This window comes from Catharus ustulatus, chromosome 8 (genome assembly GCF_009819885.2).
Source record: "Catharus ustulatus isolate bCatUst1 chromosome 8, bCatUst1.pri.v2, whole genome shotgun sequence".
NCBI lineage: Eukaryota > Metazoa > Chordata > Aves > Passeriformes > Turdidae > Catharus > Catharus ustulatus.
This window is the reverse complement of record NC_046228.1, coordinates 16,457,827-16,529,697: the sequence shown is the minus strand read 5'-3', so window position 1 is coordinate 16,529,697 and position 71,871 is coordinate 16,457,827. Positions and strand designations below refer to the sequence as shown.

General features: G+C 39.4%; 2 protein-coding genes across 2 annotated transcripts; one reads left to right on the top strand and one right to left on the bottom strand.

Annotated features, from left to right (window-relative positions):
• Positions 1–12,577: 12,577 nt before the first annotated feature.
• Positions 12,578–16,587, bottom strand: PPP1R3C (protein phosphatase 1 regulatory subunit 3C). Its single transcript, XM_033066763.1, has 2 exons — positions 16,552–16,587; positions 12,578–15,097 (listed from the first exon to the last, which is right to left on the bottom strand). The coding sequence occupies exon 2, from the start codon at positions 15,094–15,096 to the stop codon at positions 14,152–14,154; it is 945 nt and encodes a 314-aa protein (XP_032922654.1). The 5' UTR covers position 15,097; positions 16,552–16,587; the 3' UTR covers positions 12,578–14,151.
• A 21,889-nt stretch (positions 16,588–38,476) lies between these two features.
• On the top strand, positions 38,477–68,082 carry TNKS2 (tankyrase 2). Its single transcript, XM_033065879.2, has 27 exons — positions 38,477–38,782; positions 43,960–44,184; positions 45,143–45,238; positions 45,928–45,964; positions 46,273–46,348; positions 47,623–47,717; positions 48,257–48,323; positions 49,941–50,127; positions 51,045–51,166; positions 51,672–51,763; positions 51,854–51,932; positions 52,482–52,653; positions 53,286–53,365; positions 54,302–54,447; positions 54,852–55,017; positions 55,285–55,504; positions 55,882–55,991; positions 56,659–56,847; positions 57,591–57,843; positions 58,445–58,527; positions 59,086–59,206; positions 61,362–61,459; positions 62,082–62,156; positions 63,156–63,261; positions 63,877–64,063; positions 65,442–65,598; positions 65,862–68,082. Exons 1-27 carry the CDS (start codon positions 38,578–38,580, stop codon positions 65,922–65,924), a joined length of 3,507 nt encoding a protein of 1,168 aa, XP_032921770.1. The 5' UTR covers positions 38,477–38,577; the 3' UTR covers positions 65,925–68,082.
• The last annotated feature ends 3,789 nt before the right edge of the window (positions 68,083–71,871 follow it).

The window sequence follows — 71,871 nt, the reverse complement described above, 5'->3', positions numbered from 1 at the left end:
AGAAGATACACACCCCTTTCCCTCCTCTGTTTGTGAAGACTAATGTGGCTGTGGTGCCCAAGAATCTGCCAGTCTGCAGTGCCCACGTGTAACTCACTGAGCCAGGCTGACCTCAGGAAAGGTCTGGAGGAACAAGCTGCAGAGTCACAAACATCAGACCAAAGTGTTCCGTGGACAAACAACTCGTGCCTCAGGGCAGCCCACCCTGCTGCTCAAAGCCAGGATGAACGAGAGCAGCTCCGAGCTGAGCTCAGCTCCTCCTTCCCTGTGCCTGGAGCCAGAAGGTACAAACCTGACTTAGTGCTCTTCTAGTTCCCTTCAGCCTCCCCCTGGGAAACTACTGGGGGTGCAATCTTTTCCTGAGATATTTCTTCTTCATTACCCAATTCTGCTGTATACCCACTGCTCAATTCTTCAGAAAAAGGGTGAGGTGGGATAACCTAGATCGTGATATAAAAAATATGTAAATGAGACTATAAGAGCACACTGAATGTGTTCACTTTTGCCATCAGGTCTCTAAAAAGATCTTTAACCAAAAGTATGCAGAGCTGTGCTTGAGGTGGGCATAAAACACTTTCTGTAATGAGCTCCATAACAGAGGCATCAGCTGGAGGCAGGGCCTCATTAATCCACAGCTTGAGTAGGAGTATGTACACTTCAGATCATGTCTCATTTTTAAATTAAAAAGAAAATCCTATTCATTGAAAATGAAGCTGAAACATTGTTTAAATGTGATCTGTTGTGGGATCTCCTTAGAAATGTGGTAGCCATGTCCTTATGGTACTTTCTGATAAAGTGAATTGATGAATACATATTTTGCTGCGTCAGCATCACTACAATTAGAACACATGACTATGTTTAATTTCCTATTAGGGAAAATATTTTGTGGTATCTTGTCTACATTTAAACAAGGTGTTTATCAAGAACTTAACAGTGTTGACTGTTTCTAGCCATTGTTAAATGCTTGATAAATCTATACATACCTGGAAAAATTTAACTTTTCACAGCTAAGAACTGTATAGGAACTCTGCAAAACCATACAAAGAAATTTGGTCTGGTTTCATTCTGGAAAAGGTAAATATTGTATGCATTTGAGAGAAGAATTCTGCCATTTTACTCCTATTGGAGATAAGTGGAGGAATACATTTCCCCTGGACAGCTTCAGGAATTGCTATTGCATTTTATCCAATGGCAATTTAAAATACCTAAGAGTTCATAGGGCAGGGCAAGCCAGGCTAAACTTTAAACAGTAGACTGTTAAGATATATTCATTTTTTTATTATATGACTAAAATGCATAGTGCAAGACCCTGAAAATATTTCCAAGCATTTTCACTTAGATCCAAAAGGAACATTAGCTTGTGGGCAGGAGATTCTTCTAGAAAATATTTATTTGTTTTCTCAGATTTGAAAAGGACATCCTGTGCTGGTGTTGAGGTAGCTAGTGACAGTCTAAAAATGAGGATGTCAGATACCAGTGGCTGCAGGAGCTCCCTCAGCCTGCTCTCCACATGGCAAGTTTGCCATTTGAATTTTCCACCATTCTGTGTGGTGTCAGTGAAGTGCCAACACTGAGCAGGTGATGAGGGCATTGACTGCTCTGTGCCTGTGGAAGCTCCTTACAGCCCTGGATGCCTGCACTGCTGTCAGAGTCCTGCAGGAAGGAAAGGTGCTGAGCAGGAAATTAGAACTCCATGCTTGCAGAAGGACCCATTTGTGGTTCAGTGCCTGAGAGGCAAGGAGGGAGGAAATGATGGAGTTATCAGAGCCAAGCTACCAAAATCCCATTTCCATTTAATCTTAGCCTCTCTCTGCTATCTTTATATTCCTCTTTCTGTTTCTTTTATTTGACAGATATGGGAACCTTGAAAGGAGATGGTTGAAGTACAATTTAGTAAAATGCAAAATTAGTTATTGAGAGCAGCAAGACTTAACAAACACTTACATATTGGCTAATTTCAATGGTTTCCATAATCATATAGCTTTTACAGAATTATTCCTGAAATGCCTTGTTTCCCCTTAGGAAGAGAAGTCTCAGTTCTAAATTTAGGGGGAAATTGTTACATGTTTAAGATCCAGTAATAGGCTTAGCAGCTCCCACATCTGCTCTTGAACGTGACACCCCCCGCCCCCGCATGGCCACAATGCTCTCATTCCACTGACATCTTTCCCTACTTGGCCTTCAGACATTCTCTTCTGCTGACATTAAACACCCAATTCCGACATGTGTTCAAAATAATGTCAGAGAATATTTGGCGAATATACTAAATAAAAAAATAATGAAATGTGGTTTTGTAAAATTAGAACATCCATAAAATATACTGTATTACCATCTGTAAATGCTGTTCAGGGTATTACACATATTTAGGAGATAAGGAAAGATTATCTTGCCTTGGCCTTATGAGGCACTGCAAGGACAGCATGTCATTGCTGCAAAATACTTACAGGAAAAATATGCTAAGCGTATTTCTTAAGCTACAAACTAGGAGTTTCTTGTCCTTGTGTTGACCCTTTATAGATTTGTCTTGTACGAGGTACCATGTATTTCCTAGGTTTTGTTTGGAAGGGGAGACCAGAAAGGAAGAAACCACACCCAGGGTTAAAGTGCTGGCAGGGCTGGAGAGGAACATGCAGACAGACACGTCCCACAGAGCAGCCTGCTCCGTGCAGCCCAGTCAAGAAAGAGCTATTCCCAGCCACACAGTGCTGAAAATAAATTACAAATTGTTACATTTTGGAAGAAATTACTTTGGCTTTGGTTTACACTGCTAATCACTGTAGTTTATAACAAAAATTAACTAAGCAAATAACTGCTTAGTTAATAACAATTAACTGCTGGTTCCTTTTATAACATTGGTATGCAGTCTTGTCTTGCTCTTGTTTTAGTGAATGTGGCGAAATAACCCCATGGTTCATAATATAAATCCAATCATTTTTTATCAGACATCAGACTTTAACTCTGCAGTTAGACTGACATCAGTATGGCACATCTCTGTGATACCTGACCAGCTGTCTGCCTCCAGCTCCTCCAAAGCAACCAATAAGCCAGAAACACATGAGAACTGGCAGTGATTAAAAAGGCAGAGCAACTGGAGAATAAGGTTTAATTGCTAGTGCCTCAGTTGTGCCAGAATAATGCTGTGTGCTCTGACTCATCAGATTCAAACGACTTCTAACTACAGTGCTGTGTTTTGTGAGAATCGAGAGAACGTTTGACACGGAGAACAAATGGGAAATTGCTCACAGCACTTGGGCACTATCCCTGCCCTGCCATGGTGCTTCGATTAGCAGTCTAAGTATAATGGGATAGCAAATTTCAGACTCCTGCAGAAAGCCTTTAGGATGGCTGGCTATTACACAATGATCTGTAATTGTGAAGCCCTCGACCTGAGGACTCAGGTGTGTTGATTTCCAGAATGATATTGCCCATAAAATGTTCTGCTGAATCACCTCCAACTCCTTCACCACTGTCTTTCCTACAGATGGAGTGTAATTACTGCTGAGTCACACTAGCACATATAGACTGTGAATTTCAGGCAGGGCAGGAGGTGAGAATAGATCCACAGAAAGTTTGGGAATCAAGGGTGTATGACAGGAAAAATTGCAGGAAGCCTAAGAACAGGGGCAAGCACAATAGGAGAATTATTGTGTCACCTGGCCAATAGAACTGAGAGCTATCCAAGAGAAATCTGAAATGTTTACTGCATGTTCAGAATAGAGTTGGAAATTCAGCTGGATATTGAAAAGTAGCTCCTTCTACTTCAGAAGCAGTCTTTGCACCAAGAATCTATTTTTAAATTATGTTTGAAATATTCAGACCTCCAGAAACATGAAAAGAGGTGAAGTGGTTTAGATCAGCCGCACCTCCATCTTCTACTCCATTCCTTGCTAAACAAAATCCAGGTTTGATTTGTAGCTCTGGCCTTGCTGAATGAAAGAGTAGAATGCATGTGAAAGAAGAGAGAGATAAAAATATATGTATTTCTCAGTTTTGTTTCCAAATCAGTGAAATTAGCAGGAGGCTCTCAGCACTCATCTCCCCACCACTGGTCCATCTGTCAAATGTAGGAGTAAAATACATGTCTAAGAGGAAGCAGATGCTGGCAGTACAACTATTTCAGCAGCTCCTTAGAGCAGAGGAATATTTCCTCTAGAAGCAGTGAGCTGCAGCCCTGCCCTTGGCTGCTCAGCCTTCCCCTTCCTTCCCCTGTGTCTGGAGCTGCCCTGCCTGGCAGCCGGCGTGGGAAGCGAGCAGCTATGGCAAGAATTAACGGCCGGACGGTGGAAAACATCCAGGGACTTCAGTCCACGATCTGTCCTGTCTCACTTTTGTGCTTCTTGCCAGTTTGACAGGCAGTCACACATACCTCAATTTTATTGAAGGCCAGAGACACTTAATTTGCACCATTATGTGAAGGAAAATCCAAACTGTCCAAGAAGTCATGTGGGCTCATGGTGTTGAAAAGGGCTGCCCTTTGGAGAACAAAAGATGCTTGAACATAAGGAGCCAAAGTCACTTCCAGCAGGACTGGCATGAGTTTAAGAGCAACTGCCCTACTGACACTGCTCCCTCACCAGTGTAGTCACAAACCCAGAAAATTCATTGTAACGTGAAAGGTTATTTGTGGGAGGCCAGAACTTCAGCTGAGAAAGATTACATCCCAAACCACTGTGCAGATTTGTCTCTAGAAAGGAGCACAAATAAATCCTTATGTCAATTACTTCAGGAGCTGCTTTCTGTTCTCACAAACTTGTGACTCAGAGCAGGAAAGGCAAGAAATTGCTCTGACAAAAATTGAAACCGTAGATGAAAAAACCCACCACTGTCCCAAGATTATTTTAAACCTGGGGCAAATAAGCCTCTGGCAGCTAAGCCTCAGGTTATGTACCTGTGAATGACACTGCTCTATTTACCAAAAGAACAGTATAAAAATAGAGTTAAAATACTAGGAATTTATTCTGGTTTCTAGTCATGCAAGGATGGTGTGGTAACCCTGTTGTCTGAGAAAATCCTTCAAAAATGAGCAATTTTTTTTCTGAGGAACTTTTTTTCTAAGTAATGCTTTAATAGTTATGCCTTGAGGGTTTAAAAATATTCAGTAAACAAGACAAATTGGAAAATAGGTAGAATGGTGTCTGGAAACTGTCTGTACCCCACTTCAAAAAGCAAACACTAGAGCTGTTAGTAATGTTCCTCTGAAAGTAGAAAAACACTCTTCTTATTCTCTTTATTGTTTTAATTAAGGATTTCTAGTTTTGTGCATCAGAAAAACCCAGTGAAAATCATGGGGTTTTACTCTTTCCTCAAACCACTGAACACTAACTGCATGGATCAGTAAAGCTGCAACCCAATCCTTTCCCTGGCCTATAGACAAAACCACTCATCTCTTGTCTCCTGAAATAACACTTCAACACATCTCCATGCCAGCAATGAACATTTGACAGGGCTTTTATCCACAGCTTCCCTGTCCTCCAGTTGCTCCTGTAGCTCCAGAGGGATTTCTGCCTCCACCCCTCCGGGCTGCCCTGGGCTTTCTTCTCCCCACTCTGCTCACACTGGAGCTGTGTCCCTTGGGCCCTTCTGGCTTTTTCGTGCAGGTCAAGGACCATTTTCTCTATTGCTAATCTAAAAGCAGAAGGTAGCAAATGCTCTTTACATTTTTAATTCTGCACATCAGCAATGCCAGGCATTAAATCTCAGAGCTGAGAAGTCTTTGAAAAGGCTCCCAAGAGGACCAAGCAAACACCAGAGGGGATAATATAATCCATATGGAAAGGAAGCGAGGGCAATCGTTTGCATTTGGAATTCACTCTGCTCTTGTTGCCCTAACAAGATAATTAACTATGAATATATGTCTCTGCCTAATTATTCCTTGTAAAGGCATTGCAATATGTCCAACAGTGGCTGAAGAAGGCATTAGTACACAGCTCTGAACCACGGGTCTCAAAGGGTAAAATTTTCCTTCTCTAAGGAGCTTTAAGTCCGTGAAAGGCAACTGATTGTATAAAATGACTACACATTCTTCTCTTTGTTATTCTGTGGTTCAGAATCACCTCTCTTTGATTCTGTGATTCTTTATCACTGCCATGCTGACAGAAAGTAATTCTTTCCCATACTACCACAGGAGAGAAGACAGATCACAGAGTGAACGACTTCACAGCCACCGTGACCCTGCCCTGGGCATTCTCCTGGAGCTGGCAGGAATGAGATGGGAGTTCCAATAACCAGCCAGCAGGATGTGATCTCAGAAACAATTTCCATCCCTCCTTTTTCCCTCCTTCTTAATAATAACTGGAGCCTGAGGGGGAGAAATCCAGCACAACCTTCTCTGTCAGTCAGTTGCTTGAGGCTGTAGCTACACCTTAATTTGCACATACCCAGGATGTACACTTGTAGCATTTGTATTACATTTTATATTTGAGATTTTATATATTTTTCACTGTATATAATAAAATGTGATGCTTTTTATTTAACTGATCTTGAGAATAATAATACAATAACTGACATTTGCGGTTCACCAAAAATAAAAAATACTATTTTTTCCTAATTATACTGGAATATTGTAGCTGAGTATTCAGCTGCTCATGGATGTGGGAATCCTTAAAATCAGACGGTTTTGGGAAAGCTGCAAAAAAGCAGTCCTCAGAGATAGCAAAACTGCAATTAGAGCTAAGCAGTAACCATAAGATTTGTCAGCAGAAAAGTTATATGAGATTTAGAAATCAAAGACAAATAGAACAATGATGTGTGTATTAAAGCTTGGCAAGAATAACTCCCTAAGTTGCAGAAAAGTATATCTAGCAAGATATTAGGAAGTTCCAAGCTTAATAATGGAGCTCTGTGCATTGTATTTTAAGGCTTACAAGTAGATATTGTATTAGAAGTAAGCAAGCATTGTTTTAACCCAAGGTACATGTACTTATAATGGTTGGATAGAAGTACTGCCAATATGCTTTTGCTTTTTGTGATTGGTCAAAAAACTTTCCAAGTGTGTTGTAACATCACGTTTCTCTGGCTGCTGCTGAGGACGTGAGCTGCTGGCATCTTCCCATTGTCCCAACCCTGTAATGAGACTGATGCTGGAAAATAAAGCAGCTCAAGGTGTGTTCCACAGCAGTCCTGTCCTGCTTATGATTTTGTGCACAAACCCATGGCCAGCATTACATGGATTTTGCAATAGAGGAGCAGACTCTTATGTAGTGCCTGATTTCTCTCCTCCAGCTGAGTAGAGATGCTGTGTACCACAGCTGTTACTGCAGCAGGGTCTGCACTGAATGCAGCACAGCCCCAGTTGCTTCTCTGTTGGTCACTTGGCCTCATACTTTCACCATGATTCATTGCACAAAGTTGGGCAACTGGTCCCAGTACACCTAGGATGCAGAGAAAGGGGCCTGTGAAACACCCCTTTTGTTTTTCTTCAGCATGATGAAGGTTTGATTTGGAGGAGAAGGAATGTAATTCTGTTATTTAGCAAATAACCACCTACCAGCAGCACCTGCTATGCCATCTTCTCAGGTGCTGCTAGTGCAGCACTCACCCACCACCCCCAGGATCACATCAGGCTTACAGGAAATTTGCTTCAGCAGTAACAGCTATCCCTAAAGCTGTTTCCATCTCCCATTATTAGCTCTTAGTTCCTGTCCTTTGGAGCTATGACTGATCCTAACTCATCCTGTCTCTGTTGCTGGGGTTGCCTCTACACCAGTACCTTTGTACTAGGATTATTGCCTGCTGGGCGTCCTTCCTGAACAAAGATGATGACAGACCTCTGAAAGTGATATTTTCCAGGAATTCGGACAACTATGGTCTTTCAGAAGATTATGGCAGGTAAGAAAAGCAGGATTTTTCTCTGATAGAAAAAGAAGAGAAACTCTAGGGATGGGGAGAGTGGTTTGGAAGTTAACTTTTCCTGACTTCCCAATGCAGAGCACAGGGAAATGCTTTCGGTGGTGCAGCTGCTGAGGTGATCGTTACAGAGACCACAGGCTGGTTTGGGCTATGGAAAAATGTGACTGTTTCAAGAAAATGAGAAAGTGGAGCAGGAAATATTAGGAGGTCTTCTATTAGTTGCCTTTGCTATATGGAGAGTTTGAAGGGTATCAATATTTGACATGATTGTGTTACCTGTGTTACAAAAAATCATCTTTAACTCTCCCCATCCAACTCTGCAGCTCCTGTGTATTTCTTACTGTATCAGTCTGTGACCTGAGTTTCTGATGGGTAGAAGAAGGGTGGCTGGTAATGGTTGTGGCTGAGCTCTGAGTTTATAGACTCAGTTTATTTTCCTGGCATCAGTAGATTTGCTATGGTGCTCAGAGCCAAGTCAAAGATATCTGTGCTGTACCATAACATTCTTGGCACCTCACCTGATAGACTTGCAGTGTGTAATTAGCTTTAAATTGAGAACAAGAACTGGGAGGTTTTTATTTTGCTTTGTTGGTATGTTATGGGTTTGTGTTTGAGGGTTGGTATATTTCTATACATTCTGATGTATATGTTAAAAATTCTATTCACTTTTGGGCCAAAGTAGGGCTGGACACTTTGAGAATTTATCTGTCTCCTGGTTCAATATTGATTTAGCTCCAGGCAAGGAAAACTGGAGGGAGATTGTGAGTAGGAAGGCAGGAGAAAAAGACAAAGCTCTGTGAAGAAAAGCACTTAAACCCAAATAAAAACTGTAAGAAAATGCATGAAAAAAACATCTCGCCCTGACCTTCCACTGATTTCAGTTAATGATGCTTGCTGCATACTCTGAATTCATCTGTTAAAATGTTGTTTTTTTTAAAGGGGTAAAAGTTAGGCATTTTTTGAAAAAAAACCAAAATTGAGATACTTGCTTTTGATATAACAATTTCACAGATTTGACTTGATGGGTAGCTACTGTTGTGTGTGTGATTCAGGGATGAGGGGACTATTTAGGGCAGGAGTTTTGCTGCGTGAAGGCTTTTGTTTTGTTCTCCCATTTTTGCAAGCGAGGGGAATTGCCCTAGCACTCTCATTGCCACCAAGTCTGTAGTGACAGCTGCTTTCATGTTGTTCCTGAAAGTAAGGGTTGAAGTGCTGCAAGTCCAAAGGCATATGAAATATAACAGTGACCTGAAATATGAAGAGATAGCAAATGATTTTCCCCAATAACACCTTTGAGGCAAATGATTTTATTTTTTCCCCATTTATTTCTTTTTACAATACAGTAAACTGTAGACCAATTTCTTTATCCAGCACCCTTACAGTTTCTGCTATGCTGTGTTTGATTGCCTGTTCAATAGTCCCTCCTTTCCCCTGAATCTGGTTGTTAGCTTTTTGTAACCATAATGCCACTGACAGTCCCTGGTGTCAGACAGCCAAGCCTTGTTTCCCTCTCTGTGCTCGGAGTGCTGGGGCTGTAACACAGCTGCAGGACATGGAACACAGCAGTGCATTCAGCCTGCAGTGCCTAAGAGCAGCCCCACCCTGCCCTGCTCAGGCTTTGCCTCACCAGCATTAACCCTGGCATTTCCTAGCTCACTGTTTGAAATGTGCACTCACCAAAATTGACACTGGCCCACCTGCAGCGAGTAGCACAGAAACAAATGTCAGTGGGCCTTCTCTGCACCAACCCTGCCAAGATCACAGAAATTTTGTTAAGGGAGCAGAGAACGCTGCATTTCACATAGAAGAAAAGAAAGCTCACTAAGTTAATGATTATTCCAGAAAAGAGATAAAGGCTGGAGTATTAGGAGCAGTTTGCAATACAGGGAGGAGGAACAGGAAAAAGACAAATGTTTTTGATGGAGGAAATGCCAACGTTACAATAAATGGTCAGTGAAGTGCATCAGTGATTTAATGCCAGCTGTCATGAGCCTCACAGACAGGCTCTCGAGCACTGAAATGAGCTGTACATTCCCCAGGCCTTTCTGAATGAGATAGATGAAGCCAGTTGAGCAATGAAAAATGGGTACTGAGCTGTGCTAAGTTTTCACTGGTGACGTTGAGGACCACACCATGAGGCTTTTGCCAGAGCCAGTCAAGAGTGACATTTCTGCTTTAAGGAAAATTCAAAGCTCTAACAGGTTCTCAACAAGGATGGAAAGTCAAAGTGTTTATTTTAATGACATGAAGTGCTACATGGCCTAGAGAAGGGTTATGGGGAGAGGAGAGAAAGCTGTTCTTTGCTCTCAAGCCATTACAGGCTATTGTAAAAAGAAAGAAATAGGTGTTTCTTCTTGCCTATGCAGAATAAAACAAGATGCTAAGAGCTTTATTTTAATCAAGCTACAACCTGAGGAGACTCTTAAAATGAGGAAAGAGTAATTGGAAGCCACAATCACTCAAGGGCTGTAAGAATAGGTAAAGCAAATGCCAGCCAGGAAAGGCTGAAGTACGGGTGGTTCTTGAAACAGCAGAGACCTCTCAAGAGGATTTAGCACATTCTTACTTTCTTTAATTTTGGCCTCACAGAAATATTTTATTCTTGATTACATTTCATTTTAAATCTCAAAAGTGTCTGAGAGAGATGGGAGTTGTTGCTTTATGCATATTTAATACCATAAAATCTACCACGTTACCATTAATATACCAGATTTACCATATAAATTGTGGTGATTTGCTTAGCTGTATTTAACTACAGAAAAAGACATTCACTAATTGCCTGTGAAAATTCTAATTATGTTCTCAGGAAATGTTCAGACACTGATCTTCCAGGGTGATAGATCTTTGTTAATATAAAACACCAGCAAATTTTAATTTAATTTTGCAAGGCAAAATTAGATCTAGCTTCTCAGAAGTGAGCACTGTTATTAGGCACCCAACTTGAAACACTCATGTTTGAAGAATAAATGCTGTGCCAGCCATAGGCTATAACTGAAAGTCAGACACTGCGGAGGTATAGGAGTGAATCCAGTCATTTACTGCTGTCACATTAGTGATGGAAATACAGACCTACAGTACAGCTGAAAAAGTGACTTTCTGAGAGAATGAGATGATGCCACAGGTTGTATGCTATTTTTTCAAGGACCAAATCTGCTTGGAACAGATATGTCTGAAAGGGCAGCATCTAAGATGCTAAGACAGTTTTCCAATGGTGATGTTTTTCTCAGTGCTTGATAAAAAGATTTGTAAGACTAGTATTTGACTCAGTTAATATACCTTAGTGTTGCTAATACTTTTCTCCAGGAGTGTGTTACCTTTTTGATGGATGTGAGCTTTAGTGTTAAACATGAGCTGTTTTAAAAGAGGAAGGGCTGAAACTGTGGAGAAATCCTTTGCCCTTTCAGCTGAGGGAGGGCTTTGAAGCTGCTGAGTGACACTGCAGCACCACATTGATTCTCTGCTGCGTAAGTAGGAGCTTGCAAGGCATCTTTGCAAAGCAGCTGGCTTAAAGCCAAGGCTTGGTCAAAGGAATCTGTCTCCTGGTATTTTTAAGTGATTTATCTCTCAGTGAGAAGCAGAACAGTTGGGCTGGCTGGTCTCAAAGCCTGGCTGGAGGATAAGAAATGCTGCCCTTCCTCATGCTGGAGAGCTTCTGCTTTATCCAGTAGCCTTACATCATTACAACTTGTTGAAGCCAAATTTCACATTGAGGCAGAGCAGCCTTCAAGCCTTTTAAGTTACAAATCTCTCTTTAGTTCACTTTTCTAAGCAGGCATCTGGTAGTCCAGTATGAGAGCTCCTGCCCAGTAAGACCCAGTGTACTTAGTAACTGAGTCTGGAATCAGTAGATGGGCTCTGTCTCCAGCCGTGTGGAAGCACTAAATTCATTCCTCAGGTCAGCAACTTGCTGTTAGCTTCATGTCTTCTGCCTTTTGGGAATCGCTTTTTCACAATTAAAGCCAGATTTCCTGCTGGAAACCCTTGACTTTGCGTGCAGCAGACCGAATTAAACTGCATCTTGTCAGTGAGTTAATGTACTGAGAAATCTCCCTCTGTGTATCCGTCCATGGCCATGGAAGACAAGTTGGGGTGCCCTCTGCCCATGGCCCCAGGGGATGAGGGCCCTTGGAAACCCCCACCCTTATCTCCACTCTCAGTGCCTGTGAGGCCGTGCTGCAGCATCAGAGGTGCATGGCTGGCTCAGAGCAGACACTTTATTTTGCAGGGAGTCCTTTGGGACTGGTGGTAGCTCTGTAGGATTCCTGGGTACAACCTCCCACTGCCCTAAACAGCAGCATAGCTGCAGGAGGCAGCACACCTAGCTGAGTGAAGGTGAAACCAAGCCAGAAAACATTAAGTGCTGCTGCCTAGATTCACCCATCCACACATCACATATGCTCTAGCTCAGCAGGTAAATCTGGCCCTCAGACTAAGACACACTCCTGCCAGACTTGCCCACAGCAAGATCCTTGACAAAATTGGTCAAATCAAAACATCCCAATTAAATTTAGTGAGATACAGTGTTCTTGAAAATTATACAATTTGCAAGGTGAATCCTTTAGAGGATCTCTCATTTAGTGAAGAGCTTGGATTTAATTTTCAGGATAATGCCAGCTTCTGACCTGAGATGCCATACCACAGCCAGCTTTAGTGGCACAGAACGAACTGGTTGTACCTCGTATCACAGCTGAGAAAACAGATAGATTGAGCTGACACAGTGAGAACCAGATGTAACAAAATAAAATTTATTCTTAAAATAGCTAGTTTACACTTAACAGCAAAGGTTATATAAGGAAAAGTGCAATTAGTGGAGGAGGCTTATTTCACCTTAATATTTAACATCTTGCTGCACTGCAAGTAGCTTCACACTCAGACTATTATACTTCTTAGCCGTGAACAAAAATGTGATTTATTTTTTGATGTTAACACCATTTCTGTATAGCTAAAAGGTGTGCCAGCATTCACACCTGCTGAGCATGTACTGCACAGTTTCTCACACAAGTCTTGAAACCCAGATAACATTTAGAGTCTGACAGCTCAGAAAGCTAAATTATAAGCATATAGATACAAAATACATATTAGTTTACTAAAGTCTAAAAAAAAAAAAACTTAAAAAATGAGGTAAAATAAACCAGAACAGTTTTCTATGTGCAAGATTATATTCAGTCTAGAAAAAACTAGGAACAACCCTGCTCTTTTAAAGAAATTAGCTCTCACAAAGTGCAGCTAATTCACTGTCTTCAATATGAAGGACCTTGCCTATGTTACTTGTGAAAAGTCATGGCTAACATTGCAATTAGGAGCAGGATACTCAACCATCAGATGCTGTAAGATTAGATCAGGTGATGAGTGGAATCACCTATTGATACTAGAGACTACGATATTCAAAAATTGCTTTGTTTTGTTGCCTAACCCTGTTTTTGACATATTAGGGTGGCTTTAAATTTTTTCAAAGGCACATTTTTCTTTTAACATTGAAAGGCAACCATTTGCCACTAAATAAGTAGGATGGTGAAGTCAAGGTTACATTTGTTATCAAATGCAAGGCTTCACAAAGACAGTAAGGACAGAGGTGCCTTCTTAAACAGTGGTCACTACTACTCACTTTAGATTATTTTCTTTAGTCTCCTTTTTATCCCATAGATCTTTCTCTGAGACTTGGAAAAACAGCTTTGGAACGAAGCAATTAGAACATTGCACATCTCCAAGTTATTTAGCACATTCTACCTCTTCCCCTTTTCCCACTTTTCCGTTATCCTCTCCAAGTTTCTTAGCACGTATTGAGGCCACAAGTCTTTGCCATGCATCCCTACCTGCCTTTGCTACAAGCACGTAGAGGGTCACACCAAGCCTCCTGACAGCATCTACTGCACTCCTGATAGGTACAAAAGGAATTGTGACATTCTGTTTCCATCCCTGTGCACACGCACATACTCTCACACACAGAGACCACAGCTTGCTGAGACACCACTGCCTTCCCTACTACTTTGCAAGTGTCTCCTAGTGACCCAGGAGAGCTGACAGCAGGAAGAAAGCAGCATACATTTGAGATACAGGCAAGCTACTCTTACAGTACATGGCATACACGTGAGTTGCACCTTGGTTTTCTTTCTTTACAAGGGTAAGGTTTGGCTAAGAACTTCAGGAGCATAATATGGTTTAACAAGTCCCAGAGTCTAGTGAACTTGGATTTGTTCAGACAGCAAACAAAACCTGCCAGGTGGTTTTACCATGCAGTACGTGAACCAGAGAACTAGCACTGTTCTGTTGCCAAATGGAAGGATGCTTCCTCGGTAGTGTGGATCACCAATATGGTAATGAACTTTCAATCTGACCCGAGCTCTGCCACTGGGGAAAGAGGCCACTGGACAACCTTGGACTGCCCATCTGATCAGGTTCTCTCTCTTGTCCTCTCCTTGAGGTCTGAAGATCTGCATAGCCTTCTTTGGCAGATGGTATCTGAACACCGTTAGGCTTCCACTCTGCGTGTACAATTTTGTAATTCTGACCCTCATTATTGTCCCAGAAGGTATGTTCTCTACTTTGGTAAGAAATGCAAAACTCTATCTTCTCTTCAGAGGAAATGGCAGGAGGAAAATCAATGGTAAATGAGAAGGTATCATTTTCAAAATCGCTGTAAACGTTGTTCATGTACACACACTCGACATCTTTGTAGTTCTTCCACGTATCGAAAGTAATACGAACATGAACCTTTTTTTCAAAGCTCACGTTTTTTACTTTCACAGTGCCTGACAGCACCTTCTCTTGCAGGGTGCAGGTCTCTAGGCAGACCAGGTTCTTCTGCAAACGGTTCCTGAAGTCCAGGTAGTCAGCTGAGGGCTGAGGGAAACCCAGAATCAAGTTTTTCTCTTCATGGAGTTTTAAGTTGGATGTTATGTCCTCAATGCCTAAGAGGTCAAACTGCAGATCCCACACAGGGGGCTCCTGGAACTCGGAGAAGGTGTGGATCACTGTCAGGGACAGCCCCTTGGAGTCTGCAAACACAACACGCTTCTTGGCTCGGGCTGGTGAGTGGCTCCAGTCCCTCTGCTCATCCTGGGAGTCACATTTCACATGAAGGCACGGCCGGAGAGGTTTGAGTCTGTTCACAAAGTTGTTTCTTTGGCAGTCCTCAAGGGGGCTGAGAAAGCTCTTCAGTGGTGGAGAATGGGCTATGCAAATTCGCATGGCCATATCCACAGGCATGCTGGAGCTGGACAAGGGCCTCGGGTCCAAGATCTGTATCATTCTGAATGGATAAGAAACACACCATGTCAACTTCTATTACATCAGACAAGAAGCTACTCAAGAATGTGTATTTACTTCATCCATTCTCTTAATTATTCACAGCCTCATCTCTGCATCGCTTTCAACAATGCAGGCTAAATCAACATTGACAGTTCTACCTAAGGAACCAGGGTGAGACTAGTCAGTCATTTCTTGCCAATCCTAAACTACTTCAATTCAAATCTACTCTCCTTTCTTTATTCAAACCTCTGAAAAACAGATTTTAGTGAAAGCTAATTGAACATATTTTCTTGAAAATAACATTCTAGTCATGAGTTAAAGTGCTCATCCACTTGAACTTCCCTCATAGAGGCTCTGAGCGGGGTCTTAAAATTCCAACAGGCTGGATCAGCTGCTTCACCTCTGAGCACAGGCAGCACTATTTTAAGCAAGTTGCCTATCCCATCAGAGCATCAGATAGGATTCCATGTATCTTTATGCAGAGCCATCATTCTGTGGCTCTGAACAATTGTTAGTCAATCTTTTTAGGCACTTGTTTGGTTGAATAAAAATGCTAAAACACCTTAGAAATATTTCTATGAGCTACAAACCTAGGTCTAAGCAATAAGGCTCTTTGCACTGTTAGTGTCAACTGCTGAGTGAAGCAGGGGGGAAAAAGTGGGAGAAGAGAGGGACGTGTTCTTTTTTCATCTCATTAGGATTCAAGAATTGACTTTAAAACAGCTTTTGATACTGCCTAAAGACCATGCTGAAAGTCTACTGCAAGTATTCAGTAAGAATGTTATAGTTTTAATTGTACAGAGTTACTTATAACCTTGCCTCCCAGATGACAGATATCAAAATTACTGTGCAAGGCCATGGCCAGTCAAGGCCAGATAGCTTGAATAATTCTTAAAAGGGAAAAAGGGACATCAGCTGCAGCACATCCCTGCTGAGATGGATGCAGTCCTTGCTGGAAATGCAGAGCTTTGTCGAGTCACGGAAAGGCATTTGCTTTGTCACTTAAATAAATGGCTTTCTGCTTCCCAGAGTTCTCACTGGTATTCCAGAGCTCCTGCCAAAAATAAAGCAGAAGCTATGCTGGCCCCATTTTCTTGCCTTTTTTTTTCTTTTTTTTTTTTTTTTTGCGGAGTATTTACCATAATAAGCAGTAGGAGGAGAGTAACCACATCAAATTAATCGACTTTTGCATTTTCTTTATTAGGAAAAGAACTAAGACTTCAGAAATGCTCTCTCTGCAACTTTGGTGAGCCGAGCTTTTGCATGGAAAAAAATGAGAGGGGAACAAAAAAGGGAAAAAAGCCCAGGCGACACCGACAGAGCGCAGAAGAGCCAAGCGTGCGAGCCCCACGCCCGAAGCGGCGCGGCTGCTGGAGGGCGGCGGGCGGGGGGGCAGAGCCGGCGGGGGCAGAGCCGGCGGGACCCCCGGGCCAGTGGGGCTCGGCCGGCGCTTACCTGGTGCAGTGCGGTGCAGTGTAGTGTAGGGCTGGGCTGGGGCCGGCGCTGCTGCCGGGCCGGCCCCGCCGCGCCGCCGCCTTTATGGGGCCGGGCCGCGGCCCTCGGCCAAGGGGCGGTGCGGCCGGGCCTGCCTGCGGGCACACCCCCGCGCCCCGCCCGGCCCCGCGGCCGGGGCTGGCCCTGTCCCGCGTCCTTGGGAAGGGCAGCAGCTGCTGCGGGCACAGGGCGGCCCGGAGGGCTGGCTGCAGCACGCGGCTGTCCCGGCAGCCAGGGAGCGCGCCGGGATCCGCCGCACGGGCTTTTCGCGTGCCCCGAGTGCTACACGTGCCCCTGTGGGGCTGCCAGGGGACCTTGCCCCCTGGAACAAAACCCATGCTAGCTTACGGACTTCTCTGCTTCCTTGGGAAGGACCTGGGACCCTAAGTTACATTCCGTCATCCTGGAATATAACTGCCCTTGTCCTCAGTGAAAAAGTACTTAAGAAATATTTATGTGTATGGTGCTGATGGTTTTTCACCCCCCACACTCGGTGGTCTGTGCACTGTCTGAGCATGACAGGCCCTGCTATAGGTCCCACATTTTACCTACTGCCTTTTTTCTGAATAAAGGGACAAAAACTGGAAAGAGACAAAAGCCGGTGGCAGGCAGCCCCCGCAGCATTAGCCATAGCAATACTGTGGCACCGCTGCTGTCCCTCCTCCCAGAGACCCCGCGGCAGACGAGCCCTGGCAGGGGCTGTGGACAGCCCACAGGTGACAGCGTGCTTCTGCAGGCTGTGAGTAATCCAGCCAGAGAAGGTTCATCCCTGACATACTGCTCTTCAAAGACCAGGTCCTGGTTGCTAATAGTTGTGGTTGTCAACAGTTCCACTGCCACCTTTTTGCTGCTCAGCTATTCTTTCCCAAGGGTGGTAAATGACTTGCAGTCAACCTATAAGATGTGATAGAAGTCTGGGAGCTGTGATTTTCTGAGTTCACAGCTTTTACCAATAGATGAGACCAAATACAAATGAACAGTAGGAAATCCTGTGTTCTACAGTCCTGTATTTCCTGTGAAGCAAAGGGGACTTAGTGATGAACAAACTAAGTAAAGGATTTTTCTGTTCTCGATTTGTGAGCAAAAGAAATTTGTAAAATAAAAGCTCTACTGCTTATGTGTGAGAATTTATTAGAAGATAGGTGTGAGCATAGCAGGTAATGACAAGAATACTTCCATCTTGGATTCAAGCTACATATAAGCAGGGGGAACAAACAGGAAAGGCTAGAGGCTCCTGCTGATGGATGCATGGCACATGGATCAGTGTCTGCCTTTGTACATACAATGAGAGTATTCATAAGACAGTTTCTTAGTTCTGCCCCTTGGTGACTGAAGTTCCTGCCTTTTGTGACAGTACGTGACATTAAGTGTCACCAGATGAAGCCTGAGGCAGTAACTGGCAGTGCAGACAAGGCTTTGGAAAATCTTACTCTATTCCCTGGAGCCAGTTATGCAGGAAAACCTTCCCTGGTCCTCTGCTTCTCAAGCTGCATCCCTGCTGCTTACATTGCTCTTTCTCTCTCCTTTCTCTTCTCTTATCTTTTGGTGACTGCTGGCTCCCTCTCAAAGCCAGATTATATTTTCTCATTGTTTGTCTACAGAAAGAGATAGAAAACAGCATCTGTTGGAAGCCTTGTTAGTAGCCTTATTAGTAGCAAGTTTATTTTTCTTTTGGAGGAGCTACAAAGACTTTCAGCCCCAGCTACCTACCTGCAGTGAGCCAGGCCAGACATACCCATAGGTGTAAGGGAGGACTGGACACATGGCTGACATTTACCAAATCCCTTCTACTTACCCATTATAAAAAACAAGTAAATAACTCTGGAGTTTTAGGAGCCTGTGCTACTTGAATCTTTGTCCCACATGCAGCTTCCCACACGCTGCTTAGCTGGGCTGCTGTGTTATCAGGGATCACGTGCAGCAGTTGAGGCTGCTCTGTCACACTATCTGCAGGCACTAAATAAGAGCCACATGAAACTTGTAAAAAAGGAGTTGCCTCAAGGGTTTCCTACACATTTTTCTGTTGCTATGTAGTAGCTCATTGCACTGTTGGTGCTATGAAATATTTTGCTTCTGCTGTGTAAAATACCTGTTTTGCCCAATTGGGAAAACATCTTCTAAGATTGTTTAAAGCGATATGTTTAGCAAAAAAAGCCAGTAGTGAGATCCAGAGCCTTTCACAGACAGATCATTGCTCAAGTCAGTAAACACAGACTGGATAAAGTAACTTTGTACCTAATTGGTAATCTGGAGCACATTCATGGCCGTGGACTGGTGTCCCAGTTCCTGGTTGCCAATACAAGCAGAGAGAATTGTGCAGAGCCAGGGTAACTCTTTCCTCATCCAGGGAGGTGCCTCTGCACTGAAGTGAACTGACAGGGTTATCTGAGTTAGCACAGCAGCTTGTCTTGTCAGTGATGGTTCTCTAGCTGTGCTTTTTATAGAGGACTCAGGTTTCCAGATACTTTGGTTTGGCATGTTAAAATGTAGGTCTGTCTGTCTGTCTTACCTTTCAAATAGAGCTGATAAATGGGAGCACCAGAGGGAAAAAAAATTGCTGTCTTACTGTGCATTTGACAGCACTATGTGATATATTAGCTTTTCTGACATTTGTAGGTGCAAAATGGCAGAAATATCTTACTGGAAAAAGCATGGCTGATAATAAAATCAAGCCTCATCATAGGGGTTGTACCTCCAACTGCTTCTGTAAGAAGGAAACCCAAATTGACCACCCAGATTAGTTCTTTCACTTTTCCTTAAAAAGTGGTTCATTAGATGTAGTAAATTAATTGTAACAAGTTAGCTATAGAAAACACAGATTTTTATTACAGCTGCCACAGTTTCACTAACCCTTAAATGTATGTTTTTAAAAAACAGTTTGCAGCCTAGATGGTCCAGATGCAATGTAAGGCATAGGCTCACTTTCAAGGAGTTCATTGAGGTTGCTCGGTGACAAATGTGCAATTGAGTTCACACTGTTCTGTTCCAAGACAAATATATGGTATTAGCTCCACAGTGAATGCTTTTATATGCAGATGGTCCTCCGGGTCTTGCCATTCTTCACCTCACCTGAACCAACGAAGAGCTTTCAATCAGCAGTTCTGGGAACAGATAATGAGTGATTGTGCCTTCCTGTCAGCTCTCACACCCCAGTGGGCTGCTCTGGTCACCTGTTTGCTGGCTCTTGTCATTTTATGAGAATGAAAGAAACTGCTTTTTTTCAGCCTGTGTTCTGAAACTGAGTAATTAAGCAAGGATTTTGTGGTTCACTCTGACTTTATTACTTTCAGGTCTCTCTGCCTCTTTGCTATCATCCCCCACAGCTTCAGGAGGGAAGAAAAGAAATACATTGCAGTGTAGGATATAGAAAGAGTAGAGGAGCCGTTAGCATTTAATTAAAGCCTTTTGAAGCAAAGATAAGCAAATATTTTCTCAGAGCAAAGTAAAGTCATGACCACATTTATAGGCAAAAAAGTCCGGAGAGAAAAAACTTATCTCCATTTCACTTGCATAGTAATGGATCTCTTGAGAGATCCTTGCTGTTTGCTGGCTGGGAAAGCAATGCTAGCTTAATGTAGTTACAGTATGCAATTGAGCAGGGAAGCTTTTGATTTGGTGTTGGGGTTGAAACTAAAACCAATTGTTAGGCCAGTGGCACTATGCTGGTGTCAGAAAACAGAGTATGCCCACCTTATTTTGGCTGGCACATATTTTGTTCCTGAAGCCTCACACAACATCTGTGAATGAGACAGAACTTTAATGACTTACAGGGCATCTGTGGTAATAGACAGGGACAATTCTGTCACACAAGGTTTACAGCAGCTTTTTTTTCCCTTGACTTGAGCTCTTCTGTTCAATATTTGTTCTCTGCTACTAAGACTAATCTTTGTAAATGTCTATTATCTATCAGTTTTCTATGAATGTGACAGTGAGGCAACTAGTAATTTTTCAGGTACATAGCAAGTCAGTTGAGCCTGTAAGCCTTTGAAAATTTAAAATTTTAATGGTTTATCTGATGAAATACAGTGAGCAGAGGTTTTATTAAGTCTTAATAGAAGGCTATATTCTTCACTTGCTTCTCAGAACCCTTTGGTGAACTTTGAAAATTACGTATGGTTGCAAATAGATACCAAGGAAACTAGTCCTGGAAAACTCTGTTATTGTTTTAGGAATTTCTTCAGCACTGGCACAGTCCATACAAGGAAGAAATAATCTTTTTATATTTTTAGAATTTTTATTAGCCCACTTCTCATGGCTGGGGGGAGGGTTTCAACCAGATTCAACATGGAACAGTGTTGGAAAGCCCTCACTGAGATTCCTGTAAATTGTTAGCACTTGTTAATAGGTAAATCAGAGAAAGTCTGGAAAAAAGTATTGCACTGCTCCCACTGCAGTACTGCCACACCATCCCCTAGAGAGCATGGCAAGCAGCATGCCGCCAAAAGCACATACAAAAATGGATGTGGTTTATGTTCTCTTACAGCAACAGGACATGGCTCTAGTTCTTTGGGCATTCATAGAGGTTCTAGGTCTCATTCTGTTTCAGTCAATAGTGCAAGTTCTTGCCACTCTTGGAACTTTCTGAGGTTAAATTCAAAGACATTTAAATCCCTTGAAACTGAAAGCTTTGGACTGATCTTGTCAAGGCTGATTAATGATAAAGAAGTCAGTTGTAAATGAGTCATCACTTTGAAAATGTTTAGTGGCAGAGAAATAGATTGCTTTCTGAAAAGTGACATAGATAAAAACAATAAAACATATCTCAGGCTGCTCAAATGTTTGATGTCATGTGATTATATTAAATTGAGGATATTTTGACCAAAATTCCTTACACTGATTTTATGCAAAATGCAGTCTTCTAGAAGTATAATTGCTTTGCTAGTATGTAGTAAGATGAAATAAAGACAATGCCACATTATTTATAAATTGCTGCAATGTAGAGTAAAAAAGGAAAGAAAACCAAAAGAAGAAAGAGCATAAATGGAGGTATTCATTCTTGGAATAACCTGAACTTTCCATTAAGTGTTCTACAAGAGTGCAGAAAACAAAACACACATATATATATTTTATATATGACTGTAAATCTGGCTTAGAAATACACACCAGTTTCACTTTTGATAATGCGAAGGCTCTCCTAGATGTCTGAAATGTATTTCAATATTACAGCATTCTTTTTTTCCATTTTTTGTGGGGTTTTTTTAACCACTCACCTGAGATGGTTGAACCTTGATAATCTGTGGCCAAACATTTTATAAATATAAATCATGTTGCTGTGTGTAGATAATCAGTGTTTATTCTCTCTTTTTTCCCTAGGCCCAGGTGAAGGAATTATTTCTGCTGATGAATAGTCTTTTCCAAAGAAAATAGTAAGTGAAATGCTGCTTTGTGCAATTTGGTTTATGCTTAATGTTGTGTGAAGAAGCAAATGTTGGTTGAGCAGACACTTCCATCAGCTATGTGGGCAGTATTCTCGTCCTTTGCAATCTCTCCAGGAAAAATGTGATTTTTTTTATCCACATGTGCACAGCTCCTTACAGACTTGCAGGAGTCATATGATTATTCAATATGATTACCATTCCCATAAAATTTATGTTGAATAACACCTTCATCCTGAATAAGCATCGCTATATCTGACAGCTGCCCAACTAACAGCTGCAAGATGTTCACACAGAGTGTTTAGAAGCTCTTGAAGGGTCTGAGTAACACTTTTTTTCTTGTTCTGACACCCAAGAGACATGATCCATTTCTCTATTTTAGGTTCTCTTACAAGGTCCTTTTTGTTTTGTGTATCACAGGGAAGAATGAGGCTTGGAAATCAGTACAGTGAAATTCTGTGCCAAGTTTTTCTTGGATTTTCTATGTGGGGAAAAAGCTCCCCTATGGCATACATCTAAGAAATGAATGAATCTTTTCTCTTTCAGATTTAGTTTAATTTCTAACCACGTCAGACAAAAAAATTGAGTTTCCCAGGATCTGACCTAGTTATCCCTCTTTGGGTGCAGCATACATGTGTATATGAATGTATATTCCCCAGTTTCATGGGAGTCAAATTTCATGCAGACATTCACTTCATTTTTAGATTTGCTGGAAAGAATGAAGCTCTTCAATCCAAGTGCTCTAACATCATCAGTCCTCTCCTCTTTCATCCTGCAGTGGAAGGGGAACTAGTTATGGTCCTGAGTGTAGAAGGATTTGTGACCTAAATAATTTATTTGAAATAAATTGGTTTCTTTGGGTTATTCTTAGATGCTGCTTCCCAGAACACAGATGGTTTACTGTCAAAATATGCTTGCTCCATATATGCAATAATTCTTACAGTAAGTTTTGCAAGATTTAAAATGGTTTTAATCACTGAGAATAATCTTGCATGCTTCTCTGGAGAATTGCAATCACAGAATAGTGGAGGTTGCAAGAGGCATTTTGGTGTCACATAATCCAGTCTCCTCCTCAAAGCAGGAGTAGCTTCAAATTTATATCTGGCTGGTCAGGTTGCTTGTTCAGCTGAACTTTTAACACCTTAAAGGACGCAGCTTCTCTAGACAACATGTGCCAGAGCTAAAAACTAATTTTTTCTCTTTATCTGTCTGGAATTCCTTTTCTGCAACATGTGACTGCTACCTCTTTTGCTTTTGCTGTACTTCTCAAGGGAAAGTCTAGCTCCATCTTCTCTCAATTTCCTCTTAGTAGTGGGAGGCTGCTCTCTCATCCACTCTAACTTAGCTTTTCTTTTGCAAGTTAAGCAAAGCCAGCTCTGCCAGCCTCACCTTCTGCAGCACATTCCAGGCATTAACCATGCTGGTGACCTTCCACTGCTCTTCATGCAAACCTAATGCTCGAATGCAAACCTAACCCCCACACATCCTTCTTGGCTGGTTCTTTTTAACCACTTTGTGTTAACTGGATAGACTTAGTTCACTGAGCAAAACACAGCTCATGCCCTAATTTCATCTACCCTGCACTCTGCTGCAAAGGCTTGGATCTCACCTTGGTGACACTGACATGCATTTCCTAGTCATAATTTACACTTTAAGGGTATGAGGAGTTGAGGGTTTCATCTGAACAGAAATCACCGAGTGTTTTAGTGGGGAAAGGAATTCTGTTTTTATTCCCAGACTAGGTGAAAGCAAAAAGCTTCTCTTAACCTAGAGGTAGTTAGAAATTTTTCTTTTTAACAAAGTTCTAATGCTTAAAGGAATAAATATCCAAGAGTGCTTCTTGGAAACATAACATTTAAAAAACAAAACTCAACAAAGCCAACCTTTCTGTTTGCCTTCAGCAAAGAGTTCTATCAAGGATCCCTTTACAGAGAACAAGATGGGACACAAAATAACACATGGCATTGATTGATGGTATGGCATTTATGTCCTTCTCATAGGTCAGGGAAAACCTATCCTGAAGTACTTGATCCTTTTTTATATACCCATATATTTATCTGCAGTATATTTATGCATGCAAAGATGCATGGCTGTAACAGGAGAGGCACAGAGAGATGGAGTCCAGTCAAAGGAGTTTTCAGCCTATTCATAGGACAGGAGCTGGCTGTCACCAAGCCAGGGCCTGGCCATATCAACTGGCTGTTATGGGAGAGGAAGTTGTGGTTCTGTCCTTTGGGAGCAAGTGAGGGAATGGAGAGAAGTAAAATATTTACATAATAAATCTTTTTCCATCCCATTTAAATTACTAACTTTTACAATTTCTCTGTACCCCAAGGGAAAGAAAAGTTGCTCCCTTGGTAGCTTTTTTTTCCTCAGGGCAATGATAAGGAGAGCATGAAAGAAAATAAACTCTAGTTCTGTATAAAACAGGCAGCACAGAAATGATGCGTTCATTTTATTACTGCTGTCGTGTATTACACATTTGGCTTCTCAAGATAATAGCCATATTCATAATTTATACAGTCTGTGAATGTCCCACAAAGAAGGTACTTAAGGAGAAACTTCTCTGCTAGTCATAGCACAACAATGTTGAAAGTAGGATGGGGTGTTGGTCAATGGAATGTCTCTGTTTTAGAAATGACACCCTATTATCAGGGCTGCTAGTTTCAAAATCAGGTTATGCATGCCCTGCAGGTATAATACCAGAAAATAAAATAGTATACCTGACCCTTTTATGTAACACAATGTAAGTACAGATAGAGGAAGAGAAGTGATGATTCATTATCTGTTCATCCAAAAACCAAGAATGCTGATTCACATATTACATCCTAAAGCTTCACAAGTCTAAACGTATTCTTGGCTATTGTCAAATCATCCTTCTAGATGCTGTGCACAGGAGACGGGCTTTCTGTCACTGATCTTGCTCGAAGTCAAAAAGTCTAGATCAGCCTTAGTCAGTAGTATTTAACATCTCTTCTAGTATATCCTACCTCTACCATCCCTTCTTGTAAGTTTTGCAAGCGATATAGTACTTGTTTTGTGCTCTATGTTTTCAAACAGCATATGAAACTTTAAAAATACATAACATAGTTGATAGCTTACTAGAACTTTTTATTCCAGGCTTATGCTTTTACCTTGATTTTTATGATAGCCATATAAAAAAAAAGAAGGCAAATTAATCCTTCTTGCAGGAAAATGTCATTCTGTCCAAGACGGGGAGCTTCCTGGACTCAGACATTTATGGTTTTCACTTTTACATCAGTTTGCCGAAGTTAGCAAAACATTTTTTCTACTATTTTTATCAAAAAAAGACATTAATCTCTATTTTGTTTAAACTGTATAAACTATTAGAATTGGATGCAAAGTTCATAAAAAGCAGCTGTTCCTCATGAGACCTACTCCAGTGAAAGCACGTCAGACTGGTGTGAAGTATGAATAACATCTATCACGTAAATATAAAAAGTCCCTACCCTGCTTCTCTGGCTGACATTTCTAATGACATTTCTCAGCTAAGTCAATAGAGATATAGTCTCCTGCTTTTGTGGGTCTTGGAGGTCCTCTGGTCTCAGGATCATTTCCTCTCTTTATCCATATGAATTCGAAAGAGTAATTACAGTAATTTCACAACCATAAGGTGCACCAGATTACAAGGCGCACCTCCGGGACTCAGCAAATTTCGCAACTTTGTACATAATATAAGGCGCACCGGACTATAAGGCGCATGGGTTTTTTTGCCACGAAGATCCGTGCCACGCGCAACAAAGTAATGAATTACTAATGGAATTGTGCGATCGCGGAGTTTACTGGCAGGTGCTCAATTTGCAAACATTTTTCACTGACTGGCGTAGCCTTTAAAAGCAGCCCCAAGTGTCCTCCCCGTGGGCGCGCTTCCCCCCACCGGCGCTGGCGCAACCCCGATGCCGCCAGGCTTGCCTCGTGCTGGCACAGCCCCTGCCTGGCGCTGCCCCGATGCCGCCGCCGGGCAGGCTCTGCTCGGCTCGGGGCTGTTGCAGGCTCGCACTTCCAGGTTGGCAAATTTCCGAACTTTGTCCATATATAAGGCGCACCGGACTATAAGGCGCACTTCTGGGTTCGGACCAAAATTTTAGTCAAAAGGGTGCACGTTATAGTAGTGAAATTACTGTAATAACAAAGGTGGAAACCCCCACTTGAAACTCCTGCCAGGCTTTTCTTGATGGGGCAAGATGATGCTTAGAAATACATTCAGTGGGATGTGTTCTGAGTTTAGGGACAATTATACTTTCACTGTGTGCATCATCCCCACAGCCACAATAGTTTGCAGAAATTTAACAGGGCATGGGGTTCCTTTGAATCCATGGGTTTCTGTACTTCAGCACCAGTATACTATAATCAGATCAAATGGCAAAAACCAACTCATATCTGTTGTAATGCTGAAAAGAAATGCCATTAAAAACCTACAGTTTCCTGAAGTGTTGCCTAACATTTATTTCATCTGTCTGTATTGTCTGTTTATGGAACAAGGAGTGGTTTAGAGACCAGCTGTGCAAACCTATTTTCCCTGCAGATTCATATTGGTTTAAGTTTAACAGTAGAATGACGATGTTTTCATGCCTTATCAAAAGAGATAGATAGTCAAAGATCTGCATTAGAGCAAGACTTTATAGCATGAGGAAACATGACTTACAGATAAACCAGACTACATACACTCCAACAACTTCTAGTAGCCAAAGTGCCCTAGAGCTCTTAGAGCTGTTTCTATGTCCCACAGTATTTTTTACTACCAAAATGTATTGTGACTCCATTGTTGATATACAGTAGCAAATCTAAACCCTTTTCTTTCCTTTCTAAATCTTCTGAGTAGATGGGTTCAATCACCCACTGATACTTCACTCTTGCAGATAATTGACTTCTCTACCACCTTAAATTTGGCTTTGGTAGCCAGGCTCAGAGGGCTGATGATAGGATGGCTGATGCAAAAAGCATATCCATGGATTTAGAGGGGGTGAGATATAAGCATACATCCTGAGAAAATGCTTAGTTTGCTTGCTCTTTTTTAATCTAAAAAACAGGGCACTGATTTCCTGCCAGGGGACACTTTCAAATAGGAATGTCTGGAACTGCCGACTAAATTTGGTTTAACTTGGAGTAGGAGGCAGAGAGCAGGAGGAAATAATGGTGAAAAAAAAATGGATATCAGGCTAGGAAAAAATTGGGCTAGAGGCTCTGTATCTAGAGGCTTTCTTATGTCTCTGAGCAGATGCTATGACAGAGCCCTATTTTTATGGTGTAATGCATTTTCTTCAAAAGGGACCCAGAAGGGAGCACTGCCAGTTGATGTTGGGCCTTTTCTCCCATCACAAATGTAACATGTGCCAAGAAAGAACCCAGCAAAAATAATTCAGATGCATTGTCTAAATATGAAAGGAAATTTTAAGTCTTCATAAATTCTGTATTTTCACTGCAGGTAAGTGTTTTGTAGCACTTTTGAGTTTATCTAAACATCATTACTTTGATAGAAATTCAGTCTTGGGTGTTATTTAAAAAAAAATGACAAAATATTTTAGTGTCCTTTAGAGTACAAGCACAAGGTCTCTAATTCAGAGGAGATTCTGGCCACTGCCCTTCCTTTGCTCTGTTTCCTTCACCTTGTGCCTCAAGTGATGCAGCATAAAATTTAGGAAAAGGTGACAGCTAAAATGACACATGACATTTTAAGAAGCACGTTTTCCTGACATCCCATTCTCCTCCTACCTCTTTTTTTTTTTTTGTCCCTGCAGTTAGAGGAGCTGTGCTTGTCAGTAGTGTCTAACAGCTCTGTGTGCCAGTCTTGGGCTCACATATCTGCACAACAAACTCTCCGGTGTGAAAAATTTATCCCTGGACTGAGGCAAGGCAGATTACTGGAGGAAATACAACAGGGATTTAATGTGCCATTCTTGCCCAGAGGACACAAAGGGATCAGATTCATCCTTGCCTCTTCCCACTTATAGCTAACAGAAGACAGTCCAGAATTGATTCAGTTTTACCAAGAAATTTATGGTCATTTTAGGGGTTTGCTGAAGACAGAGCAGGACTTGAGATGACCTCCTTTGCCCTGAAAAATGACTAAGAGCAGTCTTGCTCTCAGTTGCAGCTGAGAGGCAGCTTCCTAGGTGAGCAGGCTGTGAGCTCCAAAGTGGTGCCTCACAGAATCATATGCTAACACAACAGATGCAAGGACATGGTTAGTGTGTTAGTGTGTCAGTGAGTCTGCTGCAAACACGTGCCAATTTGGTGGCACAAATGCACAACTATTGACATGTATTTTAAAGGAAAGCCAAAGGCTGTACTCTGCATTCAGGAGGTAATTAAAAATAGGACGGTGTTAGTTTCACGTAGATAAACTTAGATAAACTTGGAGGACTGACATAAGATAATGAAAGGTACACAGGAAAGGAAAAGAATGTTCAAATAAATCCTTGCAGGTCACTATGGCCCTGCTTTGAATACCTACCAAATTTAGCCTGGAGTGTCAATGCCCATGTCAAGTTGGTTTTGTACACAGCACAACAGAACTGGTCCAAGCTAAGCTTCAAACAGAAAAACATTCCATTATTTCTTTCATGTTTTTCCTACTTAATCACTTCATAACTTAAAACCTACCAATAGCTGACAGAAAATTCGCTAGTTAAGAAGTTGTTTAGAGATCCCTGAATTGAAAGACAGAATGTGAAGTGAACACTATCAAGGTACCAAAAAACTATGAAAGATCTTTCTCTGTGACTAGTCCCTGGAAATGTTGTTACTCTTTGGGGCTTTTTTTGGTAAACATACTTTTTCCTACAAGAGGAGTAATATAATTTTTCCTATTAAGTAGCCACTAAGTGCAGACAATTGTCAGTCGCTGCTGAAAACATCCTCCCCCTCACCTCCTAAAATCCAGAAAATTCTTAGACTTCTTTATATGCAGTTGTTTTATTGTTTGGGATTCTTGGTTAACATTTATGTAAATAGGTCTGTTTAGTAATTGTAAGTGCTGCAGTATTTTGCAAAACAACAGATTATAAAACATCCTCTGTGCAGAATAACAATTTAATTTGTTAGCCATATTTCTAATGCAATTTTTAGCACAACAAAAGCACCCTTTTGGCCTAAAAAGTCAAGATCTATTACTGATTTTAAATTTCTGGTTTGAAACTTTTTGACACATAATTCACATTATGTTTATGGTGGTTTCTTTTCATTCAACTTCTTTTTCCCTAAACAATAGACAGAAGGCAGGGTTTCCAAATGGCACCATGATCTAAGATTTATCAGGGCAATTGGCATCAGAACTAAAAAGAACATCAGACTTCGCCATTACTTGCAATAACCACATACCCAGCTGCTTTGCACAATTCCTCCCAGTATAGACACAGAGGGGCTATATTAAACCTTGTCACAGTTTGAATTTGGAACCCCTATCCAAAGAGTATAATGTCACCTAAGCCTTCACATTTGTGCTGGGAACAGCTAGAGCAAAAGCTGGAGTTTAAAAGAGGACATTGGCAGATTGCCTGAAAAAGAAAAAAACTGGCAATAAATCTTCTGTCTAAAGTATCTGGACAAAGTGTAACTCAGAAATTAAAAAGAATCAGTAACCAGGCAATTTCAAAATACAAACACACAATCTTGGATTCCTTGTCTCTTTGTCAAGAAAAAGTATATTTTCAAAGTAAGTAACTAAAGGTTAAATCTGATTCCTCAGGCTGCTTTCCTAAAGGAAGAGCTTCAGTGCTGTGCCAAACTGACTTCTGTTCCATACATACAGATCTCTATCTTGAGTAATGCTGTAAATTTGGCCTGTGTGGGAGCATAGCTCAGATTTCATTGTTTCTGATCAGACTAATAATAATAGCAAGGCTATGGCCACTCCATTCTGCCAACAGAACTATTTAGGTGGTTCTAATATCACTTTGCAGAACGTCTGCTTTTACTTCACTCCTTTTTCATTCTTGAGCTAGCTCTCACCACACCTACAGTGAGCTCTTCTACCATCCCAACTGGGTAATTCAATAAAAACTCAACTGGGTAACTCAGTAAGAAAGACAAGATAGCTATATAAATGTGGTTTTGCAAGAGTTCACGCAGCAGTTTTGTACTCCCTGCCCATCCTCCCTCTGTCCTGCTGCCTCACGAGTTCTTGCAGTCTGCAGCCTTAGTGGCCCTGGGCAGTGCAAGGCACCAGCTCACACCATGTCTTAACCCAAGCTTCCAAGTCAGCATCTGCTGGATAAGGATGTTGCTTTAGAGAGTGGCCTCAGGGCAGCCATTAATGGATAACTTAGATTTAATCACTATGGTTTCCCATAGCTTTTTTGAACAATGTAAGTAGCATGAATATTTGTTTCATTTCTTACTATACTGAAGCATATTATCTTCTGATTTCTGGTTCTTCTCTTCAGGGACTTATTAAATATTCCTTTTAAGAATGTTATGAGTTCAGCATCAAAGTACATTATAAATCTGTCCAGAAATAAATAACACAGTGCTGAGGAATGTTAGCTAAGGGGATCTATAGTAGATTTATTTCTTTCTCTCCGACTCTTCTGCCATGCAGAGGCAAAGCCTTCAGATTCTTCTCATATCCTAAAGGGACTGGCAGTTGACCAGCTCAATGAGCAACGCTTTTAGGCATGCTACTGAACTTCCAATGTAAGTCAATGTGACTACTCCAAATATTCCATTACTTAGCTGGACAGAACTAGGCCACATGAGGAAAAAAATAAACTATTTCAGCTCTTAGTCAAGGTGGGCTATACCTACAGGATCTTTGAGATCTCTGCTAAAAGCAGACCAGTTCTGCCCCAGAAGATGGTGTTACTGTGCTGTTAGATGCAAAAGACAGTTTCTACTTCACGCTCCCTATAAGGTAAATCCAACTTCCCAGAACTTCCCTCTCTGTGTTACCTGAGTAGATGCCAAGTGAGAATTGCTGAGAAAAAGTGCAATTTTATTTTTTGCCAAGTTTGTTTTGCTAAAAGCTCTTTTGGCTAAATTGGAGGATTCCTAACACCTCCTGATTTTTCCTTACTGTGATTGCTCTGTCTTGGATAAAATTAACACAGGCATGCATCAGTTGTTGTGGTAAATCTGCTCTGTAGCCTCTCAGATCTTTGCTACAGCACAGACTGCTTTTGGATCACTTGATCTAGCTATTAAAAGGAAAACCAATATTCTTAATAGCATTATTAAATACTGTTACAGTGTAAAGTGCCTGAATGGAGAAGAAAACCTCTGAGCCATTTGTGCATGTGCTACCATCAGTTCTACAGTGCTCTGCACCCTTCTGAATGCATGGCTGACTTTGCTGGTTGTGTCAAACTACTCATATGAGAATTCGTTTGCCTACAGCTTAAGATTCCTATTAACTAGCATACATTCCATATATTTTTTCCAGGGATACCATACAAATACAAATTAGGCCAACTTGTATGCAGTGTTTATCTGTTGCAGAGGACTTCTGTTTACAAGCTAAGAGAGCCACAGGAACATCTGGGTCCTATCATCTAAACTGCAAGGGTTATTCTGGTCCACACTGAATAGTTTCCATGCAAGGACAGTATTAAGGAAGACAGCAGTAGCTCTGCTCCATGAGCAGTCTAGACAGCAGAAAAAGGATCACCAGTGAAATTATTTCTGAAGAAAACCAGTTAGTAACCTAATGCAAAAAAGCTATTTCACTTTTAGATGCCTATGGGACCTTTATTTGTGTGCACACATAGTGTGTGCAGAAACAGCATTTCAAATGTCTTTAAGGTTTTAAGATCTTCATCATGCTCACTTCTCCACCCCAGTCTAACCTTCCATTCAGCTGTTCTGTTTCCAGTCTTGAAGTTGTTCAAGTCATGAAGCAGATCTGGAAGTAAGATAAACTCCCACTGGGTATTTTCTGCTGAAGTGAGGTAGGACACTCAGTCAAGTATTTCTCATCTTGAAGACCAAAGAGCCTGGCCAGATGAGGCAAAGAATTGAAAAGGAAAGAGAGAAGGATCACCATTCTACCTCCAGGGAGGTAGAACCTGAGATATATTTAGTTTTAACCCCAAGTTACCTTGTTGTTGAAATGTTATCTTGTGTAACTTAGCAGCAGTAGTTAGCATTTATGTAATTTTGAAAAGTAAAAATGACCTACTTTTTAATTATAAAGAAATGTATTCAGCAACCTCTAAAATATGAAAAGGAAAACTTCTAAACATATTTCCCAGATAGCAAAAATCCTCATTACACAGCATTACCCTATAGACTAAAAAGTATTGCCATTTAAAGAGGAATTTATCAGGTATTAGGCATTGGCTGTACTGGCCAAGTACATAGTGCCATGCTAAATAATCAATCACACTCTCAGGTGAAATTTAGCACCATTTACTATTTTTAGGCAGTCAGATTGTGTCACTGTGTACCCATGATCTTGAGACTGACCACAAGGCAATATTTCATTAATCAAGGCATGTTTGATGAAAGAAGAAAATAAGTAATTTTCTGAACTGAATGGAAAAATTATCTTCCGTGGACAAATAAAGACATAAATTACTGCCATAAGGCTTCATATAAACTATATAGAAAAATATCAGTTGCTTATAATAATTAGAGAATTTAAAAAGTAGATCACAGAAATAATCCTAGAATAAACTGCCTGAATAAAGTCCTTAAAATATTCTCTCTCTTGCTAAAAAATAACAAAATCCAGAGAAAAGCCGTGTATACACATAAATGAATGATAAGTTGCCATGCATTTATGCCCCTGAACTGTGATGGAAACCAATACTTAATGTGTTAATATTTTCCCATCCTTTAAATGTACAATATTTACAATAAACAAAGCCAACAAATTTACTATTCTGTTTAAAAATTGCTTTACTCAGGGGTATTGTGTGTGTGTGCATCTGTGTGTGGGTGCATACGTGTGTGAGAGAGAGAGAATGATGCCAAAGACATTTAACTTTTAGAATGTTTTAATAAACTCCAGGGTAAAATTCAGTAAGCTTTTTGCAAAGTATCAGTGAAGCTTGTGCAAGATTCTTTTTTTTTGCACATATTTAGTCAGGTAATACATACAAAAATTAAGACCTATGTAACAGGGTCTTAAAACATTGCCAGATTAATGGCTTTTAATTTATTCTTGCAATTTAATTTGCTTTCAACACTGTTCAAGTGTACAGTTATTTTAGAATTTTCTGACTACTTGACGTTTTCTAACTTTTGTTAGACTGAAGTCTTCAATAAATTTAAGATGTGACCAGCAGTTCTGTTGCTTTTTTTTATCTCAGGGGTCTGATAAAGGGATTCTGTCTCCAGTTGACTCTTGGAACAAATAAATGAAATAGGTATCACTAAAGTGAGGATTAGCCACTTATTTGCAGTGTGGCTACTCTGCATTCAGGTAGGAAGGCAAATATCTTTACCTGGTAAATATCTGATTATTATGAGATTTTTCTGTTACAGACAAAAATATCTTTGGATGAAGATTTTAAACCTTACTTGCAGAAACATAAGAGTCGTTTTAATGGAGCACTTTTTTCCTCAAAGAATATCCCTCACAAAATGTACTCTACCCTTTTTGAGACATTACTGCTTACAATGAATTTTAAGGTATGGGAAAAATCCTCCCAAAGGAGAAGTTTCTAGTTGTAATGTTCAGCTCTGTGATAACTTATGCTTCGTGGGACGTATACATAACTGTGCTCACTTCTCTTAATCCTCCTTTTTAAAAGAAAAAATTGTATTTATTTTTATAGGTTTTTACTGAAAATTTCTGGTCATTAGAGTGAGACTCCAACAACCATTTGAACATGTTTCTTACTTTCTGTCATTCAGTTGAAAATCTGCATAATATATTCTTCACAGTAAGTCTTAGGATTTTAATGGTTTCATGTCTGATTTTAATATCACTGTAATGACATTCCTTCTTCTCATCACAATTCCTCTTCTGAATCACTGCCATGGACTACTTTTCAGCAGGAGCCTTCCATTAGAAATACTGAAATTCACTGGATTTGACAACTATTACTTCATGGTGAAACTATAAAAACTTCTCAAACTAAGTAATTTTTTCTTAGGCTGAAGTCAAGAATAGCCTGTTCATTTTCCTATTTTTTTTCCCTGGACTGTGGAACTAGCTGTTCCAAGAAGCTATCATTTGAATTGTTGAGAAATTGCCTTCCAAAGATCTGTCCTGAAATAACAACTTGACAATCTATGTGCAACTATTTGGAGTGGTACAGTACTACTTTTTTTTAAAAAAAAATTACATTTAGTTTCTTCTTTGCTTTCCTTCACACTGCCTGCTCTGTATGGTATTTACATACTATAGGTAACCAGTTTAGGTGTCAAAATTAGAAGTCTAGGCTTCTTATGCCATCAGTGGAAAGAAGAACAGTGCTTCAGAAGGCAGTTAAGAGTAAAACACTGAGAAACCTGCCTGCTTGGTCAATGACTTGGAGGACCAGACACTTCTGTTAAATGCCCAGGACAGATTGTGAAGATGTCTGAACCTCCACAGAGCCTTTTAAAATTTATTTTTGCTTTTAATTCAGACAGAAAACAAATAACAAAATTTGTTAATAAAATGTCACTTGAACTGCAATTTAAATGCATGGAGGGTCTCTTGCTACTTGTTGGTTGCTCCTCTGAAATATTTTCCCTTAAAATGATTTTTCAAGAGAATTGCTCTTTCCCTATTACTATCTCAGTCAGTTCTACACAAATTATAACCTAATTAACCCTTTTGTTTTCTTTTGATTAGCTTCAGAAAAAAATTAATTTCATGGTTGGAAAGATATTCTGGTTGCCTTTAATTGCTTGTAGCATTTTTGCATTATTATACCTACTAGAGGTACAGATGAATCTGTTTTGCTGGCATCCCCAGTGAAGGCTGATCTTTGGCCCTACTGCTCCTCTGCTGCTTGTGGTTTCTTCCCAATAAAAAATAACAACTTCCCAGGCCTCTGCCATGTTCCCATGCTGGCACCCTGTGTAATTCTGCTTTGCATGCAAGGAGTCTATGCTTTTAAAAAAGCTCTCTGTCATCCCAGAATGTTCCAGGCACTACAGAAAAACAAACAAGAGCTCTCTTTAAGTCCTCTAGACATGTTTCTGTCTAGCAGTTTTTGACAGAAAACTGGAACAATTTTAAACAAATCACAGGCATCCTGGACCAAGGGCTTTTTCTTTTCTGTGTAGCCTAGTTTCCATGAACTCTCATACACTTATCTGTGCTGCTGGTGTCTGAATCACAAGCTTCTCCCTACCACTAAAAAGAATCTTCTCTAACTGCTGTCCCCACAGCTGGTCATGAAGCCGCTGAACAATTATCTTGGTTGCTACATACACAGACACAGTATTTTGATAACTAAGTGGCCTACCCTTACAACTTGTTAACAACTCACAGCGTGTCCCCATCTCCTGGAGGGACCACTCAGCTTTGTGTTTGCTCCTCTCTGAAAAGCTCAGTCTCTCAACATTTCACCATCTCCATGTCTCCTTTTTTATTTTTTCTTTTTTTTTTAATCCCTTTATTATTTCAGAACAACATTTTCTAATTATTACACTTTACCCCCATCTGCTGGTAAAATAAAGGTGGTACATATAAAACAGCACTAACTACACACGGGAAATTGGCAGAGAATAAGAGCTAGTTCCTGCTTGTTTAAAAGACATAGCCAAAGTACCTCATGGGTGAAATAGGAAGGGGAAGAGAGAAAGTTTCTTTAAAGATCCAGCATTACACATACTCAATGATGTACAGCCTGTACTGCTTTGATTTTGCAGTGAGCCTGTATTTCTTAAATTTATATTTTCATTTAGAAAAAGAAGCTTGCACTGAGAAAGTTTCTATTTATAGTTACAAAAATTTACTAATAAACAACAGATCACTTCTGTTTCTCTCCAAAATAAGCCCTTTTCTTTATAGGAATGTTTTATTATTTCCTGATGTACACATTAATTATCCTTGGTTTGGGCTTTTTTTCCAAGTCTCATCTGGAAATGTTTTAAATTGAATAAATTTTTAATCATTCTCCTTTTGGAATAAGCTAAATTTCTAAATTCTTGAAATGTTCTATTTATTCTAGCATTTTACTTCCATGAGCAAAGCAAAGCACTTCAGAGACCAATTAGAAAGAACTGGAAAATCCTCATAATGTGAAGGGCTGACAGCTCAAAATCCTAAATCTGGTGGACTGCCATATAGATTGGCAGGAACAATGTCTCTCCCCATAAGCAAACCTTAATCTCCTAAGCAGAAAGGAAAAGCATTTATTTTTTTAGGCTGCTTTAGTCTTTCCGTACACAACAGTCCCTCTTTTTGTTTCATTTTCTATATCTTTCTCTATTTCTTTTTCTTTTGCTTCTTTTTTCTTTTTTTTCCCTTCATTTTTTTCTTTCCTTTCCTTCCTTTTTTTTTATCTCCTTTCCTTTTCTGCCCTCTAGTGACCAAGCGTGCTTCTAAATCAACTTCCAAAATACTTCATGTTTCTGTTTTGTGAGGTTATGCCACCAGAATAAATACAATTCAAATGTAGAGGCCATTGATATATCACAAATCACACTAAAAGGAATAACAGTGAAATGTTTTTGAACTGTTCATGGCTGAGCCTCTCAGGTTGGGTTAATAACAGGTGAGTTACAAACCCTCTGCTGCCTCTGGAAAACTTCCTAGCCCATGTATTGGGTGGGATCTGGCATATATTTCAGCTGTGGTTTTCTAACCATGCTACTTTAGAGAAGAAAAAAGAAAAATATTGGGTATTATTTTCTCATAAAATAAATAAACTTATAAATAACAAAAAAGGAGGGATATGTATGGTGAATCTCAGAAGTCACTGTGCAGTCACTATTAATACACCAGTCCTAAAACATGCTGAGAGTCTTTGCCTCCTTGAATTCAAGGGTAATTGAATTCTACTCTTACGGTATATTTTTTTAAACTGTTCCCATTCATAAAGACCTTCTGTAGTTTTCCACTCAAGCTATCACAAAGATACACTGGAAAAAGAAATCAGGCTATAGATAATGTAGAATAATAGTATATTTTGGGCATAGTGATGTGGAGAGAATGTAGAGTTTATTGCAGGCAATGCTCTTTATAATCCTGTTCCAGTGGAAGAGTAAAATATTGTTCTGGATTTGAAATTACTTAGAAGGCCTGAGGAGTAGGATGTGATTGTATTTACACAGGAATTTGCACTTCTGCTGATTTCTAGATACAAAGTCCCTTCTCCAATTTTGAAATGAAAGCAGTCAAGTTAGAGCATTTGCCACTTCAGCGGTAGGCCCAGAGAAAGGTTTGTGAACTCAAAAGCTTGTATAGTTTTTCCAGCTATGCTAATGGTGGTAATAAAAGATACAAATGGCAGCATTGCAGGTCTTGTTTCCAGTCTGTGGTACCTGCAGGCAGGAAGGGAAGCTCTCATCGTGCATACTTTGGAGAAGGTGGGAAGGTCTGAGAGGGCTGCAGGCCTATGAGCCACATTTGATGACAGTTTATGCAGGAACATTATGGTCCCATGCAAAGCAGGGAATGAATTATGTATGCTGAACAGGACACAGACACAAGCATCAGACCTTGATCTGTCACTAGAGCATGGTGACAGCCTGGTATAGCTTCCAGTCTCCCCCCAGAAAATTCCTGGGTGCAGTTTAGGCCTGAGCCTAAAGGACCAGGGAGAGGAAATTTGGATGTAACTGCCTTGTTTCAGGGATGTTTGACAGAATGGAAATGACTAGACTGTACAAATGTGCTAGATCTTTTCCTTTGTATTTAGTAATTTTCCTACTGTAACAGTAGTCTGCAAGATGAATTGAGTTTGGAGGTACCCATCTCTGCATTTGCAACAGGAAGGTACTGACCCTATTCAACTACCTTTTTCAAAGTGTTTTAATATGGTGTGTGGGAAAAAAAACCAAACAAAACACATTTCAGAATTATCAACTGAATCCTCTTCTAGACAGTCCCACCTGGGCTCAGGCTCCCCCATCAAGCAGATGAGGCTTACTGGGGGTGGAGGGGGGACATTTTCCATTCTCTTCCAAAACCTTGAATTGGCAAAGTCAACTAGCAGGTTTTCTTGGTATCTGTTTTCCGAGATTAATAAAGAGAACCATGTCATTTATGTTGTACAATTTCCATTTCAGAGTTATGCAAGTACCCAACTTCCTCGGAGTCACACTATTTTGCTGTATGAGCAGCCGTGCAAGGATCATGAAACCATTGGCACCAAAATCCAATCTTACACATTTTGCGGGGGGGCGAAAAACCCCTGAACAGAAAAACCCCTACATTTATTACTGAAAGCAGCAAAGGCACATTTGTTCCTCTGGGAGGAATCGCTATGCTGCATGTTGCTGGCTCCTCACAGCGGAGCAGGGGCGGGTCACGCCCAGCCACGCGAGCCGCGTCCCTCACGCTGCACCGCCCCTGGGCCGGGCCCGCTCCGCTCCCGGATGGAGCCGCAGCACCGCGGCCCGGCGCTGGGAGGCTCCCGCCGCGCGCCTGCGCACGAGCCCGGCGGTGCCCGGATCCCTCCGCCGGGCGCAGCGCCCGCCCGGGAGCGCGTGCGGAGCCCCGCGGGCCGTGAGGGGCGGCGGGGGCTGCGCGGGGCCCGGCCCGGCCATGGCGGGGCGAAGGTGCGCGGGCGGCGCGGCCGCTATGGCTGAGGCGCCGGGCTGCGGCGCGGCGGCGGCCGAGCCGGCCCGGGAGCTGTTCGAGGCCTGCAGGAACGGGGACGTGGAGCGGGTCAAGCGGCTGGTGCGGCCCGAGAACGTGAACAGCCGGGACACGGCGGGCAGGAAGTCCAGCCCGCTGCACTTCGCCGCAGGTACCGGGGCAGGGGGAGCCGGGGGGCAGCGCCGCCTCCCCGGGGCGCCGGGCCGTGCCGTGGGGCAGCGCCGGGCCGTGCCGTGGGGCAGCGCCGGGCCGGGCCGTGGGGCAGCGCCGGGCCGCTCGGGCCTCGCCGCTCGGGCCGGGCGCAGCGCGGGGGGTCCGAGAGCTCCGGTGGCCCCTGAGCATCGCCCCCGCCCCGCGGCCCTGCCGGGCGCCGGGACCGAGCCGGTGTCACCCCCGCAGTGGGGGTCGCCGGGCGGTACAGCTGCGTCTGCTCGCCTGTTCCCTTTTTTTTTTTTTTTTTTTTTAAACAAACCTCATCTGGCTTTGAGGACACATCTGGAGTGGGGTTTATGCTGTTCGTGTTGGGACTCGTGAGCTCTGACGGGGACAGGTCCCACGTACAGTTCTCGTGGATCTCAGCAGGCCTGTGCGTTTTTAGAATTGAACTCATAAAGGTGCTTGTCAGATAACACCGTCTCTAGGCGTTTTGCCTTCTTATCTTTGACAAATGGACTTTGTTAATTCAGGACGTAAGTAAGCAAACAACTGACATCACAGGACAACTGCTTTCACTGGCAACAGGCCAGAAGATTGTATCCCACCTTTTCAGACAAAGACCTGACTGTGACAGTTGTTTTCATGTTGGTTGTTTTGGTTTAATTGCAGCCTTAGATGCAAGGCTGACAGGCTGCAGGAATCAGCAGCTTCTTTTCAGCTGAACAATATGGATAGCAACAAAGATGTTTGTTTCTTTATTAGATTGTCTTGGTAAAGGTTTCTGCTTCAGGTGTCCTTTCCTCATGTTAAGCGGTTGACTCAGACTTAAAAGGTCTAAGTTCTTGAAAGCCTCCTCAGGACTGCAGTACTTCATAAATTCAAGAAGCTTGATCAGCAAGAGAGCTCAGGAGACAATTTAAAATATCCTGTCAGAGGAAAACAATTTTGTAGCTGATTTTTTATATGCAGCAATCCTGCCTGTCCAGTTATAAACTCTGAACTTCTAAACAACTGTGTATGTTTTAGAGCATTTTGGAGAAGTGAGGAGTTGTTTTTATTTGCTTTTTGTTAGTTCGGGGGTTTTTTTTGCCTAAGATGTTTCACATTCACTGTAATGATTTAGTTTATGTCTCTGAACAGGGGTGATCTGTCTTGGCTTTAAATAACTCCTGATCTGTAGAAATAGTTTTTTTTCTAGAAATGCAGAGCCGTAAGTTCATGCAGTTGTTAGATTTCTAATGTTAATCAGGTTGGTGTGTAAATGGGAGACGCTTTTGTCATGCCTGAGTGTTCTTCAGTCTTGGTACAGAGAAATTAATTGCTCATGTCCGTGGCCTGTAGGAGATGCTGAGAGTTTCTGGTGAACATGTGACAGAAAACACTTGTGTGATTTCTCCATGGAACTCTCTTCAGCGCCTCAGGTTCTGCTGTTGTCAGCCCACCTGCAATAGACTCTGTGTGAAAGGTGGACATAAGTAGCTCTTGGACTTGGGCCTGACTGGTTTTGTTTGGTTTTGCCTTTCCCCTATTATTCACTGTTGGAGTAATACTCATTGCTTTTGTTTTTGCCTCTAAAGGAGTCGCATTCCAGGAAGTAAAAAGCAAAAATCTGTTGTATTCCTGCTTTGTTTATCCTAGTTACCTGGGTGTTCTTGGAAAATACATTACAAAACTTCTCTGACTAGTTTCATTCAGTTTCAAGACTTCTTTTATGGAGGAGCTTGAGCTGAAATACACCATGTTTTGTATTGCCTTTTTTTTGCCTTTTTTTAGTGGCATTCTGGGTCTGAACTTAGGTTCTGTTTTTACATATTTTTCCAGATCCTACCTAACAATTAAAACAAATACAATAAAAAAGGAAAAAAAAAAGAAACCCAATCCTCTTTTTCCATGTGTCAGTTTATAAAGGTGAATTTTGAAGTAAAAGATGTTAAAAAAAAAAAGGTTCAGGCTCTTCCTGGAAATATGTCATTATCAGAAGTAACACATATTGGAGGTTACTGTTTGGATTTTTTAGTACACAGGTGTGCATGTGATAGTTAAGTTATCTTGGAGGTTTTGTCAAGAACCCACCACCCTTCACAATAAAAGAGGCTCCATCCTCTCCCATCATAAGCTGCAGATGCTTCATCAAGTCAGTCTTTTTCATCACAGTGTGTGTCAAAGTTCAAAATATCACACGGTTTTAAGGACTTGGCAGGTACCAAAATGCCCTTCCTTCAATCTAAAATTAATGAAGATTATGATCACCCAGAGTAGGGGAAAAGGATTTGAGCTAAATTCTTTCTGTAAGCTTTTTATCCCATCAAGAGTTGAATGTCAATTATGGCATACAGTGACTGTAAATAAATACCTTTTTAAAATTATACACCGTTGTACATTTCTACTATGATTAATAATTGGGATTTGTCAGCAAAAAGATTATAACTTCCCACAGAGCAAGTGCAGTGAGCTGCTCAACTGTCACAGGTGGTAGAAGGGTGTCAGTGGAAGGTCCCGAGTAGCCAGCCTTTCTTTTTGGCAATAAAAAACAAAGAGTTCCTGATGATAGAACCATTACTTTGCACAGTTGAAAGCTGTGATCCCTTTTAGGTGATCTCTTGATAAGCTGAAGAGCTAAATAAAACCCCAACCTCTTAAAAATTGCCGCGTTGGGGTTTTTTAAAGTGTTGAAATAGTTTTTACTGCAGCCAACTAATGATGAAGAGGAATTTTTAGAGTAGGCAGTGAGTGCCTTCCTGTGATAGCAAAGGCTCCCCTATTTCCACTCTCAGGGAAAACAACAGAGGCCACTGTGCACTGTGGCCACTTCCTCTGTACTCATGCATCCTTTGGAAAGTAATGGGAAAATAATTCCCCTTCCATATATGGTGCCCTCTTGTACAGATGCTTCCCCAAGGAAGTCAGGAATCCCTGCTGTGCACTCAGTGCTGGAGAGAAATTACAAAAATCGATGTGATACAAATGAGTTAATTCCATGGGCATTAAATTAGCTGCTGTAGGTGAGGGGTATTGCTGTCCTTATGGTACTGAGTAGATGCAGGCTTCGCTGAGAGAGAAGCTGTGGATTGCTCATGAATTGTATCTGATTGAACCTCTGTACTAAATAGAGGGATCCAAGGCAATTCTCTAGGCCTGTAATAAGGTTTTCTACAGCTGGTTTTCAATTCTGATGTTGATTCCTGCTGAGGTATTTTACCAGTAAAATCATTGCTTTACATCAATACTTTTGAGAGGTAGGAATGCCTTCTGCGCAAGAATGAGTGGTTTAGCTACCAGATAAGTAATTTGTGGACAAAGAATTTGATCAGTTTTTTCTAACATAATTGCAACAGTCCTGGAGAACATTTCTTGGTACTGAAAGAAAATACCAAGCAGTCTGTCATCAAATAACAGTTTTGATTATGTGTTTGCAGGACTGTGGCACATGTGAAGGTCTCTTTTGAGTAGTTTCTCAAGATAATTTAGTATGTTTTGAGTATAGATTCAGACTATAAACAGAATTTCTTGAAAGCTTGCAGAAGCAAGAAAAATATCAGGATATGTTTAAGAAAAATAACAGTATTTGTAATACTTAGAATAACTAAACACACTTAAGAATGAGAAACATGATGCATATAATGTAATATAGAGAATATGGCGGCATGGGTATAGCTACTCATATTTTTTTTTGGCAGCAGAAATATGCACGCATGTGCAGTGAATATGATTTACTGTGCCTGTGCAGATAAATTGGTTTTGCATGGACCATGTATCTGATCCAGTTCTCATCCCAAGTATGCTGAGCTCCTGTTCTCTGTTAGGAGAGGCATGGTGGGTAAGTGTCATGGTGAGACTCAAGAGTTAATTTTCTGTAGGATCTGTGGTTCTGTCTTAGGCAAGGTGCTAGTAAGCTAAGATTTGTATTGTTAGTATTGTTAGTATTTTGAAGAAACACATCACCAGTATTGTATTTTGAAGAAGCACATCACCAGTATAGCCTTGTGACTGTTACTGGAAAACACCTTGAAGTTCATCCTGTGATTCAAAAGTTTGACATAAAATGATTGTTACAATAATGACGATCCTGTGGTGGCTGTGGTTCCTTACCAGACTTTTGAGGGAAGAAGAGTAAAGTGAGAATTTAAATTGTAGTATTTATGAGTGCTTGTCCAGGCCTTTCTCCCTGACATATACAGCTTGTCTACAAGATCTTCTCTTGACAAGTGGGATCCAGAAATTGCTTAATAATGGCAGTGGGGGTTTTGGGAGCTCCACGTGGTGAAAGTGCTTCTTGCTCCAGAAGAGGGATTAACTGAAGTCAGATTCAGTGAAGAACATGCTATGACAACCTTCAGTCATGACTAAGTTAAGACTGAAAGTTCAGTTATAGCTGAAATCTGACACTTGTATGCTTTGGTGACTTTGTCACTGAAATGCTTTGTTGATATCAGGAATATCCATCATTTCTAGGTTATGGTTGCAAGGACTTAAACCTACCATGGTCATTATATGGGTGATCTGTAGCAAAGTTTAAATTTACTGCAATCTGGATATCAGTGGTGTTGGCAACTTCATGGTTATTCCCTCTGAGGGGAAAGCTCAAGACTTCATCCAGATCTTGATCTGTTCAGGAAAACAGTTTGTAACTCAGGTATTTAGAGCAAGGAAGGCCAAATCCTGCCCATGAGTTATTTCACAGAAGGTACTTGTCGGAAGACTGATACGTAGCAGCTGAAATATGACTCTTACCTGCCCTGAGACCCACAGAGACATTCATGGAACCTTTGAGGTGGCATTTGGAACATAACCAGATGGGTATAATGGCTACAAGCAGAAATCCTGGAGTATTGGGGCCTCATGTGGACATATTGGAGCAAATGCAGATACACTTTGATGTGCTAGTTCATTTGCCATTATATAAGAATGCAAGATACAGCTGAAATTTGAGGGAACCCTATTGAGATATTGTTTCTGTAATCTTCAATATTATTTTTCTGCTGGGTTTAATCTAATTTTTAAGAGTTTCAGAAACATCCTTAGAGTGTAAATGCTTCTGTAGTAAAGCATGCCACTTGTGATTGTCTTTAGGAGTGGTTACTGTTATTGAAGTTTGTTGGCTGAATGTGTACGTTTGGGGCAGGAATTTCTCTTACCCCACCCTGAAGCCTTTTCTCCCTTTTCCTTTTCCAGGTTTTGGTCGGAAGGATGTAGTTGAATATTTACTTCAAAGTGGTGCCAATGTCCACGCGCGAGATGATGGAGGCCTTATTCCTCTTCACAACGCTTGCTCTTTTGGCCATGCTGAAGTTGTCAATCTGCTCTTGCGGCACGGTGCAGATCCTAATGCTCGAGATAATTGGAATTACACTCCCCTTCATGAAGCTGCCATTAAGGGGAAGACAGATGTCTGCATTGGTAATTTTCTCCCACTCTTCCTGTGACTGACTCACTTGTTTTCACTGTGAAAAATCAAGAACCTTTTAAAGGTTTTCATTTTCACTTTATGGACCTATGGCTGATACAAGGGTTAAAAGTAAACAACTTTCATAAACTTCAATTCATATGTCACTGTTACAAGATACAAGTTTTTGGATCTATTTTGTATGATTGTCTACCTATAAAGGTTCACATTGGCATCATGGGGGAAGTGCTTTAAAGTGACATGGTGGAGCTAAATTCTATTTCAGCCTAGACTTTTATACTGCCTTCTGCTTCTGATCACAGTGCAGTGGAAAGAAAAAAAAGTGATCTTAATAATGGATTAATTCTGTCTTATGTGTAGCAGCTGTGTTAAATTAGTTAAGGATGGGAAAACTTCAATTATCTTGACTACCTATTTTACCTATTCAGTTCTTGAGAGGAGCTCTTTAAGGAAGAGGTAGAAAGTAAGACATGTAGTCAAGAAACATCTTGATTGTGTGGTTTACGGCAATTTACTTTAAGAGAGTGTAGAGCTGTAGAGTGCTGTAAGATAACATTGCCTGTTGGGCCTGAATATGAGTGCAACATGTATAGCCTGCCACTGCTGTCTGCAGGTTAGGACAGCACAGGATTTGGGGCTGCATGCTCTGGAGCTGATGGAAAATAGCTGCTGAGTTTTCATAGTGGGTCATTCACAAGCTTTCAGCTGGGATTGTCTTGTGTCAGTCTGTGGTTGTTCTCTTTCTGATTTGCTTTTTTCTCTTAAAATGTGTCTAGACATGTTTCACCAGATACTCTGGTCACAGATGACATTGCAGAATGCTGACATTAAAAATTTGAAAAAGGGAGTTAGGATGTTTCTTTTGTTGCTTTCAGATTACAGTAATGATATGTCTCATAAACCTTGTGTAGTAGAATTGTTTTCTCATGGAAGACTTTGGCATTTTTGTAGTACTGTTGCAGCATGGTGCTGAACCAACCATCCGGAACACAGATGGAAGAACAGCTTTGGATTTAGCAGACCCCTCTGCAAAAGCAGTGCTGACTGGTAAGTGGTAATCTTTAGATTTCTTTATGACTAGTAACCATTGAACTGATGCAACACGGTAGTTTGGGGCTTGTCTTTTTGATACTACTTAAACTTGTCTCTGGTCTATAATTCTAAGTAGAATTAATTCCCTTATGGCTTTCATCATCTCAGTCGTGGCATGTTCTGGATAGTTTGTCATGCTAGTTCAGAAATGAACTGTCAGATTTATAGAATCATAGAATGGCTTAGGTTGGAAGGCACCTTAAAGATCATGTCGTTTTGCCCCCCTGTCAAGGGCACACACATTGACTAGACCAGGTTAACCAGATCCCATCCAACATGGCCTTAAAAATGGGCAGGCCATGTTTTAAGGCATGGGCCTTAAAAAATCCAGGGGCAGGGAATCCACAACTTTTCTGGGCAGCCTGTTCTAGTGCCTCGCTACTCTCTGAGTAAAGAGTTTCCTCCTAACATTTAATCTAAATTTGTCTTCTTTTGATTTAAACACATTTCCTTTGTCCTATCAATAGCTGCCTGTGTAAAAACTCACCCTTCCTCTTTTTTAAAAGCTCCCTTTAACAACTGAAAAGAGTATTTGTAAGTATCTAGCATTTATGTTCTCTAAAATTTTAGAAGAGGAGGAAAAGTAGTGAACTTCACATATAGATATTTTTTTGACAGCTAAAGAATACTCTTTTGTCTTCTAGGTGAATACAAGAAAGATGAACTCTTGGAGAGTGCCAGGTATGTATATTTGGAAAATAACTGGAATTAGTTATATTTGCAGAATTTTGTGTAATTAATGTATAGATATATAGTCTTTGGAGCTTGCATTCCATCTGGATGTTAAGCTTTGTCTGTTTTTTGTGAGTGAAGCTATGAAAGTAGTTGCATAAATGCAGTTTTGTTTTCCCTTTAATCTTGACAATACGGAGGGAAATGTGTTGCTTCAGATGTGTTGAACATTATCACAGTGAAAAATATCAAACCAGAATAAGCTACTAAAAATTGGGATAAGAATATTTCTGCTCATTTGATACCTTGTTTTTCAGGAGTGGAAATGAGGAAAAGATGATGTCTCTTCTTACACCATTAAATGTCAACTGTCATGCAAGTGATGGCAGAAAGGTATTTTTGTTTAAAACCTGATTTAAAAGTAGTTATCTCTTACATGATCCAGTTATTGTTTGGCCAGATTTTTAAAATGTTAAACATAAAATCTATTTTCTTCACTGTGTGGGGGAAAAAAATCCCACTTCTCTAGCAGCCAGATGAGGTTTTTTGTTTGTTTTTTGATCTTGAAAGGACTGTGCAAGTAATTCTATATAGGAGCAATAAACAAACATATTTTCGATTGCAACTTCTGCTTGACCTTCATATCTACAGTGATAAAGAAGTGAGACCTTTTCACAGATTTTTTCCTTATCAGGGAAAAACACACACATGCTTTGACATGCCCCCTTAGGCAAGTTACTGCTCCTGTTTCAGGAGCAAACTGTTCTTTGCTGTAAATAATGGTAAAGAAATACATAAAAAGTGTTTAAAATCTCCATTCTGAAAAATCCTAAATCTTCTGGGTTTAGCCCCTAGCCTATAGAAGGGTCAGGCTGTTGAGTATCACTTCTTGGCATCCTTATTCTCATTAAGTATTTGTACTCATTGACCCAAGTTTTGATGAAGTTACTTCCCCTCTGTGAGGCTTTGTGCTAAGATACTGGGATTTCCAAAACAGTGATGCATCTCTGTTTTCTCATCTGCTTATGAGGCTTATCCCCTAGGAACTGTAGCAATCTGGTTCAGTGGATGGGTTTGTAAATGCAGAGGATAAGATTTCTCCTCACTAGTTTGTAGCTCTGCCCTTAGTGCTGCTGATGCATGAATGCGTTTGCTAGAAAAGATCATAGAGCAGTTATCTGTCTGCTCTGTGGAGGGTGAGAGTTTAGAAGAGATTAAATTTCCCCCCCATCCCATTCACTTACTGCACTCACAAATATGGATAACAATCCCTCTTGATAATTTTTAAACTTGCTTCACTGATTGGCAGAGACACTTCTTCACAGTTTAACAGTCATTGTTGCTAATGGTCTTCCTACTTCCCCTTTCACAAGGACATAGTTTGTGACAGCAAAGTATTTTTAGCTATGGTAGACTAAAAACCAAAAATGGCCTTGGTATTAGTGGTAGAGTAAATTTGGGATTTGTGTTTATGTTGACTTCAAGAGTAGTCAGTGAACAATGAGCGTAGTCATCATATGTCTGATTCGAGCACTCTGAGATTTTTTTAAGACTTGTAAGTCTTTAAGGACTTCAGCATTTCATACTGTTAACAAGTTGTGAAAAAAGAAATATAAAATTAACATTGATTTTGTGTTACTGATTTATTCTACATTCTTTTGTTTCAGTCTACTCCATTACATTTAGCGGCTGGATATAACCGTGTAAAAATAGTCCAGCTCTTACTGCAGCATGGAGCTGACGTACATGCTAAGGATAAAGGGTAGGTTCCTTTTTCCCTTTGTTCAGAATAAACAGAATTTGTTAAAAATTGAGGTGAAGTAAAGAGCAGTCATACTGCTTTAACCACAAAGAATTTCCAACTTGAGACTGTTCTGTCACCTTTAACCTTTCTATTATGACACAAATGCAAGTTGATTAGTTTTCACAGGAAAGGTATTACAGCGTTGTTTTTGTGGAAAAGGATATAATTAGGGTCACTTCTGAACATCCCCTGCAGATAGCTCTTCCTGCTTAGGGTTCCAAGTCTGAGTGGAACCATTTCATCTGCAGTGAGACAATGCAATTCACTTCTCATACTCTTGATTATTTTGGATGTTTACTGTTCTAATAAGTGCTGATGGAATTTTCTGGTTTCTTCTTCAGCTTCTTATTTCCCCATAGTTTCATTTGAATATTTGTTGTATTATTGTTGTAAAATGTTCAACGTAAAGCATAGTACTAGTTGCAATGTGTTAGATGCATTTGAAATTAATATGTGTGTACTAAAATAATCATCTTTCTCCTTTTTCTTCTATGTAGAGATCTGGTGCCGCTTCACAATGCCTGTTCCTATGGACATTATGAAGTAACAGAGCTTCTAGTAAAGGTTGGTCTTTGAAGAGATGAAACTGCACATTAATAAATAAGAGCAGTTTATAATAGACTAATACAAGTTGCATATGTTTTTATTTTGTATGTAGATTTACAAAACCTAAAGAATGATAAATTGCTTTTGCTCTACATGTTAGTGATTATTAAGCTGGAGTTACAGAATCTTCTGCTTGCAAGGAAGCTTTTTCTTTATAAATGTGCTTTCTGTTTTTAACTCTTTCTGCTCCAAAGTTGAATATTTTCATCCCACCAAGTAAGTGCTGCTTATCTCAATCTTTCTACACTCACCAAAAAAAAAAAAAAGGATCGAAAAACCCCTACAAACTGAGTGGTATTTCAAGTTTGAAAGTAGAGGAATATTTTAGAAGGCAAAGCAATAATAGGTGTTTAAAAAGAAATCTGGTAAAGATAGTAAATGTTTTAAAGAGCAGTCAGTCTTCTGGGAAAATTAATTTTACAACATTAGTTCGGGCCCTGAATTGTAGCCTTCACCACAAAGAAAGAGAAACCAGTCACTTTTCCTAAGAGAAGGGAACTCTTGGAACCAAAGTGGTTTATGTGGATTAAGTTAGTCTTGAAAAGAGGTAAGATGCACATTAAACTAGTGACTTGAAAGTGTGGGCTGCAACATAATATGTGTACTCTGCCGAAGGAGTTTTGAGCTGTGCCTATTCTCAGCTACCACAGCAAATCAAGATAACAACTGAGAGTGTTCTGTTATCTAACCCCAGACATTTGGCTGCTCAGGGAATAGCTCTTGTTCTGTTCTGTGTGTTTCAACCCCCAACTAATCCCATGTATCTTTCTATTTGTTTAGCAAAAAATTAATTTTAAAAACCTATTGAAATAAGCTTACATGGTAGTAAATATAAAGTAATGATTTTTTGGTTTTTTTTTTTTACTTCAAGGGGCAGTTGTAAAGTGAGTTTTTGCAATGGTGGTAGTAGACACAATCCCACAAATGAACTTTTGCCTGTATATTACTGTGTGTCTTAACGATTTAGCTAAAATTGTATTCCAATTACGTTCTGCAAAGCCATACAACTTCAAGAGAAGCAGTGGGATAGAGCATGTACTTGGTTACAGACTGAACTTGAAATGCTATCAAAATATTGCTGGAAAAGAATGACACATACGTTACTCATCCAGGAGTGTTACTTGTAGAATCTTGTACTTAAATGTTATGAATTAAAATTAACTTTGGGTGCCCATCTCATGTCTTGGGGGTTATTCACAGAACAGGTGTTTGTCTTAGCGCAGCTGGTCACTCTAGACGTTTTCTAGAGCTGCAGAGAACCAGAGCTTGCTCACAGGTGATTTGGAGAATGTAAATATTTCTCTTTCTCCAATTTGACCTGTAGCAAAGCTCCTTTCCTTTCTGAAAAGACTAGCTAGCCTTTGGCTTCTTTGAATGTACCTATGGGACACCAGGTGATTAAAAACCACAATGTGCTGAAATGTTTTGTTAGATTGAAAATTAGTGTCTTGGAAACAATTTGCATATAAGCATTGATTATTATTTTAACAGTCTACTGTATTAAAACTAATAACATAGTCTTTTTCTAACGTCCTGGTTTTGACTGCATCTTTTTTTACCCCTTTCCCTTTCAAGCATGGAGCATGTGTGAATGCAATGGATCTGTGGCAATTCACCCCTCTGCATGAAGCAGCTTCTAAGAACAGGGTGGAAGTATGTTCTCTTTTGTTAAGTTATGGTGCTGACCCAACACTGTTGAACTGTCACAACAAAAGCACCATTGATTTGGCTCCAACGCCCCAATTAAAAGAACGATTAGCATGTGAGTATGAAGTGGGATCAGTTCTACAATTACAGCCTGTAATGTGTAATTAGATTCCCTAGACAGTGACCTGCCAGAAACCAGATTTGGAAAATGCTTACACTTTAAAAGTAATTGTGCAATGTTGCACAGTACATTTCACTATTTATAATTTGAAACTGCAGTATTTTCTGAATGTAGGCATTTAAAATAATTTTACTGACAGTTTTATAGTCAAATGATTGTGATGGGTTGTGTAGCTTTTCCCCTATTACGTGTTTTCCCTGATGACCTTTCATTTTCCATACTTGTTCCCATCATTGCATCAAGATTGTTGAAATATTAATTTTATTCCACAGATTTTGTTTGAAGAAAAGAAAAAATAACTGTTTAGAATGCTGAATATATTTGAGTGTGCCACAATCACTGAAAATTTAAAGAATTCGATGAAGAGTATTGATTTTTGTCCAGCAAACTTAAAGAGTTGAAAAGAGTGACCTCAGATTATGTCCTTGAGTGGTCAAACAATAACTTTCTGGGATATTTACAAAAATTGTCAGTAAATACCGCACTAGACTTCACGGTAGTGTCTAGAAATGGTTTTCCAAAACTAGGTCAAAAGTAGAGATTTTTATATGCTTGAGTTAGTACCTATGTGAACAGTAGAACCTACAGAGTGGTGAGTGAAATAGATCTTGGATGTTTGGGTTGGATGTGTTTGGGTTTGGTTTAGAAACAAAGCAAAATTTGTGTAGTGTTTTGACTTAACTAATAAGTTCTGTCAAGTGATGTAATAGCTTGAGTCAGACTTGGAAATGTGTGCTCCATGGTCTGCTGAATAAAATGAATATTTTTTTTATACTGAAAGAAACAATTCTCTTGATCATTCTTGAGTCAAGGAGTGTAACCCTCTGCTATGTATCTCTTTGTTTTTAAAGATGAATTCAAAGGTCACTCGCTGCTACAGGCTGCAAGAGAATCAGATGTAGCTCGTATAAAGAAACATCTTTCTTTGGAAACAGTGAACTTCAAGCATCCTCAGACACATGAGACAGCATTGGTAATATCTCAAGATTTATTAGTGGTTTTGTATATATTGTGACTAACCTAAGCATACTAGGTAATAGTTTAGCAATAAATATTGCAGTGTCAAGTGTTGTAATTCAGACCAACCTGGAATATCTGGTGTCCAGTTAAGCAAATAACACAGATTAATATTTTGTTCTTAAAGTTAGTGTTAAAACTAACACAAATGGTTTAGGCCTATTTAGGTTGTCTGAATATCTGGGTTTGGTAGAAAAGTCTCATTTTAAGCAACAGCAAACTATGTATGTTAGCTTTATTTTGATGGTTTCCAGCAGTTATTGGAAAGGGGAGTTCTTGATAATACCAGAGTAAATCCAAAAGCCCATGTGGAATCTTCCAAATTAATGAGCATCTACATGTTTTGGGGGTTTTTTTCCCTCTTGTCTTTGTATGGCAGCTCTTAACTGCCAGCTGGATCAGCAAGTAATAAATTGATATTGTTAGCTGGTTGTTAATTGTAAACTTTTTACTGTTTACAGCACTGTGCTGCTGCATCTCCATATCCTAAGAGGAAACAAGTATGTGAATTGCTACTGAGGAAAGGAGCCAATATCAATGAAAAAACAAAAGAGTGAGTGGTTACAAATGAATACTCTTAACTGTTTGTATAGAAGATTTTGCAAAATAAATTTTGAATGATTCCTTTTATTTTTTTTTTAAGCTTCTTGACTCCTCTGCATGTGGCATCCGAAAAGGCTCATAATGATGTTGTTGAAGTAGTCGTGAAACATGAAGCTAAGGTATGAGTATCATACTTTTGTAGACATTCATGTACTATGAAAATGTGGAGAGACTCTCTGTAGTGCTTGAACCCTCCAAGATTGGGAGTTGAATCTCTCTCATGGAAATTTGATGTAGCCTGACTGCTGTGAAGTTTCCAAAACCAGAGGAAGAGTAGGGAATAAAAGTAAGGTTTGGGTGCAGAGCTTTAAATTATTGAATACACTTTGACTGAGCCAACACATAGGAAGTCCTCAGTCTGAGAAACCACAATAAACCAATGCAAGGTAAAAGCTGTTCTACATGTTAGCATGAAGATCTGTACTGTAAGGAGCAAAGGAGTGAATTACTCCTGTTTGTGGTAAAAATGCACTGGATTATTCCCATGCCTTTAAAAGAGGACTACTTTATGAACTGTTTTTGTTTGAAATCTCACCACCTTTGGAAATAAGCTAAATATGTTCCTTTTATGAAAGTAAAGATACTACTTGTGAAGTGTTTCCAGTCAGCAATGAAAACATATTTAGTACTAATTTCACAGTGGTATTTCTTGTCCGTGTGATTTTTAGGTTAATGCATTAGATAATCTTGGCCAGACCTCTCTGCACAGAGCAGCACATTGTGGTCATCTTCAGACGTGCAGATTGCTGCTGAGTTCTGGATGCGATCCTTCCATCGTGTCTCTGCAGGGCTTTACAGCCTTACAAATGGGGACTGAAAGTGTGCAACAGCTGCTACAAGGTATGGGCGTTATTCAGCATCCACTGCAGTGCTTCATTTTACTTGCCATGCAAGTGCTGTCAAATAATAGTGAAAGCAAGTCAACAAAAAGAGTGTTGTACAAAATATAGTACTAGGTGATGTTTTGCTCCCTGCTTAACAAGTATCATTTACTGTCTAGATAATCAGAGATGAAGATTTTGGGGTATAGCCACCTGGAATAATTTTATTAAAATCCTGACATAGGGTGGGGGCGATCTTGAAAGTAGAAAATTAGTTTCTAAAACAAAAAATGCTTGCTTTGCGTTTGTGAGTGGAGGCAACAGTGTACGTGGATTTTCAAGAGTAAGGTTTGGACATTATAATGCATACATGAACTTGATCTGGTCTAATACTGAAACTGAAATAAGAATGCTTAGTTGATTCCACAGTATTCCAAAACATACAGGAAGCACATTGCTGAAGTCAACTTCCCTAACACTATTAGCTCTAGCAGCTATAGTCATAGATAGTAAACAGAAACAAAACTTGTTGGTAATTGGTTAATTTTATTTCAAGGATTTCCCTTTTAAAAAACTCAAGCTATTTCCTGTCTTACCAAATTTCGTCAGCTGCCTACACTTACCTGTCATGCAATCTCATTTATTTTGCAGAAGGTATCCCATTAGGCAATTCTGATGCAGATCGACAGTTGCTGGAGGCTGCAAAGGCTGGAGATGTGGATACTGTAAAAGTAAGCTTAAACCTTTCCTTACAAATAAGAGGGAATTTGTCATGGTTTAGCCTCAGTCAGAAACCATGCCCTGGACAGCTGCTTGGTCAATTCCCCCCAACAGGATCAGGAGAGAATCAGAAGGGAAAAAGCTGGAAAACTCGTGGGTTGAGATGAAGGCAGTTTAGTAGAGAAAGCAAAAGCCGCATACACAAGCAAAGCATATCAAGGAATTAATTCACTACTTTCCATGGGCAGGCAGGTGTTCAGCCATCCCTGGGAGAGCTGGGCCCCATCTCAGATAAGTAACTTGGGAAGACAAACTGCATCACTGCAAACATCCCCCACTTCATGTACTGAGCAGGATGCCATCTGCTCTGGAATATCCCTTTGGTCAGTTGGGGTCACCTGTCCTGGCTGTGTCTCCCCCCAGCCTCCTCAGCAGCGTGGCAGCACGGAAAGGCCTTGGCTCTTTGTGAGCCCTGCTCAACAGTGACAACAACATCTCTGTATTATCAGCCCTGTGTTCAGCACAAATCCAAAACACAGCCCCATACCAGCCACTGTGAAGAAAATTAACTCCACCCCAGCCAAAGTAGCACGGAATTATATGCCATTGTATAATTTCTCAAAGCAAGCAGTCAAAACAGTGACTGCTTTAAAATTACTATCTATCCTAAAACCTTTGTATTACACAATTATTACAGATCACAGAGTACAATGTTCATCACCTCCAAATGTTTACCTTACATAAAAAGCATTAATAAGTCAGAGGATTTGGGAGCAGGTGGATTTTTTCTTAGGACACAATTTATAAAAAGTAAAGACTTTAAAAATTACATTTTTTTCTCGAAAACAATTACGCAAAATGAGATGTGTATAACAATATTCTGTGACTAATCTAGAGGTGTCAACACTGTATATAGTGACATATGTTTTGTTTGGGGAAATTCACAGAAACTGTGTACAGTCCAGAGTGTGAACTGCAGAGATATTGAAGGACGTCAGTCTACACCACTTCATTTTGCAGCTGGATATAACAGAGTGTCTGTTGTGGAATATCTTCTTCAGCATGGAGCTGATGTACATGCAAAAGATAAGGGGTAAATGCTTGAATATATATTTTCTTGGCAATTGTAATTGGTCATTTCTGTCAGCTTTTGCATTTTGTTAACTGATAAGCGTCCTGTTTTTCTTCAGACACTTTTTCATTTTCATGGAAATTTCTGTTAGAATGAAGGCGTTAAGAATATCCAAAAGCATTTTGCAGCACTTAAGATTAGGGCATTAAGAAGTTCTCTGACCCTGTGCTTTTACTTCTCTTTAGTGCCCTGCTGATTAAGTTTTCACTGCAATGGGTATTCCTACTATATTAGACTGTTGTGGGGGGAGAAGGTTTTGTTATGGTTTGTTATGGTCAAAGATACAATGTGTTTTAAGTTTATATTGTCTGTTGAAAAAACACCCTATTTTTAAAGAGTTTTTCTCTTCTTTTGATTGTTTCCAGAGGACTTGTCCCTTTACATAATGCCTGCTCATATGGTCACTATGAAGTTGCAGAACTGTTGGTTAAACATGGTGCAGTCGTCAATGTAGCTGACTTGTGGAAATTCACTCCCTTGCACGAAGCTGCAGCAAAAGGAAAATATGAGATCTGCAAACTCCTGTTACAGGTATTACATATGCTGGAGGGAGGTAACTTTGTTTTCTTTCTTGTTCACTTTGAAACTTAAATGGACTTCTTTGAGAAATTGATTTCTGGTTTCTAAATTGTTGTCCTTTAATGCTTTCAGTGCTAGTACCCGTGTTGTCCTTTCTTACACAGTAAATGGAATGCTCTCTGCATGCGTCAGAATATTTGCTCAACAAGGCATTAGATGCTTAAGATGCAGCATGTTTATTCTACTGACATACTTACCATCTTTTTTTGGTGTGCACAGCATGGAGCTGACCCTACAAAGAAAAACAGGGATGGAAATACTCCTCTAGACCTTGTTAAAGATGGTGATACTGATATTCAAGACCTACTTAGAGGAGATGCAGCTCTCCTAGATGCTGCAAAGAAAGGTTGTTTGGCCCGAGTAAAAAAGCTCTGTTCACCTGACAATGTCAACTGTCGGGACACACAAGGACGGCATTCAACACCACTACATTTAGCAGGTCAGTGTTGTAATTAACTAGTTTGATCAGTTACTAATTACTATCTACACAAGTTTAGAGGGTAGGCTCAAGCTGGAGGATTCAGTACTTTACCTTTAAAAAAATTAGTATCTTAGGCATATTAATCTTATGTTGCTTTTCAGACTGTTTAATTATTTTCCTGTTCTCCCTAGCCAGAGAGGATCTTTTATTGTTCCTTGGCAGGTTTTAAAACCAAATAGTCTTAAGGTAGTGCTGTCCTTCATAATAGGTATTACACGGTATTCACTGGGATTGATAATTTAATTTACTTTCAAGTAATTTAAATTAATTACTACTTCTCCACAACCTGTTTGGGGTGGTGTTTTAATTCTTTTTATTCTGTCCTGCAATTCCAGCTGGTTACAACAATTTGGAGGTTGCAGAATACCTGTTGCAACATGGAGCAGATGTGAATGCACAGGATAAAGGAGGCTTGATTCCTCTGCATAATGCAGCATCTTATGGGGTAAATGTCTCAAAGTTTCTGAGACTTCATTTATTTAAAAGAAAGGTACACTTCATTGATAGAATTTTGAGCCTCTATAGAATACTTTTGCTATTGAGTTACATTGTAAGATACAGAATGAACAATTATATCGCAGCTTATGTTACAGGTAAAGACTCTTATGAATTTGTAAAATCATGAATGGAGTTGTCTGATCATGAACACCTAAAAAGCCAGCAGGTGTTTTGTAAAATGCCTTTCCTTACCTGTGCCGGTCACATTTTATCAGGAAAATCTCACTTTCACTGAAAGGACTTCTGTTGAGACAGCAGTTGTTTTTGTGAACTTCCTGAATCTTTGTCCTTGAATCAAGTCTTTAACCAAAACAGTTGGAGAACTTTCCAAACTGGAAGTTCAGAATCAGGCTTTTTTTCTTTCTGATTCCTCTAGATTTTGAATTTTGTTTTAGTCTGTCCTTTTTTCACAAGAGAACAAATCTTACTTAACATCTTGCTGGTATGTCATAGGTGAGGAGGATAACACCTTACTTTAGTACTTTTTAAAATCATAAATGCATTCTAAGAAGATTCAAAATTACTGTGATTACAGAGAAATTGCTGTAATAGTCCTGAATTATTTTAGTACACTGTGGAACCTTGGAATTTAACAGGTGTTTTTACTTTTCCAGCATGTTGATGTAGCAGCTTTACTTATAAAGTATAATGCATGTGTGAATGCTACAGACAAATGGGCTTTCACACCACTTCATGAAGCAGCCCAGAAAGGAAGGACTCAGCTTTGTGCCTTGTTACTGGCACATGGGGCTGATCCTACTCTGAAAAACCAAGAAGGACAAACACCATTGGACCTGGTCACTGTAAGTCATGGGGCTCTTCTTGGGAAATCTGTATTTAACTGTGTGTGGCACCTCATTTAAACCTATCCTTTAAAAAACAGTAATACATCCACTTCTGCAAAATTTGAAATACTGTGGTTTCTGTGGGGCTTGTATGTGGCTGGCAAGGGAAGTCAATAGAGCTTTATAAACCATCTTTAAATAATTTCTTGCTTCAGGCATCTTATTTCAGTATGGAGTAGAGGGGAAAAAACCTCAAAATGCTAACAAAGTGAATTAATGGTTGTAATTTGATGCTTTGAATTCAGTGCTTATAGTTTGATTAATACAAAAATAAAATATAAGCAAACCTTTTAGCATCATAAATTTAAGAAACTTATCTGTTAAGTTTTTAGGGATTTTTTTTAAGTATTATAATGTAATCCAAAACTACATTCAGAGTAACTGTTCTGTTTCATAAATTCTGGTCGCCAGTAGAACTTCTGTTCATTTTTTGTAGAAAATTAATTCTGTTTAACTGCCTCTAAGTTTTTTTTAGAAATACTAAAGTCTTTACTTTTTGCAGCCTTTAATTCTAATCATTTTGCAGTTTCATGTATGCTGTTGGCAGAAAAGGCCATTTGTAAGCTGCAGTGTAAAATCCATGTTTTCTCAATACTATTTTGGAGTCTACTTAAGAAATCTGATATAACATAGTGCATTCTAGGAAAAAATATTGTGCAAAAATGTTCCTCTGTTTTAATGAGTTGTTTTCTGCTCTTTAGGCAGATGATGTCAGTGCATTACTGACAGCAGCAATGCCTCCTTCTGCCTTACCGACTTGCTACAAACCTCAGGTTATAAGTGTGTCTCAGACTACAGGTTCTGCAGCCGATTCCCTCTCTTCTGTTCCATCCAGTCCATCCAGTCTGTCTGCTGCAAGTAGTCTTGACAACTTGTCTGGTAGTTTTTCTGAACTTCCCTCTGTTGTTGGTACAAACTGTGCAGAGGGAACTACTGTTCTGGAGAAAAAAGAAGGTGAGGCTTTCTCAGGAGTGAATAATGTTCCTTAAATTGTAAAAAGAACACAAAGGTGTGAAGTTTCCCATACGTTCATAGGGGTGTTATGGCATACACAATATTTAGATTCCTTATAATGTCATTAATGAGAAACAAAAGTCTGAAAGTCTTGTAGTAGAAGTTTTTTCCTGTTTTCCCCTTACAGAGCCTTTAAAATGTTTTTTTGCTGAACAGAACCAATATGGTGAATTATGTTTTAAAAGAGAAGTCAAATTAAATTTGCATACCAACCAGCATTTTACTACAAACTTTATCTAATTTTTAAGAGGCTGTTCTTAGATAGGTATCTTAAAAAGGTTACTTCTATGACATTTTACTTGTCAATAAGTTTTCTGTAGTAACTTACATCTCTGGTAGTTGATTGGCTTATTATGTGGAAGCACAAAGACTGCTCTTAGGGAGGTAGAAGAGCAGTTATTTATTATTACAGATATTTAATCCATATCTGCAAAAGACGAGGAACTTGTCTCTCATTGTTGCCATAGACAGGGGGAGATGTGTATGCCTTATTTTACAATACAGGTGTGAATGTACATTGAGAGTTTTTCTTTTTACCCAGTTTCAGGTGTAGATTTTAGCATTAATCAGTTTGTGCGGAACCTTGGCCTTGAACATCTGATTGACATATTTGAAAGAGAACAGGTAAGTGGTTTTATTTATTTCCAGATACTCTGGGCTAGAAATCAGTGGAATAAATAGTGAGTGGTTAGTATAATGTAATAAGACAGATTTTAAATTAGTGACTGTCAAATTGAGTGGAATGAAGGAGAGGACTGTAACTGGATTTTTAATTAATATATAAAATAGATGTGTACTAAAATATATGTGTATGTATTAACAGATGGGGCAGTAATGTTCTTATCAGTTTAACAGTTGTAACAGTATTGTAAATGGTAGAGGAAATAAATAGTCTGTGTTAATTAGTAATTTCAGTGTTTATAATACATCTAGAAGAGCATTTCTTGATGAGAAACATGGTCCTTGCAAACAGTGCAAGTTACAATTTGTAGTTTGCAGCATAATTGTTTAAGACAAAAAGAAGAAATCAGTTGAGTAAAAGTAAAATAAGAAAATAATACACTGAAGCCTCTAATGTTCCTGTACTTTTCACACTTGCTTTTTCTCACAGCTATTGTGAGGTATATTTTCACTGTCATTAGCAGTTCTAGAACAAAAAAAATGGTCTTGCTTTTGTTACAGATAACGTTGGACGTATTGGTTGAAATGGGACACAAAGAATTGAAGGAAATTGGTATTAATGCTTATGGCCATAGGCATAAAATCATCAAAGGAGTTGAAAGACTTATTTCTGGACAACAAGGTATATGCTTATTTTGAATTATCACGTAATACTGTCTTTGCATAATCAATTTTTATTAATTACTTATGTTATTCCAAATTGTATCTCATTGAAAAGAATTTGTAATAAAACCTGACCTAAAAAATGGCACTTCAAATGGTAAGAATGTCTTCTGACTTGAAACTTGAGTACTTTTATTTATGCTATGAATTACTGTGAATCTTGCCTTTCAGTTCTCTGATTTGTATTTTTATTCTGTGTTGACTCTTTGGTGTTTGCTTAGATAAAGTGTTGATCTAATGCAGAATGCTCATAAGTTCCTTGAGATAGGGAGCATTTATCTTCATCAAAGCACTCTGAAGAGCAGAGCACATTCTGTTTACGAGTTCAGACCTGTTATGTGGTGTTTGTTGGGTCCTGCCACAGTATGTCTGTTCACACAGAAAGCCAGCTGAAATTATTACTTCTACTTTTCTTTAAAAATAGAGTGGGTGTGCTTTCAGTGAACCAAAATTAACATAATTGCTTTTGTCAACAGCTTTAGCTCTTTATTTGTGCAGGACTGTTGATACCAGCACAGTCCCAGCGGTCCTGAATTCATCGTAATTCAGTATGCTTCATTTAACTATGGCTGAATAAACAGCAAATAAAACCCTCCAAATCTTTTTTCTTCTTTGACTCACTGAAATATCACTTAGTGTTGTTTTGCTGTGTTTCATAGAAATGAGCTAAATTAGAATTGCTAGGAATTTTTTCCCTTCCCAATTTCACCATTTGTGAATTTTCATTCTAAAATTTGCACTCCTTAGTAATGAGTTACTATCCCAAGCTCTAAATTACCTTTTACTCCTTAAAACTGTATGAAGCAACCCTAAGATAATTCTTTTCCTGACATCTGCCTAAGTGAATCTGCCTAATTTTATCATATTGTCAGGTCTTTCTGGACAGTCTTCATTGAGTAATTTGGATAAAAGTTAGTTTTAAGGTGTGATTTCAGCCTCATGTCTTGTTTGAGTTCCAAGTTTACATAGCCACTAACCAGATACTTTGCCTTTTAAAGTAGGTCTGATGTATTTTTGAACATATGTGTATTTGTGCATATTTTAATGTCTTTATATACAAAATATGTGTTCACCACTCCCACCCTTGTTCTTACCCCACCACCTTCCCATAAAAGACCAGACATTTATTTGTAACCACAGGCATAAGTACTTAAAAAATATTTCAACAACTTAAAAAAATATTTCAACGGCTCTGGGTCTTTTTTGAGGGTGTGGTTTTGGGGTGGGGAAGATTAATGTCAATTTTCTCAAGTTGTTTTCAGTGGTATTTTGGCATCTCTTCCTAAACACAGTAAACACATTGTTTTGAGGTTAATAGTGGATGAGCTTTATTTTGATTTTTGCCACTTTGTTTCTCCTGAGCACTTTGCCGGTTGCCCACTGCTAACATGAGGCTTCGAACTGTGCCTAAATCTGTAATTTTCACTTTCCCCAGATTATTCCTTTTAAAGAGCTCATGGCAGACCCAGTGTTTAATTCTGGTCACCTGTTAATTATCTGGAAATGCCATGGCCAGAAAAGACACTTGATACACACTGTCTTCATAGTCTTATATCCAGTAATTACATTCCCATTACTTGCCAGTTGTGATTGCAGTCTGTCCAAGGCAAAATGACATTGGATTCTGTGTAAAATTCCAAATTTTTTTGCATATTTGGAAAGATAGAGACGTTTCCTTTAAACATTCAGTATTTTTTAAGCTTTTAATACCAGGCTCAAGCCTTTTGGGTTGCCAGACTTAGTTCTTTTCAGTTCTTTCTGCATGACCATGGGAAAATTACTTCTACTAAATTAGTGCTTTAAGTTGCTCTTCCCATTCATGATGCCATTGCCATCAGTAGCTGTGGACTTTGTATAGGGACTGGTTACTTGCTGTGTCACTGCCTGGAGTTGAAATGAATTCTGAAGTAAGCAAGTGTTTACAATATTTCCCCTGTTGGGTGTATTACTGTACTGAGCTAAGCGTGGACAAATGGATTAGTGCATCTGCAGTGATGGTTCTTGCTGAGAGAAGGACCAATCAGTGTCCACAGATGAGAGGAAATGATTGCAGTTTCTGAAACTGTGTTTTATGACTTTCATGTGCATTGTGCTGTGTTTTATTACATTCACAGGACTTAACCCATACCTGACTCTAAACACTTCTGCTAGCGGAACTATTCTCATAGACCTTTCCACTGAAGACAAGGAATTTCAGTCAGTGGAAGAAGAGGTAAATGCCATTCTCTGTAGTCTCTCAGTATTTTTGTTATTGCTACTAAAGAAGTAGTAAAGAAGTATTGCCAGACAATTTAACAGTGCAGTAAACATCACTAAGTTTAAGAAAAACTTGCATAAGGATACTTCAAATTTCTGACTTCGACTGCACCACTTATAATCTGTGCTCACTTTTTTCTTTCTTACAGTATTATTGCTTGTAATATTTTTAAAACCTCTACTAATATTAAATCTGTTCAATATACCATAAATTCTGTGGTACCAATTCATTGCCTATTTGTCATACATACTTCCTTTTGAAGTGCCATAATCACACAAGGCAAAATTCTGAATAAACACAATTTTAAAGATATTAGTGACAATCTTCTCCAATTTGAAAAGTAGACCATGGAGCAGTCAAAATATGTTGGTTTGTTTTGGGTTTTTTTAAATCATTAAACCTTTCATGTGCATTCACGAAATCTGGCATTACTAAACAACCAGTCACCTAAAACTTTCTCTTACGATTTTTGTGTTAATACATACTTAGTTATTTTCATTATTTGACTTGTGTAAAGGAAACATGTGTTGAATGTGTTCTGAAAGAATGTAATCCTCTTTAAATTCTTAATTCCCAGATGCAGAGTACTGTCCGAGAGCACAGAGATGGAGGACATGCTGGTGGAGTCTTCAATAGATACAACATCTTAAAGGTGCCTATTTAATTTTTGTGGCTAGTAGTTTTACACCTTTGGAGTTTTGTCTAAAAGTAACATATCCGTAAAAGGTTCTACACTTGTTTAGTTCCATAATGTGACAAGATGTACCATTCTGAGACATGCACAGGAAAAAGATCATCTTCCAGGGAATTTCGAAGACTTGAGTTTATACAGAAAAGCTACTTATGGGCTAATAGTCAGGAAGAAATTTTATGAGAAATTGACATAGAAGGCTCTCACTGAAAACTGGAGAATTTTTGAAGAAAAAGGCTGAAGGTTTTATAGGAAACAGAAGAGTGTGTCTTTTGAGGGAGAATGGTAGGTAAAAAACACAAGGAGGAAAAGCAAAACTTTTGAACTCTTACTTGATTTAACATCAAACAAGTATGAAAAAACAGGCAGTAGAAAAGTTTAAATAATCTAATGGAATTTTGGTTTCTATTTATGTAGTTTTCCCTCTGAAGTAATGATAATTTTCATTAATTCATAAATATTTTGATTTTCAAGTAAGTATTACTAAGTTTTATTCTGAACTGAATTTACAGTGGAATTGCTGTGCTATATCTACATGCAAAAGACTTTGCAATGCCCAGCATACCTCTGCAGGTAGTATGTAATTTACTTTCTTTTAGAAGTACTTCACAAGTCTTCATGGAAGGCATTTCTTATTTTACTGATTGATCTTTTGATCTTTTTACTAGTGATTTGGCATCAAGAATTGTGACTGAGCCTGATAAATTTAAATTAGAGTATTTAATTCAAGGATTAATAACAAGGAGCTCTGTAAAATGAATTGATTCTTCAGTATATCATTTACTTGTCTTACTACAACAATCAATTTGTGCAGGCTAAGTCAATTTGTGTTTCATGAGTCCCAAGGAAAGTATTCTTGTTCCAGTGGCAGTGTAACTGTACTATAGTATAGCAACTATACGTTATACATCTGTCCAGTAAACTGAACAGAGATTTTTGGTGTCATTTTGACTGTTTCAGATTCAGAAAGTGTGCAACAAAAAACTATGGGAAAGATACACTCACCGGAGGAAAGAGGTTTCTGAAGAGAATCATAACCATGCCAATGAAAGGATGCTGTTTCACGGTGAGAATTTGAAATGCACTTTATGAACTTATTTCATCAGCAGCCCTCTTTATTGGAGGGTTTCTACTGTCTCAAAGTAAACTTCCTCCGTGGAAGCAGGTTCTAGGTTTTACATGAGTTTTATGAACAAGTGTTTGTGTATTTCACAAGGGGTGATACACTGTACTGTGTCGTTTTTTCTGAAATTTGCATCTCCTTGTCTCTCCCGAAAGGAGACTTCAAAGATCTAAGTGAAAACGTTTAAGCAGTTATGAATGAATATTGAGTACTGTACCTCCTCGAACCTGTGTGGCCAAAATGATTAAAGGTCAAGCTTTATTTTGTTAAGGATTGTTATAGGGTGGGATTTTTTAATGTTTGTTTTCTTGGTTTTATAAGTTGGTAAGTTAGTTTGGTTCAGCATTCTAGGAGAGATAGCTTATCATTAGCAAGGTAAAGCCAATTAAAGTCTTTCCTGTGCACAAATACAAAGTTTGTCCTGGTAAGTAAAGGTCACAGTGCATGTTCATAAAGAAGGCTACATAGTTCCCAACACAGTGGGAACAAGTGATTGAGTTGTGACACATACAAAAATCTGTGTACTGTGTTTTCAATCTTTTACTCCCTTTCTCTTAGGCTCCCCGTTTGTGAATGCAATCATTCACAAAGGCTTTGATGAGAGACATGCCTATATAGGCGGCATGTTTGGAGCTGGGATTTATTTTGCTGAAAATTCTTCCAAAAGTAATCAATATGTGTATGGAATTGGAGGTGGCACTGGATGTCCAATTCACAAAGATAGATCTTGCTATGTTTGCCACAGGTAAGTCCCTTGAAAGAATCTAATTTTGCTTTTGTATAGTGTGTCCTACACTATCAATGCTGTAGTCCCTCTCTGAAGAAGGATTTGCTTGGTAACCAATCCTTCTCAGTACTCTCTGTGTTCTGGGCCTAATAGAAACTTCCAGAAAACTTTGACATTTAAGTCCTAAAGAATCTTCGAGCATCTTCAGTGCATTTAACCTTGTCTTTGCCCTTAATATAAAAATCAGACTTAGGGACCCAGAGAGTGAAGAGGATCTGCTAGATGCTTATGTGAAAGATGCAGCAATATGAGAGTTTAGTTCATTGCCTGTTACAGCGGAAGGAGAAATTCAGAGATATTTAGATGCAGTATTTCTTTTAGGAGGATGCACTTCATAACAGTCATTCCTCACATCACTGCTTTTTCACACACTGAAATAGAGGTGTGAATTTGTAGATTCCGACACTAAATTCTTGAATCCACTTTTCAACAGAAACACCTGTTATGTCTTACCAACACCATCAGTTCAGAATAAACTCTTAGGTCATGGAGTCAGTTTTGGTGGTGGCAGTCATTTCAACCAGAAGAATATTTTATGTTTGTGTGCATCTTGTTTTACATTGGTGTACAATGTAAAACAGTATCCTTCCATTGTCCTTGTTTGACATTGTCCCCCTTTTCATGTTGATTACTATTTTCTGGAACTCTTAAAAAATGAGGATCATCTTCCAGAGTTACAGAGGATGTCAGAGTGTTTCCATGCTTTCTAAAGTTTTGGATAAGAAGGGGTTTTTTGTTTGTCTTTTGCAAAGAGTGAGAAAAGCAAAAGTTTTGGCAGAGTGAAATGGTACACAACCTTGGTCTATAAAACTGCCAGGATTCCATTGTCATTGCAGTAGATACATGAGTACAGAAATAGGAGCCCTTGTTGAGTCTTTAATAGTGAAAACAGCATAACAAACTGACAAATGCTAGTGTGAGGTATTTTGCATTGATCTAGATTTTGCACTTGGCCTTGATGTTGTCTTGGCTGTTGGACACAGATGAAGCATTAGAACACTCATGAATTATGTTGTCAGGATGAGTAATGGGGGAGGGGATAAAAAACTTTTTTCTAAAAAAACCCCAAAAAACAAAAATAAATAAAAGACAAAGAAAAGGTGGTGGCAATCTCTGAGTACGTTGTTAAGCGTGCTGTTTCCTGTAACTAAGATAAGCATTTTCCCTGTTACTACCACCCCTTTCCTTGGGCTGGAGCTTTCCAAAGTGAGTGTAACTTTTGTTCAGCAAAACAGAACCTGAGAAATATATGAACTATGAAAGCTGACTAAAGTGGCTTCGAGGTTCAAAGTCATAAGCATTGTGTATTCATGGTCCTTTTTCCCTTTCAACACAGGCAGTTGCTTTTCTGTCGTGTAACATTGGGCAAGTCCTTCCTGCAGTTCAGTGCGATGAAAATGGCTCATTCTCCCCCAGGACATCACTCAGTGACTGGGCGGCCCAGTGTGAATGGATTGGCATTGGCAGAATATGTCATTTACAGAGGAGAGCAGGTAAATAGCCTTTGGATTGGTTTTCTTGTCTTTTTCAAAGGGAGTTTTTTCATAAGTTTGTGGTGCTAGGACTTGCTTTTGTCTTAGATTAAACTCCAGCTGTAGGTGAAAAGGTGCATGTTTCCTGAATGATCCAGGGATTTTTACCTTTGACATTTTGCCCTTTTTTCCTTTGGCATTAATATTTTTTTCTCCTCCCTAACAAGCATTCTGAATTTATCCAGAGAATGAAATAATAAGCAATGTGTGTGTCATTCTTCCAGGCTTATCCAGAATACTTGATTACTTACCAGATTATGAAACCTGAAGCCACCACTGAAGCTTAAGACAAGTTCTGTTTGGGAAACCATCAGACTTTGGATGCGAAGACATCAGTGGCTGCCATCCCGATAATTACGAGTTTTTGTTGAAAAACTTCTCATTCCCAGGTGGTGTGGTAGCAAATGTGAACAAAATATACCAGTTTTGACTTGATAAAGCTTTAATAATGTACAGTATGTTTTTCTAAAATTTCAGAAATGTCCTCTTTTTCAGCACTTTAACAGATACCATTCCAGGCATAAACTGGGGTTCGGCTGTACTAAATTATAAACAAAAATTAACTTGAAACAATGGTTTTATACAATACTGTATTCAAATCTAGCAGAAATTGTAATGGTCTATACAGGAACTCATTTTACTAATATTGTGTTCTTTAAAACACTGCATTTACACTGAAAATGTTTTCATTTGTAAAACTGTAAATAAGAGCTTTTGTACTAGCCTGGTATTTATTTACATTGCTTTGTAATATAAGTGTTTTAGAACTGCAATCTTGTACAAAATGTTCTTTCCAGATGTTTGTTTGTTCATCTATGTTTTCTCATGCAAGATAGATTTGAAAAGTCAATTTTTTCAGGTTTTATCACTTAATTGTGAGGGAGAAAGCAAATTTTATCTGAAGAGGTTTAGAAAGATCCAACTAAATCGAATACACAAATTTTTGTTCTGTATTTTTATTTATGAAATATACATTCCTGAGAATGATGGGCTATGAAAATAGAATGTTTCATACAAATACTAAAGTGGTTTTCCACCTACTTCCTAGAGTTGCATATTTTATTTCTGTAAAATGCCTTTTGAAGTTTTTTATTTAACTGTAGCTGTAGTTAACCTGTATCCTCACTTCAAGGCTAGTAGACCTTGCAAGTTACAGTTTTAGTAAATTATTTTCTTTGAATGTAGATGGAAAATTAACTTCCAGAGGTTCTTTTTTGAGTTTTTCTTGCTTACATTTAAGCCAAGAAGTTAAATAGTTTATTCCTAATATGAGGGCAGACAACTTGGCCTTTTTTGTATTCTTATTTTGGTAGATGAATCTACCTGTTGATGCCCTCAGAATTTGAGCATTGCAAGGTGGAAATGTTAAAAGCCATCCTGTGTGTCTCTTCCATGTTAATGTTCAAGCTGTGGTTGAAGCAGGTGTGTAGGAGTGTGTTTGTCTGCTTTGAGCTGAGTGGAACTGGTGGGGCTGCATGTTCTACTTCCAGCTCAGCCAGCTGGGAGGGGAGGAGCACCTCTGCCACAGCAGCAGCTGCCTTTGGTAGCCCTGGTGAGGCCCCTTGGACAGAGGAAGAGTGCGAAAGGTACAGCCCCTGTCCAGGTCTCACTCAGGGTTCCTGACTGCACCCACCCGCTCAGTCAGCGCTGTCGTAGCTCTCGTGTGTACTCTGCTTTTCTGCCATCTGCAGTTTTAAACTACATATTTCAAAAATATGTAAATACAAATTATAAGTTACTTGGGGTTAAAGTGGGTAGGAGTATATTTTAGTTGTTTAATATTTCTACATGCAGAACACTGTCCCAGAAGACAATTTGTTTGCAGGGCATGTTATCTTACCATGGTTTTAAATGTAGTAATTGATCAAGATAATGAAATCCTCTTGCTGATGTGGTGGTTATGTGATTATGCTCTATGTAAAAATGTATTGAACCTTATCCAGTTATGTGAGGAAACTGAATAAGATTGCAGAATTCTTGCAGAAAGTTATATTGGCTATGAATAAAAAAGGCTTTGATTTTTAGGTACTTTTCTCCCAGCATGTTGCCTGTTCCTTAGGTATAGTAATGCTGGAATTTGTGTTCATGAAAAATCTGTTAATTATGTTTAAAACTTTTTTGTTATTGCTAAAATGCTTCATTCTATATGAATGATCACCTAATGTCTTGTAAAATATTGTGGTATGATAGCATTTTAAGTGGTACCACAATGTTGGTTTTGTCTGTTTGGGGATTTTTGAGCTGTTTTCTTTTTTTTTTTTTTTTTGCATGACATACCTTGCACTCTGAAGATGGAAGCTGTAATGATTTGATAATACTGACTGTTGAGGTGAACCTTTAATCCCTTGTGCAATTAGTTCTGCTTTACTCATCTTGAAGTGTCTTTACATGTACTGTATGACATTCCATATCCATTTTAACACTAAATAAATTCAATTCACTGGTTTTCTGGTAGCATGGGAGTAATTACAGATGTAGTATTCTAACCCATTGTTTTAAATGTAAGCATGCAGAGTGCTGTAACAAACTGCATCACTGGAGGCAAAATTAGTTACATTAAGTAAAGGAGCTTTTAATGTGGATGAAAACCTGTAAATACTGTTTAAACTTGTAGTTTGATATGTGACTAACAGCTTTAGCTAGCAGTGAAAATGTGTTAGTAATAAATCCAGAAGTCAGCTTCAGTTTGTGCACTTAAAGCTCCATTATGTGGTCCAGAACTGAGAAAGAAAACTTGCTTTTATTGGCTTTGTAAAATGAAGAGTGACCTAAAGAGTCTTGCCTTTCAGATAACTGCATGGGTGTGATACATACATGAGCAACAACAGAAGGAACTGTTTAGATCACTGGTAGTATTGTAATAAGTAAGTAATTTTATTTCAGTTGGACCATTTATATGGTGGTAGGTTTCCAAAACCAGGTTTGTGTAGAAGACTTAAATAGACATGAGCACTAGAGGGCAGGAAAGCAAATGTTTTATAAGATCAGTGGTAAGGAAAATCTTTAAAGGGTCTTGGGAACACAACTTCTGATAAAATTCCTGAAAATTCCACCTATCTAGGTTGTAAAAAATTACCTTTCCATTCTGCATTAGATTTGATTTTGTTTAATTAAATAATTAGTATATAAAGAAATGATGCAACTAAGCAAATTAAAAATATTAGGATCTTTTCTTAAAAAATTTACTCATAAGTTAGATTTTCTTTCTCAGAAATAAAAATCAGCCACCCTCTTCTGTCTTACATAATTTAAACAGTTATTATCCATACAATGCATGTTACAGAGGTGTGTTGGCACTCATTTTGAATGCAAATGACTGTCATAATGTCTGTGTAAGTATATGAAGGAGTTACCACTGTCCTTTCTACCCTGAACTTGCTCATTAGCTGTGTATCTGTGAGTATACACACACTTGCTCACTCCCTGAAAAAAAAATGTAAAAAGTTTAATGGTAGAGACTTGATTGGAATTGAGCTGAAGCAACCAAGGCTTCTTTCATGCCTTCAGTGACCCGGCAGTGAGACTGACTGAGGCCTGCCCCTGTGGTTCTTAGAGCTGAGCTTAAGTTGCAGTAGGAGGCAGAGGTGGAGCCAGCAAGGGAAGTGCTACAGTGGAGGGCATAAGGGGAGGTGTGTCCCGTCTCTTGCCCCTGTGCAGCAAGCATAAGCAGTGGTGCTTCTGAGAGTGTCAAGGGGTTTCTTCCCTCTCCTGTAGCTCACGAGGTCAGTGAAAGCTACAGGCAGCCAGAACAGAACACAAAAGAAAAAGCATGTAGATGTCTGGTTTGAAGATAACAAGTTCTGCCCTAAAAAGGGCAAGATTGACAACTGGGAGAAGACAGGCAGGAGGGAGAAAACAGAAGAAATAATAACCTGCAAAAAAAAGGACAAATGCAATACATGCAGTGAAAAGGCATGGTAGGAATAAGAAATTTAATTGTTAGGAATGACCAAAGTAAGCATGGTTCAGCTTCCCAATTTATGTTTGATATATAAAAAGCAAACAAACACTCATGTAGACATTACAGGGATTTCAGAAGGGCTCACCTTGTTCTAGAAGGGGAGAGTTACAGCCAACTCAAAACATTGATAGGCCTGGGGAAAAATGTGTGCAAGAAAATAAATTGAATTTAAATACCAAAGGCAAATGCCCTGCACAATAGATCTTCAAAACTTTGGTTTTAAAGCATTGATCATCAGAGACAAGCTGAAAACCCTCAGTAGACAGCAGAAGAGCAAAGTGTGTCACATTAAATTATCCACTTGGATTCTGTATAGTGGTAGAATGTATGTGGGGAGGTGCAGACAGAAAATTTGAAGGAAGTGGAGGTGAGATCCATCTCTCCATTTGCAATCTTGATAAAACTGGTTCATTTATAAGTGTGTTGTAGCTGGGTGGGACCGAAGGTGATTGGTGATTGCTCCTGACAGTGAAGTGATAGGCCAGGGGAGCACTTCCTTTCAGAGTTTCTAAGCTAGGACCATTAGCAGTTTTCAAAAGAACACGGCTGAAGTATTTGCAAACCTTAACATATAAAACAAATGTGAATTGTTTAAGGGGCAGAAAAAGATGCACCAGTGCCTAAAATGTGTGATTGAGGCCTTTTATAGTTGGAAAAGCAGCTTCATGTCAACTGCTAATTCTGGGTACAGATCTGGGGTGGTACATGTGGGGAAGGATTAATATTGAATAGTGTAGCTGATAGAAGTAGCCTGAGAAATGGACTGGGAAGTAGTCACTTTTTTTCAGGTAAAAAAGAGGTGTCTGGCTCTGTGTTGTCCAGCTGCTCTTCAAAAAGGTAAACTTTGCCAGCAATGCATTTAGAAGCTTATTTCACAACAAGAAATTTATTCAATTTTGTGGGACTGTGGGCATCATAGATCAATAGATGTATACAGAAATAGAATTTCTTACCAGCCTGATAAAGAAGCTGGTAGGTAAATTAGCAGGTAAATAAATTAAGCAAATAGGTTGGACTCAGTCCTGGCAGTCTTTTCCAATCTTGCTGATTCTGTGATTCTATAAAAGGAAAACACAGATTTTGTTGCAAAAAGGAGTAAGAGTAAATGAATTAGCCTATATAATATTTATGACCCAGTTGAAGGGGATATTGTATCTGAGAGCTTTTTAGTCAAAGTAGAAGCTGACAGCAGTTACATTAATTATTGTTTTAATTAACGGTAGAGTGAGCTACTAAGCAGTCCAAAAGTGTCATCTTTAAATAAATAAACCTCTATGTGATGACCAATGTCTGATAGCAATTCTGTATTTGAAAATATCTTACTAAAGCATTGCAAAAATGAAATTAACTAATTAGATTTGAAATTAAAGAGGTTTACTTTGAATAATAAGTATTCATTAGAGCACTTTTTTCCATCAAATGAAGTCTAATTCAGTATTTAGGGAAAAAACCTACTTAGCAGTTGGTTACTAAAACTTAAAGATTTATAAATAATCAAAAAATACATAAATAAGTGCAATTTTACAGCTAGCATAGTTCCAGTAATAGCATGAGGGTCCTGAAGCACATTGTGTCAAAGGTATTATTTCAAAGATTCTAAACCAAATAATCCAACTTCAGTGAAATCTGACTTCAAACTAAATGGACTAATGTTAAAGCTTATTGCAAAAGATTAGGAATGTGCAAATGCACTAGAAACTGCAAAATTACAGGTTTTAAGAAAACATTCTCCTATTGGGAGTAAATGGAGAAGCATTTAGCATAATTACTAGAGAGATGAGTTTCTGAAGGTGCAGAACTGACCTTGAGAAAAAAAAGAGGTTTAAAAAAATGGAGGGAGCAGGGGTGTAGGTGTGTGTGTAATTGACTGAGCATCTCACAGTGGTGGCAACTACATGAACAGAGAAAATCAGGTCAGTGATGCACCACAAGGTCTGAAATAGTTGCACTAAATTAGAGTGAAAGGTACCAAGTGTCTTGATAAGGACAAAAAATTAGAGAAACGTGCTCCTAAGTGTGTCAGCTTGCTGAATTTCTGAAATAAAAAACTTACAGTGAACCTTCTATCCAACATCCTACATATATATGCCATGTAAGCATTTTGAGTAGCTTTAAAAACCTCTTGGCATTTGTATAATCACACTCAAAATAAGTTGGAGAGGCAGAATAATGAGCTAGCTCATTTCAAGCAATTCTCAATAGTAGCAACAGAGAGATAAGTCCCAGAGGGAATTCAAATGGGAATAACCCATTATGGATAGGATTGGACAAAT

What these genes read in the sequence shown, in the direction of transcription:
- PPP1R3C (XM_033066763.1), bottom strand. Translation starts at nt 15,096, where the DNA reads ATGATACAGATCTTGGACCCGAGGCCCTTGTCCAGCTCCAGCATGCCT.
- TNKS2 (XM_033065879.2), top strand. Translation starts at nt 38,578, where the DNA reads ATGGCGGGGCGAAGGTGCGCGGGCGGCGCGGCCGCTATGGCTGAGGCG. An exon ending in ATTAAAAGAACGATTAGCAT is followed by an intron (nt 50,128 to 51,044) that starts GTGAGTATGAAG and finishes TTGTTTTTAAAG; the next exon opens with ATGAATTCAAAGGTCACTCG. An exon ending in GTACATGCAAAAGATAAGGG is followed by an intron (nt 54,448 to 54,851) that starts GTAAATGCTTGA and finishes GATTGTTTCCAG; the next exon opens with AGGACTTGTCCCTTTACATA.